At 46.0% G+C, this 72,089-nt stretch overlaps 2 protein-coding genes, 1 long non-coding RNA gene and 1 pseudogene across 3 annotated transcripts; 3 read left to right on the top strand and 1 right to left on the bottom strand.

The window, feature by feature from the left end:
• The first annotated feature begins 2,424 nt into the window (after positions 1 to 2,424).
• Positions 2,425 to 2,886, top strand: LOC136520476 (uncharacterized). The gene is made up of 3 exons (XR_010775248.1): positions 2,425 to 2,535; positions 2,619 to 2,688; positions 2,785 to 2,886. It is a non-coding gene; the product is annotated as an uncharacterized lncRNA (long non-coding RNA).
• A 15,653-nt stretch (positions 2,887 to 18,539) lies between these two features.
• LOC136520751 (UDP-glycosyltransferase 89B2-like) lies at positions 18,540 to 22,110 on the bottom strand. The gene has a single exon (XM_066514405.1). It carries the CDS (start codon positions 20,220 to 20,222, stop codon positions 18,642 to 18,644), a length of 1,581 nt encoding a protein of 526 aa, XP_066370502.1. The 5' UTR covers positions 20,223 to 22,110; the 3' UTR covers positions 18,540 to 18,641.
• Positions 20,062 to 24,164, top strand: LOC136520752 (UDP-glycosyltransferase 89B2-like). Its single transcript, XM_066514406.1, has 2 exons — positions 20,062 to 20,187; positions 22,019 to 24,164. The coding sequence occupies exon 2, from the start codon at positions 22,109 to 22,111 to the stop codon at positions 23,564 to 23,566; it is 1,458 nt and encodes a 485-aa protein (XP_066370503.1). The 5' UTR covers positions 20,062 to 20,187; positions 22,019 to 22,108; the 3' UTR covers positions 23,567 to 24,164.
• A 1,321-nt stretch (positions 24,165 to 25,485) lies between these two features.
• Positions 25,486 to 52,303, top strand: LOC136523830 (uncharacterized; annotated as a pseudogene).
• Positions 52,304 to 72,089: the final 19,786 nt, after the last annotated feature.

The raw sequence follows: 72,089 nt of genomic DNA, 5'->3' as shown, positions 1-72,089 counted from the left end.
GTGCTATTCCCAAGTGGTAGAACCTAGAAGCAGAGATTACTGCCAAGGGAATCATACCTGAAACAATAGAGAAGAACTGGCCTCAACGCGCGAAGAATTGGTTCTATGCTCATGGGGGAAGCCTAGACCCAGACACTGGCAAGCTAATTTTCGGCCAAAAAATTGAGAGAGCAACACAGAGACTAGCTTGTGCTAGGGAAGAAGCTGATAGTGGTGTTTTCAAGCCCAACAGAGAAAAGGATGAATTGACATATGCCCTAGAGAATTCCGAACATGGTGGTCGAACAAGAGGCTATGGGGTGGTTCCGTGGCTACAAGCATTCCCAGCAGACAGGGATACCTATAGAAGCCGCCAGAGAAAGAAGGATGAGGAGACAGACCGAATCCGTGTATTGGAGCAATTTGTTAATGAGTCACGACAAGCATTGCTTGAATCACGTGAACGAGAAAAATCTCTTGAGGCAAGAATGCAGGAGGAGATCAAGAGGCAAGTGCAGCTAGCAATGAGTCAGATGCAATCGACGCCGGGAGTCACCATTAGCCCCGTTGGTCAGATGAAAAGCAGTTGTGCTTCCATGGAGCTGCCAATTATTCAAGGTGATGCTGGGTTGTGCTTCCCTATTGATGACATTACCGAGCCTCTAACAACATGTGAGCTGCACATTCCAGATGGTAATAATGCATCAATCATGGTGGCTGTCGGGGTTGTATCTCCAATAGACCGAACGAAGACACCAAGAATCCATGGGTCAGTTATTCAACCTGGATATGCTAGCGTCTCGGTCGATAGAGTGCTCAAAGGTTACAGCAATGTTCCTCTTGACATTGAAGGCGGTGATGGGGAGAAGACACTAGGAGAAGTAGAGAAGACATTTATTCAATGGCGCAAACGCTTCATCATCATTCCTGGGGCGCCATCGCTTCCTCTACCTCACCCTAGGTACGAATGATAGTGAATGAAATATTATTTTTCCATTAATTTTATATTGGCTTCAAAAATAATTAACTACAACTTGTTTTTGTAGCAGGGTCTTCCCCCAGCCTAGCCCAATCATTCATTCCCCATCTCATCACAGCGTCGCGGGGGGCAAGACGACTTCATCCCCACGGCGATCTCCAACTCCTACACTGGCCCCATCGCCTCCACAATGATCTCCAACTCCTACACCGGCCCCACCGCCTCCACAACGATCTCCAACGCCTCCACGCCGGACTCCAACACCGGCCTCATCGCCTCCACGCCGGTCTCCAACACCGCCCCCACCACCTCCACAGCGACGCACTACAAAGACGTCTAAGGTCCCGGCAGCAAAGAAGACCCAAAAAAAGAGTTATTTATCAAGAAATACTTCCTGAAAAGACTGAAGAGCAAATAGCAGCTGAAGAAGGCAAAAAAGTGAAAGATTTTTTTATAGATATCCAAAAGCAGAGACAAGCGAAGCTTAAGGAGAAGTCATACTTTTACATACCATGAGATCAGCTGAGGCAGAAGGTCGAAGCTCACAAGAAAAAGATGCTTGAAGTTCGTAAGCCACCGCCACTATCAGACTATGACGGGTCCCTCGTGAAGTCACATGATGCACATAAGAAAAGGAAAAGAGCATCAAGGAAGGATGTCCCACAGCTCAGACAACAGAAGCAACCAATGCAAAATCTTGTTGTTGCTAATCAATATGGTTCCAACATAGAAGTCTATCGACCAGACAACTCTGGAGAAGTGTCGGTTCAAGACCTTAATGATTTTTTTGAACAAACTGGTTTAACCTTGGATCAAGTGACGAGCAAAGCTCCAATCCAGAACCTGGAAGTTGATACCTGGAAGACTTATAAATTTGGCAAAAGTCTGTACAACCCTGCGGCTCTGAATGAATTGGGTACGCAAATGTACTTGCTCAACAAGTGGTACATGCAGGCGTGTGGCAGGGGTGAGCAGTGGATCTTTGTCAGATTTAGAGACCATCATTACTTCCGTGGAGATGACATCTTACATATTAGTTTCGAAGAATTGCATCAACTATTCCACTTGGACGCTCTGGACAAATCAATCATTAGCTCCTTTTGTTTGTAAGTGATTCTTACTTTTATTTAATAAACTCACTTCCATGCGTACGTGTATATAATTATCCTCACATGTAACTTATATTTATATACAGATTCCAGATGTCAGAGCTCCATAGAATACAAGATACCAGTGTTGGCTTCATTGATCCTTATATCGTATTCAAAACCGATATTATTGTCAAGGGCCACTGGGTATCTGAAGCACAGACGAATATCATGAAGTTCTTCGTGAAGCAGCACGACAAGACAATAATACTTTTCCCGTATAACTTTGAGTAAGTGTTAATAATAATATAGTCTACACATTTTATGTAATATCAATACAACTTATATGCATGTACGTGTGTGTATAAACCAATGCAGGTTTCACTGGATACTCATTGTCATTGAGTTAAACTCAAGTCAGTTAGTAATCTTGGACTCATTGAGAAAAGAGCGAGCACAATACCAAGATATGATAGACATTATCCAGGGGTAATTTCGATCTCTCGCGCACAACTATTATTAAATAGACTTTGCCATAATTTATTAACGATCGTACATTATTGGTCGCACAGGGTTTGGAAAGAGTTTATTCGGCAACACCGCAAGGATTGCAAGGCACCACTTAATGTAGTTGAAATACCAGTAAGTAGTACTATATATACTTCCCCACGTGTTTAATTACTATATCGTACTTCAATTTACGTGTGAGATGATGAGAATAATCTTCTTCTCGTACAGTGGTGTTTGCGGCAGGAACCAGGTAATAACTTGTGTGGATACTATGTTTGTGAATTTATCACTGCATACATAAGAAGAACTCCTGAAGATGTCCTCAGAGTATGTATATATCAATTTTTTATTTATTTTTAAATGAATATATATATATATATATGTATTAATACTTTTCCTTTTATTTCAAATGCAAGACTGAATGGTTGAAACGAAGGGTCATGCAAAAAGACCATCTGAAAGCAGTTCAAGAGTCAATAGCAGGATATCTTCTAGAAAAAGTGCTAAATCCCAACGGCGAGTTCTACTTTGATCTAAGGAACTAATGATGTAAATTAAATGTTTATTGATATTGTTATTTTCGAGAACAAGATTATGAAAGTGTTGTATATATATATATATATCTATAATATATATAGTTTCATACTTTATTCGAATATAATAATGCTCAAGACGAGAATTAGATGTAATTATATGCCTGCGTGTATTTATATTAACAGCGTAGAATACGTACATAAAAACATATTATATATTAAACAAATATGTGTAACTGAACTGAAAACAAATTAAACAAAAAAAAAGAAAAAGAAAAGAAACCTTTAGTCCCGGTTGGGGTTACCAACCGGGACTAAAGGGTGCGTCAGGTTTGCTCGGCTGAAGGGTCTTTAGTCCCGGTTGGTAACACCAACCAGGACTAAAGATCCCTCTTTAGTCCCGGCTCGATGACCCGGGACTGAAGGTTTCACCTTTAGCCCTGGGATCGTTGTCCCGGCGCGGTAACCAGGACTAAAGGCCGTTACCACCCGAGACAACAAGTCCATTCTGTAGCAGTGGCTCGACCTTGGCCCAGGCACTATTCGACCATGAAAACCACTCGTCGTCTGCTCGGCCCCGTCTACGGCCTGCATGCCGTCCTCAGCATCTATGATCTTGATCAACTTGCACGATGAGATCCATGTTTATTTCTATCCCTGCAGTACCAGTAATACCCTGGGACGAGTTTTGCTGGCAAGCTCACAGCATGCAAACCGCCGCCTGCAGTGGTCCGTATGCCACCCGCTGGCCACCGTCCACGGCGAGGATGTCGTCAGACTTTGCAGCAAGCAAAAGTCGCCTGTTCAGAATTTTCAGTTTTTACAGCAGTTTTCTGAATAATAAACCCTAGACCCTTTGTTTATGCATATTTATTGTATTTCTTATAGCTATATGTATAAGAGCGTGCATATATACACATTAAATCTGAAGTTTAATGGGTGTTGTTTCTACTTTTATTTTTCTGAATCAAATAGTAGATTAATGCTGAAATTTTCTACGCTTTGAATTCAATTCTAAAAAATGCTAGTGCAACCATGTTATGAATTGTATGCCATGTAATTGTAAGAATAAAATCTTGAATGATTACACTAGAAACATGGTATAAGATATACGGGCTCTCTAAATCCTACAGACCTTAGACTTATCACCCTTGAGAATTATATTTGTTTTTTTTCTAGCATAACCACAACTTAGTGACTATCCTCAACGTGCGTACCCAATTCGTTTGCGAATTGACTAAGGTCTACATCATTCTTGATGACTACCTTAAGACGTGTTTATACAACTTGCATAATTACTTGGCATCTACTGTTAATACAGACTATGCCCAATTTGAGGTCTACACTTTTATGGTGACTACCTCCATTATTTTATTATGCATATGAGATCTTTATACCATTAATAATACAAGATTTATCTTGTATCTATCTTGCATCCCATAATTACAACACACCACAACATTTTTATAACTTAAAATGTTTTGATGGTTTACCTCGTATAGGATCAATGACCATCAAAGAGTTTGATTTGCTTGCTCTAGACACCCACAATTATCCCACATGGGTTGTGGACGTAAAGGTTAGCCTTGCGCCACGTGGACTTTATCGAGCTGTGTAACCACCCGAAGAGGGTGTTGCACCTCTTGATGATCAACATGTATACACGGCCCTATATCTCATTAGGAGCCATATTCATCCTGATCTTAGGGCTGAATACTTGTTGGAAGAGAACCCATGAAATATATGGAATTCTCTTAAGCAACTCTATGAACAACAAAAGGCACTTGTCCTGCCTGCGGCCAACTATGAGTGGACGCAACTTGGCTTATAGGATTTCAAAACTGTGAGTGATTACGGCCATGCTGTTCATAGGATTTGCTCAAAGTTGCAATTCTGCGAGAAAGAACCTACATATGCGGATAAAATAGAAAAGACTCTATCTACTATGCTTCCCTCTGAAAGGATTCTTCAACAACAATACCGTGAAAGGTGTTTCCAGGTTTATTCTGAGCTTATACAAACTTTACTTGAGGCCGAAAAACATTCTGAACTTATGGTTTGAAATAATCAGCAGCGCCCCGTAGGGTCTGCTCCATTGCCTGAAGTACATGCTTACACTCAGAATAAACCCAAATTTGATGGTGCTTTCTAAGACCCGTCCTTAGGGAAATTCCAAGAAAGGTAAAAAACCGCAGACGTAATAAGAAATCCCAAACTCGTGTTTCCAACAATGGTAAGAACATTTTCAAACACAGGAATGACAAACCTGTGTGTCAGAAGTGTAGTTGTTACAGCCATATTACAAAGAAATGTCATACCCCAAGTCATCTTGTTGATCTCTACTTAAAGTCTGTGGGTCGCGGACGTGCTGCACCAGGACAGAAGTATGAAGCCCACTTCAACATTCGACCTGACACCACCTGGAATGAGGCTGGTTGTTCGCAACAAGTTTCAATGGAACCAAGCAGCAACAACATACTAGGAGGCGAGGATCTTGCTGATACGGGGAATATGATCGTGGAATATGCATCCAACGACATATTTAGAGACTTTGAATAGGCTCTCAATCCCTTAGATTCTAATGTCTTTATGTCCTAGTGATTATAATAGTTAAAATAATTTATGTCCTATGTGTTGTAAATATTTAATAATATCATCACTATTTGGTTTGAATATCCAATAAATGTAATGTATACATTTGATATTCAATAAATAAAGTATGTATTCTATATATCATCAAAGAGTTTTATATCAAATTCTTTATTTATATATAGTTTCTACGGGGGTCAATCTGATGGAGGAGGAATTATGCCTAGTGGACAATGGTACCACTAATTCTATACTTAGAGAAACAAAATATTTCCAAACTCTTACAAAAAGACAAGGAAATGTTTTGACATTGGCCGGGCGCGATGCTACAATAGTTGGCTCTGGTCGTGCCACTATTGTACTCCCCATGGGTACCCAAATTACTATTGAGGATGCATTATTGTATCCCGATTCAAAGCGTACCTTATTAAGTTATAGAGATATCAGTCAAAATGGTTTCCATATAGAAACCCGTGATGACAATAATGAGGAAATTCTCCTTGTTACTAAAAATAGCGGATATGGCAAACGAATTGTTGAGAAAATTCCATCTTTTCTGTCTGGATTGTACTACACATACATCAAACCCGTACCGCATGTTGCGTACAAGGTAATTTTTCAGAATGTTGACGCATTCAAAATTTGGCATGAACGCCTTGGCCATCCTGGTATAGGGATGATGCAAAAAATTATCAGCAATTCTAAAGGTCATGAGTTAAATACTGCTAAATTCCCAAAATCTTCAGATTTTATGTGCACTTCATGCGCTACAGGGAAATTGATCGTACGGCCATCGCCCGTTAAGATCCAAAATGAGCCACTAAAATTTTTTGAACGCATTCAAGGAGATATTTGTGGCCCCATACAACCAATGTCTAGACCGTTCAGGTACTTCATGGTTCTAATAGATGCATCTACTCGATGGTCTCATGTGTGTCTTTTGTCCACACGTAACTATGCATTTGTAAAAATTATTGCTCAAGTTATTAGACTTAGAGCACATCATCCTAAACATCAAATTCAATCAATTCGAATGGACAATGCTGCTGAATTTTCCTCAAGGCTTTCAACGATTATTGTATGGCTTTGGGAATTCAAGTTTAGCACTCTGTCCCATATGTCCATACACAAAATGGTTTAGCAGAATCTCTTATTAAGAGAATTAAACTCATTGCAAGACCATTATTACAAAATTACAACCTACCAACTTCATGTTGGGGTCATGCAGTCTTACACGCTGCTGACTTAATTTAATTGCTACCAACTGCATATCACATAGTCTCCCCATTGCAATTAGTACGTGGGAATATGCCAAATATTTCCCATCTATGAAAATTCGATTATGCTGTATACGTACCGATCTCACTGCCTAAGCGTACTTCTATAGGTCCACATAGGAAACTTGGTATCTATGTGGGATATCAATCTTCATCAATTATCAACTACCTCGAGCCTCTTATAGGGGACTTATTCACAGCCCGATACGCTGACTGCATATTTAATGAGGACCATTTCCCGGCATTAGGGGGAGATTTCAAGTACCAAAATGAATGCCAGGAAATCATCTAGAATGCCCAAGGCATTCCCCCCTCAGATCCACGTACTCTAGAGACTGAACAACAAGTTTAGAAAATCATAAACTTACAACATATTGCAAATAACCTGCCAGAAGCTTTTACTGATTATAAGGGTGTCACTAAATCCTCTTATCTTGCTCGTAATGCGCCCGAAAGTGTGTAGGTACCAATAAAAATGATTCAACTCCCACTTCCAAAGAAGAGGGGGAGAAGTACGGCCGCTCCTAAGGATAATGCTACAAGTAAGTGTCCGAGGATATCGAGGGCTAGATCCTCCAAATCAGTAAATCCAAGCCAACCTCAAGTTGGTAGACACTTAATAGTGGATAAAAATCCAACATCAGGACCAAATCCATAACCCGGATCAACGGTGCATCCAAATTCTGATCCTGGGATATCGGAACACCCTGACTCCATAGTTTTGGGAAATGTTGAGTCAAATAATGGGGTGAAAGAAATTTCCATCAATTACATAGATTCTGGAGAATCATACGACCGTAAGACTACTATTGTCGACATGTACTTCTCCACAGCAATTGCAAAAATCTTTCTCAATGATCTAGATCCCAAGACCATGGCAGAGTGCAAAAAGCGCTCGGACTGGGCTCAATGAAAAGAAGCAATTCAAGCTGAGATAGCCTCGCTTACTAGAAGAGGGGTGAAGGGACCATGACGCCTAAGAGGGGAGGGTGAATTAGGCAACTTAAAATTCTAACTCCAAACTATGGCCTCTTTCTCCTACCCTAGCAAAACCTATGCAATAGATAAGCTATCTAGATGTGCAACTATGGTTTTACTAGTGTGTTGCTATCTCTACCGCAAACGTAGTAAAGTAATTAATATAAATGCGGAAGCTAAAGAGCAAGGTAGAGATATGCAAACTCTTGTCGACGACTCTAGTATTTTTACCGAGGTATCGAGAAGCGCGCAAGCTCCCCCCTAGTCCTCGTTGGAGCCCCTCACAAGGAATCCCTCGCAAGGGCCAAGCTCCCGGTCGAGTAACTCCGTGGATAGCCCCGGGCCTTCCCCACGCGCAAGTGGGTCTCCGACGTGCCTGTCGGCAAGCCTCTCCCGGATGCTCCCCACCGTCTTCACTATCAAGCTTCCGGCCAAAACGCCGCGGGCCTTGTTCCCTCCGGTACACGGTGGCGGCCACACCACAAACACGGTTGGTGTGATCTTGCAAGACTTCAAGCCCCTCCGATGTACAACACTTGTGCTTGCAAGCACGGGGTGGCAAGAGGTATGCAAACCTCACTAAACACTAGGCATGAACCTAGAGCAAGCGCATAAGCGGTGGTCTAATCAACCTAAGCACTTCACAAAGCACTTATGCTAATCACCTAATAAAACACTAAGCACTATGCATGTGGAGATCACTAAAATGGTGTATCAACACCCTTGGTATGTTTCCTCAGCTCCACCTCACTCAAATGGCCGGTTGGGGGTTGTATTTTATAAGCCCCACTGAGAAAGTAGCCGTTGGGGTCGAACTCCTGCGAAACCGCTACTGACCGGATGCTGAATCGTCCTGACCGGACGCGTCCGGTCGTCCCGACCGTTGAGCCAGCAATGTACTGATCGGACGCTGGCCAGCGTCCGGTCGCCTACCACTGGACGTGTCCGGTCGCAGATATGCCGCTCTGGAACCTTTCTATATTTGATCAGACGCTGCATTCCTACATCCGGTTGGTTGCCGCCGGCGTCCGGTCCTTGCGTCCGGTCGCATCTGCGAGCTCGTTTCTTCGTGATCTTGCATACGGCTTAGTTCCTATCTTCATGCTTGGACTTTGCTTGATCTCTTGGGTCTTTTCTTGTGCTCCTAAGATCTTGCTTGAGGTGTTGATCATTGGATCATCACGTCGCCTTTGTCCAAATCACATCTTGCACCCTTTTGAACTACAAAATAAACACTTACAAATTCATTAGTCTAATTTGGTTGTGTTGGTCATCAAACACCAAAATCCAAAGTAAATGGGCCAAGAGTCCATTTTCCTTACAATCTCCCCCTTTTTGGTGATTGATGCCAACACGACCAAAGCAAGCAAATAATAAGAATTTGGAAGTTAAAAACTACCTACTTGCTAGGATGCAATGCAAAGGGCAAGATTATATGATACTAATTGACAGATACCAATTAAAACTTTACTTAAAAGCTTGTCTTGCCCTTGCAAATGTCCCCATGTGATATTATGGATTAAAGCTTATCTTTCTAAAAATTCTCCCATTACTTAGACTCCCATAATTCACTTTCCTCCCTTTCTCGGACCATTACTACTTGTAACTAAATGCTTGTCTTTGGTCCTTCAAATTCTCCCCCTTTGGCATCAAACACCGAAAAGGAAGACATTAGTAGCACAAGGGAGGGTCAAATTTCATGATCCTTTGTATAAGAGTGAAATGGATCACAAAATTTGACTCTCACATTATATAGACTAAGCTCCCCCTAAATATATGCATACATATAGTAGAGAGCAAAGCATATGCATAGTTAGCAAGAGAGTTTAATCTATATAATGCATGGAGAAAGCATATATATGTGAAATGAAATCAACATGATTATGCCAATTGAAGAATGATGCTTAACTCCGGGGACTCCAATTTCCTTACAATGAGACTATTACACATGTGATAGGTTTGAAAAATTGATACCATTTGAACAAGTGATAGTCTCAAAGCATCCAAGTTGTAGAATTACTCCCCCTAAATATGTGCACACAAGTGTTGAAAACTTGTACCATTTGTGCACATTGATTTAAGAATCAAAATACCACTTGAAAGATGATATTTGGGAGAGATTATCCACAATTTGGATTTTGGCACATATTTGATAAATAATTGAAAGCAAGCTATGTGCCGTGCTTCTAAACAATTTTAAACCATGTAGGTTTGCTCCAAGGGTTGATAATGAAACCGAGCAAGCCTACCATATGATATACCTATTGAATGCATGACAAAAGATTAAGCATGTAAATGCAAACATAGGCATGAAAGATAACTAGATGCTTTAAGAGTCTATCAATTGAAAAATAATACCAATTGAAATGAATACTAATTGAAAGTAATGACATCTAGTTACCTAACATGGGAAGGGGAATTTGGGTCCATAGTATTCACTGACCTACTTGGCAATGACTTTGTCCATCATGATGCACCCTATGAAATGCACTCAAATTTTGCCAAGTCTCCAAATTCCCCGTCGTCCGATGGACTTCTCACTTTTCTTTTGGGATCCAAACCTTCTTGGTACTCATGTTTGAAATGATTTCCTTTGGCACCCAAAAGCGTTTGACCCCATTGTTGGATTGCTTGTTCACCTTGATGGCCACCACCTTGTCATTTTTCTTCTTCTTCAAGAGATCGGGTGTGGAGGCCTTCTTGTCCACCTTGTTGGTGTAGGTGTTGGAGAGCTTGCTTGTTTGCTTTTTCTCCTTCTTCTTTGCTCCTCCCCCATTCTTCACCTTGCACTCATAGGACTTGTGACCTTCAATGTGGCATACGTAACAAACCACGGTTTGTCCTTCATCAAGCTTCTTCACTCCCTTGATAGTGTTATCTTGATGAAGTTGGGTTTACTTCGCCTTGCCTTTCACTTGAGTCAAGTCCTTGGTGAGGCGAGCTACTTCTTGCTTGAGTTGCTCATTTTCCTTTGCAACCTCTTGTGTGCATGTATCTACAACAACTTTCTAAACACAAACTTGGTTGCACAAAGGTGAGTCTAAACATAAATCATTGCAAGAAGTAGAGGCATCCTTTTTAATGATAGAACTTTTCTTTTTAGATGCCTTGGTGGGGGTATTTTTGACGGCTTCAAAATTAGCAACTTTATTAGTTAGCTCATCACAATGTTTGCACATGATTTCCAATTTAGCAAGCAAACTTTGATAATCATTTTGTGAGCTAGCTAAGTTTTCTTTTAATTTTTTATTTTTCTTTAAAAGTTGCTCATCATTGATTATGCATGCATTTGTTGTTACACTAGCCTCAAGTTGCTCAATTTTAGTAGATAGTTCAACATTGAGATTTGCAAAGTTTTCATATTGTTCAAGCAAATTTTTGTATGCTTCTTGTGAACTACCTAGCTCTTCTTTTAAATTTTTGAGCTTCTTTTGTTGACTAGTGCAAACTTTAGCATATTTAAGATTTTGTTGCACAATTGTATTATAAGAAGGCAAATCATCATCACTATCGCTCTCACTAGAGGATGAGCTTTTATTACCTCGTGCCATAAGGCACACATGAGAAGAGCTTGATGATGAGTGCTTGCGCCCTCGCCTCTTGTGATGACCTTCTTCACTTGAAGAATCATCCCATGACCTTATTGATGTGAGGGTTTTGTTCTTGCACGCCTTCTTCTTTGCCTTGGGTGTGGGCTTGTTTGGACAAACTTCCACAAAGTGCCCCAACTCGCCGCATCCATAGCATCCTCTCTTTCTTTGCTCGTTTCTTTGATTAGTGAAAACGAGGTCTTGAATTTGGATGGGCACACCCTTGACATTGAGCCTTACGATCATCTTCTCCACCTTTTTGATAAGTTTGATTAATTCTTCATCGAGGTCGGAGGTGGAGGAGGAGGATTGATCATCATCACTTGATTCTTGTTCATCATCATCCTCATCTTCTTCTTCTTCACTTGAGGAGCTTGAGCTTGAGCTTGACTCAACTTTCTTGCCCTTCATTTTTTTCTTCTCGCTACAAGCGAGAGCTTTGCCTTTGCTTGATGAAGATGCTTCTCCTTGACCCATCTTACGTGACATTTCAAATGCCACTAGCTTGCCAATGACAATGCCCGGGGTCATGGTGCTCAAGTTCTCCATGTTGTGAAGGATGGTGATGATGCTTGCATATCTCTTTTGTGGTAGAACAGAGATGATCTTCCTCACGATGTCCGCATCATCTAGCTTTAATAATCCTATTAAATGGAGCTCATTGATAATTAGATTCAATCGAGAATACATATCACGAACAAGCTCATCATCATTCATAGCAAAGGAATCATAATTTTGCTTGGCTAGACAATGTTTTTGCTCATGAACATTACTTGTGCCGTCATGGAGCTCTTAGAGTTTTAACCAAATTTCATGTGCCGTATTTAAGGTGAACACTTGGTTAAACACATCCATGCTAAAAGATTCAAACAAGCAATTCTTTGCTCTAGCATTGAAATGGATTTCTTTTTCATCACTCTTTGTGGGCTTTTCGGGATTCTTAATGGGTTTCATCCCATCACAAGTGACTCTCCATACACCTAAATCAACCGCCTCAAGGTGGCAAGCCATTCTAGCTTTATAGTATGGGAAGTTAGTGCCGTCAAATTATGGAGGCCTGGCGGTATCCATCCCAACCACTCTACAATCGCGTTGGCTCAACGGCGGTTAAGCCAAGGGTCCAAATATGAGCCAACCGGCTCTGATACCAATTGAAGGGACCGTGACGCCTAAGAGGGGGGTGAATTAGGCAACTTAAAATTCTAACTCCAAACTATGGCCTCTTTCTCCTAGTCCTAGCAAAACCTATGCAATAGATAAGCTATCTAGATGTGCAACTATGGTTTTGCTAGTATGTTGCTATCTCTACCGCAAATATAGTAAAGTAATTAATGTAAATACAGAAGCTAAAGAGCAAGGTAGAGATATGCAAACTCCCGTCGACGACTCCGGTATTTTTACCGAGGTATCGAGAAGCGCGCAAGCTTCCCCCTAGTCCTCGTTGGAGCCCCTCGCAAGGAATCCCTCGCAAGGGCCAAGCTCCCGGTTGGGTAACTCCGTGGATAGCCCCGGGCCTTCCCCACACGCAAGTGGGTCTCCGACGTGCCTCTCGGCAAGCCTCTCCTGGATGCTCCCCACCGTCTTCACTATCAAGCTTCTAGCCAAAACGCCGCGGGCCTTGTTCCCCCTGGTACACGGTGGCGGCCACACCACAAACGCGGTTGGTGTGATCTCGCAAGACTTCAAGCCCCTCCGATGTACAACACTTGTGCTCGCAAGCACGGGGTGGCAAGAGGTATGCAAACCTCACTAAACACTAGGCATGAACCTAGAGCAAGCGCATAAGCGGTGGTCTAATCAACCTAAGCACTTTCGCAAAGCACTTATGCTAATCACCTAATAAAACACTAAGCACTATGCATGTGGAGATCACTAAAATAGTGTATCAACACTCTTGGTATGTTTCCTCAGCTCCACCTCACTCAAATGGCCGATTGGGGGTTGTATTTATAAGCCCCACTGAGAAAGTAGCCGTTGGGGTCGAACTCCCGCAAAACTGCTACTGACCGGATGCTGAATCGTTCTGACCGGACGTGTCCGGTCGTCCCGACCGTTGAGCCGGCAATGTACTGATTGGACACTGGCCAGCGTCCGGTCGCCTGCCACCGGACGCGTCCGGTCGCAGATATGCCGCTCTGGAACCTTTCTATATTCGATCGGACGCTGCGTTCCTGCGTCTGATCGGTTGCCGCCAGCGTCCGGTCCTCGCGTCCGGTCGCATCTGCGAGCTCGTTTCTTCGTGATCTTGCGTACGGCTTGGTTCCTATCTTCATGCTTGGACTTTGCTTGATCTCTTGGGTCTTTTCTTGTGCTCCTAAGATCTTGCTTGAGGTGTTGATCATTGGATCATCACGTCGCCTTCGTCCAAGTCACATCTTGCACCCTTTTGAACTACAAAATAAACACTTGCAAATTCATTAGTCCAATTTAGTTGTGTTGGTCATCAAACACCAAAATCCAAAGTGAATGGGCCAAGAGTCCATTTTCCTTACAAGGGGTATTCACATCTGCAATACCTACACCTTCCAAAGTTTTTCCTGTAGGCTTTAAATGGGTTTTCGTCCGAAAACGGAATGACAACAATGAGGTGGTGAGATATAAAGCGAGACTAGTAGCACAAGGGTTCACGCGGAGACCCGGCATTGATTACAATGAAACCTATTCTCCAGTAATGAGTGGAATTACTTTGTGATACTTAGTATCATTGGCAGTTCAAAATCATCTATCTATGTAGTTGATGGATGTGGTGACAGCATACCTATATGGGTCACTTGATTCGGACATATACATGAAGGTTCCTAATGAAATCCAAATTCTGAATCCAAACGCAAATCGCAACATGTATTGTGTAAAACTACAAAAGTCATTATATGGCTTGAAGCAGTCGGGACGAATGTGGTACAACCGACTGAGGGAATTCCTTCTAAAGAAAGGATACTCTAACAATGATGATTGCTCATGTGTTTTCATTAAGAAATCTCGAATGGGATTTTGTATTATATCCATGCATGTTGATGATTTAAATATCATTAGCAGCCCAAAGGATATAGATGAAACACGTAAACATTTAAAGAGGAAATTCGAGACGAAGGATTTGAGTAAGACCAAATATTGCATAGGCTTATAACTTGAGCACTGTCCTTCAGGGATTTTAGTGCATCAATCAGCCTATATCCAGAAAATATTGGAGAAATTCAATATGGATAAATCATACCCTAATAAAACTCCGATGGTTGTTTGTTCCTTAGAAATAGGGAAAATCCATTTAGACCACGGGATATTGGGGAAAAGATGTTGGGACCAGAGATCCCATATCTCAATGTCATTAGCGCACTTATGTATCTTGTAAATTACACCAGGCCTGATATCGCATTTACAGTGAACTTACTAGCTAGGCATAGTGCGGACCCATCTCGCCGTCATTGGACAGGGCTTAATGGCACAAAGGATCTTGATTTATTCTTCAAGAAAAATCATGATCCCAGTATGATTAGTTATACTGATGCAGATTACTTATCTGATTCTTATAACGGAAAATCCCAAACAGGATTTGTATTCCTACATGGAAGTACAGCTATTTCATGGAAGTCTTCTAAGCAGACTCTGACAGCGACCTCTACTAATCATTCTAAAATTATTGCTCTATATGAGGCATCACGAGAATGTGTATGGCTTCGCAGAATGATTAACCACATACAACAGTCATGTGGTATTGGTTCAATTGAATCACCTACAATTATCTATGAAGATAATTCCGCTTGTGTTACACAGATGCAATTTGGTTACATAAAGAGCAATATCACTAAGCATATTGTTCCTAAACTGTTTTATTCCCATGAATTACAACAAAACGGGGAAATAAACATCTTGCAAAATCAAGTCATGTGATAAGCTGACCTATTTACTAAGTCCTTACCAACTTCTGTGTTTCAAAAATTGGTACATGGAATTGGTATGCGGCGACTTCGAGATTTGCCAGAATCAGGGGGAGACATCTCCTAAATATTGACCTGTACCAGCATCATATTATACTATTTTCTTTTACAAGTTTTACTTATAAGATTTCTTGTTAAAGTTTTTAATGAGGTAATATTAACATAAGCATGTGTCATATTTTCTATTTTCCCCACCGGGGTTTTTGTGGGAAATATCAAAGACACATATTGCCCTCACAACTCATACATGGTTTTTCTCTGAAATGGTTTTTCATGTGAGTTATCCAAGAGGCAATACCAATAATATGTCGTCATATTTTCTCATAATTTTCTCACTGGATTTTTACAGGAGTTTTAGCGACATATCACTTTATATTGCTTCTCATATTTTTCCTGAAATGGTTTTTGGGAAAGTAATCTATATGTCGTATCTCCTATATTTTTTCCCCACTTGGGTTTTTAATGGGATACTAATGACATAATGATTTATTTAAATCACACTCATATATGCTACTTTCTCCTTATTTTCCTATAAGGTTTAAAGAACTTTTATAGTATATCTATACATACATATTCCTCAGATTTTTCCCACAGGATTTTTCGAGGAATTCAAACATACAGCTACATTGATCTCAAAGAAGATTCGATCAAGGGGAAGTGTTACGAAACGGTGCCTACCAATAGACACCTATTCTACATATGATCTCATCCGTCCAAGCAAGCAGTTAGGATTAGATATTAGATTAGCAGTTAACTTTCCCAAACAGTCACGTCCGTACGATGTCCATACAGCGTGACCCTTCACTTGTATATATATATATCTAAGAGATCAATAAAAGCAATGACTGTTCCAAAATCTTATTCATTTTTTCATTCACTTTCAACAGTAATAAGGTGCCTGAGGTCGATCTTATACACTACATGAGGTGACCTTAAGGAGACTTTAAGCGCAGAAAACCTGATGACCGGCCTTAAGCTAAAAGCCTGTTTGACAACTTGTTTTCGCAGTCGTTGGTGCTGCTGCTGCAACTGCTGCCTCTCATGGATCACCGTGTTGACAGCAGCAGCTTTAAACAAGCTGCCGAACAGATGTACTCACGGGAACGGGAGAGATTTTTTTGTTTTTAGCGTGAGGCCCATCTCATGGCCGCTTCGGCCTTTGCACATGCAGTAGATCTTAGCTAACATAGAGTATGCTCCACCTTAAAAGCCAGTGGAGGCCTCAGACACTTCGGATGCTCGGAGTGTGAGAATTTCATAGGCCTTAAGGATGAGCGTTCACACTAGTAGGGTAAATTAAAAGCTTGATATAGATCCGTTAATTGAAAACAAACGTTACAGGACACATTAGGAGATATCTATGACCCACGCTGAATGATGTATGCATGCAAATTAGAACTAATGAATAAATATATCTTCCCTAATATTTTGCCTCTTTTTTCTATTTCTCAAAATAAATATATTTGTGATAATATCTTTCTAAATCAACAGTCCACGGTTACTTGGGAGTTCCGTAGCAAAGCCTAAAGCATCGATATTCACATACTTGCTTCTGGATTATTGGTCAAATACTCTTCCTTTTGATGAAGAAAAGGGGAATCATTTGAACTTGTTTGCTGAAAAATTAATAAAGTAAAAGAGAACATCATATAGGAAATTGCACAATTCGTGATATGCTAAAGAACTAATACAATAAATATATAGTAACTAGATAATAGCTATACCTACTAATAATTATCTCTATTGGATCCAAACATGTGCAGCTAATAAAATAGCTAATTGTTAGCTAGACCTCTAGATAATAACTATCTCACTAGTTGGACCAAATTAGATAATAGCAGCTAAAAGTTATCTTAGAGCATCTCCAAGAGTCTTTCTAAAACTTACTTTCTAAGTCATCATTTGGAGAGCCGTTTGCATAAAAACGTTTTCTATATTTTTTTCATTCTCCAACAGTTTTTCTATATCTTGTGAGCACTCTAGAGAGTCATTGCCGCTATCTATATTTGGCTAGCGAGAAATCTGGAATAGAGGACGGTCATATTTAGATAACCAATTAATTAAAGAAGCTTTTGAAGAATGTTTCTCTATCAAAATCTCTATTCGTAACAATTAGGAAGGATTTAGAGTCTTTTGGAGTTGCTCATTTTTCATTAGTTATGCATCCAAACACCCTCCAACTAATAGGTAGCTAATAGTTATAGCTAGCTAATATTAGATATGAGCTATTAGCCAGTTAGCCAGCTAACTATTGATATATAATCCAAACAGGGTCTTAGTACATCCGGTCTTATTCTTTTTTTTTTTGGAGATTCATCCAATGTTATTCTTGGTCAGCCGGGGCAATGGATCATAAGATTTAGACGAGGATTTGGACGACTAATATAATCAACTCTAGGAGACAAATGTGAATTATTATAATATAATAATGTGCCAAATGAAATCACCTTTGGAAATAAATAAAAAAAACTGGAGATACAGCTTGTTTCCTGTTATCCAAATAACTCAGAATTTTCCGTGAGGTAATCATGGTTAGCTACCATCAGACTATATAGGACTTAACTCAGAATTTCCATTCATGTGTTTCAAAATTCCGTAGGTTTTCAGTTTTCACTTGTCCTCGTTTCTGTGTTTTTTATTCCTCTATTTTACTGTCCTTTATTCCAAACATGCTCTGAAGTACGTATGGAATAATGGAACGCTAAAATCAAACTGAGAACCCTTGGTTGTTGGATACACTGTCATGTCATTCTCTGTCTGTTCTTCAGTTCGAGGGCAAACTGTTTGAGCTTCACAGTTAACACAGAAACAGAGGTTACCAATAGTGGCTTTCCTCCTGGCCATGAGCGGATGAGCCCATGACGGACAGCCTGGATTGGGGGCGTGTTTGCTTGCATCGATAGGAGTAGGACACGAGGGGATGTTTCTCACAACAGGCAACATCATTCAGCGTTGCCCAGAATTGGGAGGTCATCCAAACTGCCCCTGGATTGATGTTCATTCCTTCTGTCAGTTCTCTGAGCACAAAATGTTCATGAATTGATGTTAAGAATTTAGGATCAATGGATCATTGTGTACTTGCGTTGCCCAGAAGTCTATTTCATTACCAAGTTCTTATCATTATCATTAGTAAATAGACATGGATCGATTTATCGATCAACGATTCAAATCACAGAGAGGCTCTTAATAGTCTAAGCCGGTCTTGGTTATTGATTCGCTCGCGAGCTCCCGCACCAGCTCCTCCAGCTCCCGCCACGAGTCGCCGCCTTCCCGCACCGCCGCGGCTGCCTCTGCAGCGATCTCCCTCGCCCTCGCCACCACGTCATGCTTCCCGCCGATGGCCGTGTGCAGCACCCGCGCGACCTCGTCCGCGGCCGGCGCAGCCTTGAGCCCGCCCCAGCTCACGGGAACGGCGGCGCCCAGCTCGTCCACGAGCAGCCGGGCGTTCACGAACTGATCGGCCGTCATCGGCCACGTGAGCATCGCCACCCCTGCCGCTGCGGCCTCCAGCACCGAGTTCCACCCACAGTGCGTCACGAACCAGCCCACCGCCCGGTGCCGCAGCGCAGCCACCTGCGGCGCCCAGCCGCGGATCACCTTGCCCCTCCCGCCCGCGGCCACGACGCGCTCCTCGAACCCCTCTGGGATCGGCGCCGTTTTCCCGGCCGCCCAAACGAACGCCAGCCCGGTGCGCTCCAGCGCGGAGGCCAGCGCCGCCGCATGGGGCGGCTGCAGCACCGCCATGCTCCCGAAGCTGATGTACAGCACGGAGCCGTCGTCCGGGAACCTGTCGAGCCAGGCGCACAGATCGACACCGGACACGGCCGTCTCCCCGCCGCGGTCGCCCGTGGCGTCGGGCGGCGCCACCGGCCCGACAGCGTGCACGCGCCTGAGGCCCAGATCCGCGAGCGGCGCGCGGAGGTAACGCTCCTCGAGCCGCCGGAACGTGTTGGACACGAACGCCGACCCCTCCAGGTTCCAGAGGAAGTTGCGCCGCACCGCCTCCGAGATCTCGTCGCCCTCCTTGTACGTCCGGTACAGCAACGACAGCTGCCGCCACGGGTACGCCGGGCTGCCAGGGAGATCCGGGAAGCTGATCTGGCTCTCTTCGTCGCTCTCGTCCTCGCGCCTCGGCGCCCGGCGAAATAACGAGTGGAGCACGGCGGAACCGTACACACCGGACGGAGAGAACACGATTCCTGGGACGCCCAGCTCCGCCGCGAGTGGCTGCGCCCACCCGCAGGAGTGGTCGGCGAGTATGGCGACCACGCGGTCCGGGGTGTCGGACCGCTCGCGGGCCCATGAGCCGAGCGGGCCGATGAGCTCGGCGAAGGCGACGATGAGCGATGCGAAGAGCGTGGGCGGCGAGTCCTTGGCGCTCTCGACTCCCGCGGGTAGGGCGGGGTGGGATGGGAATGGGAGGACGAGCGCCTGGACGGCACCATCGTGGTGCGCGTCCACGAGCGGCGCGAGGAGGAGGGCAGTGGCTGGCGTGGCGACGACGGTGACGCGGAGGCCGCGGGATGCGAGGAGGCCGGCCAGATCCAGGAGCGGGATCATGTGGCCCGGCGCCGGGTACGGGATCACCAGGATGAGCGGCCTCGCCGGCGCTGTGAAGCTATCGGTGGCCCTTGTCGCCGCCATGGCGAATGCGAGAGCGACGCCTGCCTGACGCGGACAGTGACAGTGAACAGTGACTGGCGGCGCAGCGGGTGAGCGACTGGCAAAGGTAAACTCCACATTTTTCTTTTTGATAAAGGGCATCTACTCTTATCAAAGGTTACTTTGCCCGATGCTCGCGCCATGCACGGTAGCAAAATTATTTTGATTCGTTTGATCGCAGCTTAACGTCCAGATCTGTTAGTAGCCCCTATTTACTGACCTGTACAAAAAAATATTTGTCTTCTCCCATCGTCTCCTCATCTACTCCGTCTCCTCTCCCCTTTCTCACTTGCTCCCTCCCTCCATCTCTGTCGTGCGATGACACGCCGGCGTGGGCAGAGCTCGACCGCCCCCTCTCTTCCCCCCATATTTATTACTACTGATTAACAGCAGGATGCTGCTAACAGGGTGAATGAATCACCCAATACACAACGTAGGATAGCAGATTACGGCCTGTTTGGTTCCATGTGACTAGAGATTAGAAAGTTTTTTTTAGTTCATTTTAGTCATTTTTAACTAAATAGGAGGAACTACTGGAGGGATTTTTAGTCTCTAGTCCACTAGTCCTTTAGAAAGGCTTTTTGACTAATAAACCAACTTTACAGCCCTTATCCCTCCCTCTTTCTCCTACCTCACCTTTGTCTAAAGGAATAAGAGTATATTTTAGTCTTTGTTCAGCCCTTTAGTCCTTTTTAGTCTTTAAAACTAAACATATTATTTAGTCTCTCTTTTAGTCTTATTTTAGCCTCTAGTCTCTAGTCCCTGCTACCAAACAGGACCTATATGATGAGGGTTGGTACATGTGGCCTAAAAGGCATCAGCTGCTACCAAAGGTGAACGAACTCCACTTGGGTGCGTTATTTGGATAACTATGGCTGTGGCCCCGTTCACTTCGCTGAAAAAAAAAATCGAAATATTGTTTTGGCTGATTTGTTATGAGAGAAAAATACTGTTCCGACTGAAAAAACAAGTTGAAAAGTACGAATTATAAGACAAGCGAATATGGCCTATGTATGTTCCCCTAAACTTTAGTCCATGTCACAATGGATGTTTGACACATGTATGGAGTACTAAATATAAATTAATTACCAAACTAAATGCACAGATTAAGACTAATTTACGAGACAAATTTTTTAAACCTAATTAGTCCATGATTTACCAATGTTGTGCTACAGTAAACATGTGCTAATGACGGATTAATTAGGCTTAATAAATTCGTCTCGTGGATTACTAAGGACTTCTGTAATTTGTTTTATTTTACTATCCGAACACTCGATGTGATCATGTGATACCCTCATGTGACATCCCTAAACTTTAGTCCCTGAATTTAAATATCCATATGATGCTCGACAAATAAAAATGTTCTCTTTATTTTGCGGGTAAAAGAAAAATGTTCTGTTTGTCAATGATTTGAATATTTGATGTATTTTTTTAGATCCGGGAAAGAAATCAATCAATGAATTGACGTGTAGTAGGACTGTAGGAGTAATTAAGTGTTTTCTAATAAAGGTGGTGTTTAAATCAGAGGCTAAAGTTTAGAGATATCATATTGGACGTTACATGAAGGTGTTACGTAGGAGTGTTTGGATAGTAATTATAAAACAAATTATACAAGTCCTCAGTAATCCACGAGACAAATTTGTTAAACCTAATTAATCCGTCACTATCATATGTTTACTGTAGCACCACGTTGTCAAATCATGGACTAATTTGGTTTAAAAATTTCGTGTCGTAAAATAGTCGTAATCTATATATTTAATTAATTTTTAATCTATATTTAACAGTGTGTGTATGGTTCTAAATATACAATGCGATAGGAACTGAACTTGAGGGGAAGAAGGCCGAAGCACAAGTGACATGTACTACTGAAATTTTCTGTATTCTGCTCGGGTCGACAGGACTCTTCCACCTACCGCTCGCCCCCAATATCACCCCCGCGGGCGCCGCCGCGGTCACCTCTCTCACCATCACTACACTACCAGTCCACCATGGCAGCGACGATCTCCGACAGCCCCACGGCCCCGGCGCCGCACGTCCTGGTCGTGCCGTACCCGGCGCAGGGACACACGATCCCGCTGCTCGACCTCGCTGGCCTCCTAGCGTCGCTCGGCGGCCTCCGCCTCACCGTCGTCACCACGGCCGCTAGTGCCCATCTCCTCCACCCGCTCCTGGCTGCGCACCGCGACACCGTTCGCGAGCTCGTCCTCCCGTTCCCCTCTCACCCGGCCTTCCCCGCGGGCGTCGAGAGCGCCAAGGGCTTGCCGCCCGCGCTCTTCGGCGCGCTCATCGTCGCCTTCTCTGGGCTCCGCGGGCTTCTCGGTGATTGGATCCGCGAGCGGTCGGACGGACCAGACCGTGTGGTCGCCGTACTCTCCGACTTCTTCTGCGGGTGGACGCAGCCGCTCGCGGCAGAGTTCGGCATCCCGCGGATCGCGTTCTCCTCGTCCGCGGTGTACGGCACCGCCGTGCTGCACTCGTTGTTTCGACGGATGCCACGCCGCAACGACGAGGACGACTCCGACGAGAGCCTGATCTCGTTCCCGGATATCCCCGGAACCCCGGCGTACCCGTGGCGGCAGTTGTCGCAGCTATACCGTTCGCTGAAGGAGGGCGACGAGGTCTCAAAGGGTGTCAAGCGCAACTTCCTCTGGAACCTGGAGAGCTCGGCGTTCGTATCCAACACGTTCCGGCGGCTCGAGGAGCGCTACCTCGGCGCACCGCTCGCGGACCTGGGTTTCAGGCGCGTGCGCACCGTGGGGCCGTTGGCGCCGGACGCCGGCGCCGCGGGCAACCGCGGCGGGAAGACGGATGTGGCCGCGGCTGATCTGTGCGCCTGGCTCGACAGATTCGCGGAGGACGGCTCCGTCATGTACATCAGCTTCGGGAGCATGGCAATTCTGCATCCGCCGCACGCGGCGGCGCTTGCCGCCGCGCTGGAGCGCACCGGGGTGGCGTTCGTGTGGGCGGCCGGGCCGACGGTGACGCTCCCGGACGGGTTCGAAGAGCGCGTCGCCGCGGCGGGCGGGAGGGGCAGGGTGATCCGCGGCTGGGCGCCGCAGGTGGCGGTGCTGCGGCACCGGGCGGTGGGATGGTTCGTGACGCACTGCGGCTGGAACTCGGTGCTGGAGTCCTGCGCGGCCGGGCTGGCGATGCTCGCGTGGCCGATGGCGGCCGACCAGTTCGTGAACGCGCGGCTGCTAGTGGACGAGGTGGGCGTGGCCGTGCTCGTGAGCTGGGGCGGCCTCAGTGCCGCGCCGACCGCGGACGAGGTCGCGCGGGTGCTAGACATGGCTGTCGTCAGAGGGCAGCGGCGTGACGTGGTGGCGCGCGCCAAGGAGCTCGCGGAGGAGGCCACGGCTGCGGTAAGCGAAGGCGGCGCGTCGCGGCGACAGCTGGAGGAGCTGCTGCTTGAGCTCCGCCAGCTCGGGAGCGAGCCAAAGGAGTAGGTGCCGTGGGGCTTTCTCCAAAATTCTTCCATATCCAAATAGTACCATCGGGCATCGGCCACTTAAATTGATGATTGATAAGTGCTGACGATGTCTCATTGTCTCCGCTACAAAATCTACTATTCTCACCTGTAATAATACTGTATATTTGATTTTGTATGAACTCAAGTTTTTCAAAACAAAAACAAAAGAGATTTTGTATGAACTTTGCGTGATAATTAGACACGACTATGAGTCTACATGTCTTCTCTTCCATACTTTTTTTTCCAAACTTGAGTTGCATTAGTATGATATATCGATTTTATGGGACTAATAAAGCCCTTGCCAGACGAATCTGTTCATAGGTTTGAGAAATCACTTGCTATTCTCAAAGGAGAAAGGGTGAATTTCTTATAAATGTGACATTTTCTCTTGGTGCAAAATGCAGAAAATTGTACAAACTCTCATAAAAGCTATTCATTTCATTTTATTATCGTTCACAACTTCACATTGGCCCTGTTCGGCTTACCCCATATTAAGCTTGTTCGGCTTCTTTTTTCTGCCGGAACAGTGTTTTTCAGTCAGTTTCAGCCAAGTTTCAGATCAGCGAACGGGGCCATTACCTTGTCACTCCAACTTTTGAATCGAAATCTAGCCAACTTCATACATAAGGTATAATGCAGGCTTGAAAGTGACTTTGGTGTCATTTATCCATGACATGAAAATCATATATTTTAGATGTTGATAAATGTCATGAAAATTCAAACAAGTAGGGCAAACTCCCCTACATATGTGAATATATAGATTTGCTGTTCATTTTGTGCACATATGCATGAATAGAAAATTTTGATGAAGTTTCCCCTACAAGATGGGAACCGAGGTGTATAAGATATGTAATAATTTTATCTTTTGAAGCATAAATCATATAATCCATCCTTGGAACTGCACAACCACTTAGAACAAGTCTTAAATAACTATATAAAATATTTAGCAAGCAACATAGTTCACCGCAAATTACATAACCAAGTTGTTCTAGTAGAAACCATACAATTGTATAAGTAAAAGTATTACATGCCAAAGTTTGTGTTTCCACCAAAATATGCAACTAGAAATGCATTGTTTCAACACAAATGCAAAGTTCTGACACAATCATATAAAATGGCAAATGCAAACCACCAAATCCTTGTTCACGAGCAGCTCCCCCTCAAGCAAGCCAATCCGATTCATGGGTAAAGTCTAGGGATGTAGCCAATGCATAATGTTATTGTGACGCTGACAATTAGAGCAATATTTGAGGGAGGTGAAATGAACTCTCGCACTTAACACCACCTTCAAAACCAACAAAGGTGCGATTTGTAGGGTACTCCCTCCATTCTAAATTATGAGACGATTTGTTTTTTTCTAAATACGTAGCTTTTGCTATGCACATAGATATACACTTCTAGATACATAGTAAAAGCAATGTATTAAAAAAGCGAAACGTCTTGTAATTTGAAATAGGAGGAGTATTAAATACTTTGCAGGGGATGTATATATGTGAGTTTTTACGTTTATACTTTGATTTGACAAAAAAAATAGTTGAGGGATAATGGTGTCTGGTTTTACTGTCGAGCACATTCTAGATCATAGTTATTAAAGGTAAAACTATTACTAGTTAGGCTAGTCTCAGTGGAGAGTTTTATTACACTGCTTCCAAGACTGTCATGTCATACAAAATGAAATAAAACTTAGTTGAAGCACCCACTCTCAATGCAAAGTTTCATTCTAGAGTTTCATAAGCATTTAATTCTAAGACTCATAGAGAGTTGGTAATCGTGCCAAGAGAGTCTCATCTCCATGAAACTCATTTCGTCTCTCTCTTCATTAAAACATTGTCATGTCATCAAAAATAAATATATGACATGTTATTAAATGCAAATAAAACTCTTATGAAACTGCCACTGAGATTGGCCTTAACGGTAAAGGAGGATAACTTTTTTTCCCTAACAAACAAGGAACCCTTATTATGGTTAAAAAAAGGAACCCTTAGGCCCACTAAAAATTTGTTACCAGCCCAATCTAGCCCATTCATGGGCATAGCACTAGTACCCCAACGCCCCAACGGTCCAACACAAGCGAGGCGGTTAGATATTTCCTCGAGCCCCAGCCGGCCGCCGCCTCTCCCTCCCATAGCTCGGCCGCCGCCTCCTGCTCCTTCCTCGGCACCCCTCACCTCGCAATCCACTCCCACCTGAACCTAAAACCCTAGCTAAACCTAACCCGAAAGAAATAATGGCCCTCCTCGCTTGAGCGCGCTCGCGCCCGCCCCTTTAATGCCATCAGGGGTGGATCTAAAGGGGGCTGGGGGCGCTCCAGCCCCCCTATAGCTGGTGCATCAATGGAAATATGGGGAGGGTGAGGGAGAAGAAGAGGTGGAGGAAAGAAGAAAAATGGAGAGAGAGAGGAAGAAGAAGAGACCAGTCTCCTTCAATCATGTTCTGTATCCGTCACTGCTGGCGATGGCACTCTAGCTCGACCTCCTCCTCCCGTACGGCTACGGCCAGCGACACCGCGCCGTCACCCACGCGCTATTGCCGCCGCCGCCGCTCGCAATGGTGAGTGGCTCTCTGCCCTCCTCATTCTGATGAGAATTTATCACGTCCGGAAGTGTCTGGGGTGCATGGTGGTGCGGCGTGAACGCTACCTGTTCGCCGTTTTGAGCCACAGACAAAGCCTCGTTCCTTTTTCTTTCAAAAAAAAAATGTGGCTTTGCGAAACAGCAAGGTTCTGTCGGGAGCTATGACATGGCGCATATCAATATATTATCCCCTGGTTACTGAGAAAGACATTCTTTGCCATTGCACAACAATCTGCAAGTCTGATTTGCAAGCAATAAAACATACCAGATACCATCAACCACCATTGTGTCAATCACCTTATCTTTCTTTTGTTTCATCTACTTTCTTAAAGAATTATTCAACTAAGAACATTTACTGAATATGGGATTTAAGTTAAAATGAAGCTCCTATTTTCCCTTTGATGGCGAATGTATATGAAGATAGTAATGGCTTTTGCCCTTTGCCGTTCTGTCATTCTTTCTTTTTCACGTGATCATGAGGATGGGAGGGAATGATTTTTTCATGATTCTACCTGTTATAATTTGGTATAATATTTCATTTGAGTTGACTTTGCTACCAGGGAGGGTCACAGTGAGCCCACCAGCAACTCTGTTGCTCGGCCAGTGGACCACGGTGCTTCGCGTGGCGCTTGTGAGACCGGGCCGGACAGCGTTGTCCCTGCAAGCGGTGGCCAGCGACACCAACGACGAAGGCGTCTCGGGAGGTTGGCACGGGCTGCTCCGACGGCGCCGAGCGAAGCCTCTGCCGCCGCTGCTTCCTGCTTTCCTGAGCGGGACCCGCTGCTCTTGGAGCCCTGCGCGGGTGCGGGGCCTCCCACGTGGGTTGATCCGATGCTGGAGGAGCTCATCGCCTCGCTCGTCGCGAGCCAGCCAGCGGGACCAACAACACCTTGGTGCCCTACTACTCCGGCGGGCGCCTCCCTAGCGACGGATTCGCCCCCGTTGTCGCCTGAGCTGGAGATGCCGCAAGTCACGCCTCCACGGGTGGGATAGCACGACGTTGTGGATCAGGCGTCCGCTTCTACACCAACGCGGGTTGGCCATCCGGGCGTCGACAACGCGGCGCCGCCCGTATCGATGGCCGAGTCCCTGTTGGCACAATTGGAGGTGTGGCTATGCATCCCGCTTGAGCCCCCGTTGCTCAGCAAGCCGAGGCTGAGAAGGTCCAGGACACCTTCAATGGTGATGTCGGTGCGTCAGAGTGGGAGGCTGGCTGCTAAGACCAAGGCCTCCAACCCGACTGTCCAAGCACAAAATGTGCTCAAACAAAAGCTGGGGATCACAGATATGCCGCAGGGTCTGAACCCTATGGCTTTGGACAGTATCAAGGCCTTCTTCGCTGCGCTGTTGTCGTCATCCAAACAAGAGGCCCTTTAGACGCTCTTCGCTCCAGACTTCGATCCGGTTGCCATGGAGCTGAACCTCACTGGCTTCGAGCATGACGCTCTTTAGCCGCTGAGCGCAGGGCCTGCTGGGTTTGGCCTTGATGCTTGATCCTTCTCTTGGTCGCTAAGTATTTTCTTTTGTAAATCACAACTGTGTGATCTCTGTCAGTGTTTGGCTCGGTAATCATAAATTACCGTCCTAGGTTTAATTTGTAAAACTCTCATTCTGCTTAATGAATACCGTGCCAATAGCATGTTCGAGAAAAAAGGGTTGTGCTTGTTTTTATGTGTTGTCTATTTATTTCCTTTACAGCTTCAATTCGAGGTGTTTCAGAGATATTCTTCCACACCCTGGCCCTTTTTACCATTCCGCCCTTGTAAATGTGCGGGGTTGCATTCCGGGGCAATTCAACAAGGAAAATAGCTTCAAGAACTAATTTTGGGGTTGCCTTACAGCCCAAAAGTAGTGCCTTTTTTAGTCCTGGGCTCTTTGGCAACCGTAGTTCTGTATGTTTCAGAGACACAGACAGCTATGAAATTGCTTTAAAGGCTAATAATATTGGTAATTCACGACCATTCTCAACTACATGCAGTAAAAAGCTAAGGTTTCTTATTAAAAATAAGACTTCATTCAGTAATCTAAATATGAGAAGGGAAGACCGAAGTGTTGCACATAGTTTATTTCATAGATCTGAGAAACGCCAAAGCACATTAGCTACGTGTAGCACCATTGCTGACGAGGCTTCAACATCTACTAGTAACAGCGCCAAGAGTGTTACTGATGCTAAGACTGACACTGCCAAGAGGAAGAGTTCAAGAGGAAGTAAAAAGGAAGCTGATGGAGATATGAAAGAAAAGGAAGTACATACCAAGAAAAAGATGTATCTGCTAGAACTCGTGAAGCTGCAACAAAGACGACTGAGAGTACTAGTGCGAACCAAGAAAACAAGAAGACTGATAATTGTAAATCAAAAAAGGGTGCTGATAGTTCTAAAGAGAAAAAAGTGGATAATAGGTCAAAGTCAAAAGCAAAGGTTTCTGCTGCTTCTTCTGTACCTTCTGAAGCTGAGATTTGTATGAAATCCTCTATTGATGGTTCTGGTATTGAGAAAAAGCCACTGGTGCCATTGTATCCTCCCAGAGCCAAATCAGTTGTGGTTGTGGAATCAGCCACGAAAGCAAAAGTCATTCAGAATTACCTTGGGGACATGTATGAAGTGTTACCAAGCTATGGTCATGTGAGAGATTTATCAGGTAGATCAAAATCTGTCCGCCCTGATGATGACTTCAGCATGGTCTGGGAGGTGCCTGCTGCTGCCTGGACACACCTTAAGAGCATTAAAGTTGCACTGAAAGGGTATGTTTTTCGTAGCGTGTAGTATGGATACATTTTTTCTGTTCACATAAAACATACATATGCTTTGATTACGCATGTTCTCCTGTATAAAACAGTTTCACATTTTTTTGTCAAAGCTTTATAAGCATTAGCTTCCCTTCTAATTACAGAGACAAAGAAACACAAAATCAAATAGACCTATCATTATAGAAGTAATTGCTGTAATGTTCGATAGGTTTGCATGGATGTTTGTCTCCATGATGTTTTATTGTATTCAACAATGGATTCCAATCCGCATAATTCTGCAAGTTAGTCAATGGTGGTAGGCTAGAAAATATGGAAAACATCAGTAGTTGGTTCATTTGGTGATATAGTTTCTAAGCTTTCCCTGCAGATAGTTTGAGTATTCAAGTTTCTTATTTTGTTGCAGATAATTTGAGTGTTTATGTTTCTTATTTTTATGTTCTTCTACGTAGAAGTATCACTATTGTCATTTGTGTATGCTGACACATTATTGTTTTGATCGTAGTATTACTGTCATCAGTTACTGCTGTAATATACTTGAGTATTATTTGTTGGTGAGATTGTTTTGTAACTTTGATACATGTTATACTTTAATAATGGTGTCGGTGCAAAAAGTGACCAACACGTAAATATTTGTAGTTTTGCCGTACGTTGTGATCAGATGTGGCCTAGCACTCAATGACACAGGGTTTATACTGGTTCAGACAACGTGCACTACGTCCAGTTTGAGTCGGTCGGTGACTTTATTCCTGAGCCTATGTGCTCGAAGTTTGCTGTGGGGTTACAAACGAGAGGGAGAAAGATGGGAGTGCAAGAGGTCCAGTCGGACTCCGGACTGAAGGGCCGAAAGTGACGGGAGCTCCTACGTGCGCTAAGTATTCGAGCGTGCGCTCTGTGTAGCTTTAAAGTGTCTAACGCTAGCAGAGGGTGAATCGATCGTTGGTTGTTCGAATTGCTCGAGAGTCGTTGGGGTATTGTTCATCGATCCTCCTTGTTGGGAGAGAGCGCATCCCCTTTTATAGATGAAGGGGACTGCCTTACAAGCGAGAGAGAGAGAGAGTACGTATGTTACTAAGTCTTGTTGCCCACACCGTCGGGTACAAGATGATGGTAGGCGCCCACAATACTGTCTGTGTCAGACGCATGTGGGAGGTTTTACCGCATTCACCATGTATGGCAAATGACGGCGCCCACAACACTGTCGATGCCCGGAGGCATGTGGGGGGGGGGGGGGGTTACTGTATTTGCCTGGTATGAGAATTGATGGCGCCCACAACACTATAGGGCAAATGTCGGCGCCCACAACACTACTTGGGTTCTGACACGTCTGGAAGATTGCAGGGCACCCTCCTGACATGTCCTGTCGGTACTGTCCTGCAGGTGTATAGGGTACTGTCCTGCAGGTGCACAGGGTATGGTCCTTGGTACTGCTTTTGACTTGAGTGTCCTGCCTTACTTGCCCTGTTCGTTTCCTAGGTTCTCACCGAGCGGGCGTCCCCGGTCGGTTGGTCCTAGTCGGCTCTGACTGCGCCAGTCGGAGGAGAGCTATAAGCAGAGGTTCGGTGCATCTTCGGTCGGAGACGTGGGTCGGAGTCAGAAGTGAGCGTCGTTCCTCCTTAGCCAGGCCTTTCGGTCGGAGAGGCGGGCTGGAGTCGGAAGCGAGGCCGTCCGGTTGGAGAGGCGGGCCAAAGTCGGAAGCGAGGCCTTCTGGTCGGAGGGGCGGGCCGGAGTCGGAGGTGAGCGAGCGTCGCTCCTCCTCGGACAGGCCTTCCGGTCAGAGATTGGATCGCCCTTCTGGCCTGTCGTTAGGTTTTTGGGCCGGCCCAGGAGTTGTGCGTCGTTTGCAACGTCGTCTGCTGGGCCAAGCCTTTGCTAGGAAGCAGGACCATGAGGGACCCCAGGTTTATGAATCCAACAGGAGCCCCCGAGCCCTTGGGTGATTCGGGTAGAATCGTCTAGGGCGTTTTTAGTGTTGCCAGTGGGGGAATTTTTTGTTTCGATAGCGGGTGCGCGCGAGTGCACCCGCGGGTGTAGCCCTCGAGCCCCCGGGTGATCTGGGCAGAATCGCCTGGGGTTTTTGTCAGTGGGCATGAGTGTGTGCACCTTGGTGGGCGTAACTTCCTCTTTCCAGTTTCTGACCCATCGTTTCTAGGAGCGTGGTCCCAGGCATTTGGTCACGGCCGAGGGACTAGGCGAGATGGAGTTGCCAACCAAGGTGTCGGGCATGCCAAGGGATCGGACGAGACAGACTCATGGACCTAGGTGTTGGGCGCAGCTGAGGGATCGGGCAAGATGGACTCACAAACCCAGGCGTCGGACATGCCGAGGGATCGGGCGAGTTGGAGTTGTGGATCCAGGCGCTGGGCGCAACAAGGGATCGGGTGAGTCGGAGTCATGGATCCAGGCGTCGGACGTGCCGAGGGATCGGGCGAGTCAGAGTCACGGATCCAGGCGTTGGGAGCAACAAGGGATCGGACGAGTCAGAGTCGTAGACCCAGGCATCGGGCACAGCCATGGGACAGTCGAGGGATCGAGCGAGACGGACTCATGGGCGAGTTGGAGTCACGGATCCAGGCGCTGGGCGCAAACGGGGGATCGAGCGAGTCAGAGTCGTGGATCCAGGTGTCGGACGAGCCGAGGGATCAGACGAGATAGACTCGTAGACCCAGGCATTGGGCGCAGCTGAGGGATCGGGCGAGATGGACTCGCGGACCCAAGCGTCGAACATATCGAGGGATCGGGCGAGTAGGAGTTGCAGATCCAGGAGCTGGGCGCAATGAGAGATCGGGCGAGTCAGACTCATGGATTCCGACATCGGACGGGCCGAGGGATCGGGCGAGACGGACTCGCAGACCCAGGCGTCGGGCACAGCTGAGGGATCAGGCGAGATGAACTCATGGACCCAGGCGCTAGGCGCAACGAGGGATCGAGCGAGTCAGAGTCGTGGATCCAGGCGCTGGGCGTAAGGGCGCAATGAGGGATCAGGCGAGTCGGAGTTGCGGATCCAGGCGCTGGGCACAACAAGGGATCAGGTGAGTTGAAGTTGCGGATCCAGGTGCTGGGCGCAACGAGGGATCGGTCGAGACAAACTCGTGGACCCAGGCATCGGGCGCAGCTAAGGGATCGGGCGATACGGACTTGCGGATCTAGGCGCTACGCACAACGAGGGATCGGGTGAGTTGGAGTCGCGGATCCAGGCACTGGGCGCAATGAGGGATCGAGCGAGTCAGAGTCATGGATCCAGGCGTCGGATGTGCCATGGGATCGGGCGAGACAGAGTCACGGATCTAGGCACTGGGCGCAATGAGGGATCAGGCGAGAGAGACTCGCGGACCCAGGCGTCGGACGTACCGAGGGATCAGGCGAGTCGGAGTCGCAAATCCAGGCGCTAGGCGCAATGAGGGATCGAGCGACTTGGAGTCACGAATCTAGGCGTCAGTGAGGTCATGCCGAGGTGTTTTGGGCATCCTAAGCCCTCGAGCCCTATTGGGCTTGGTTGGGGTCGTTTGAGTTTCATGCATTACCCCGTCCGCGGTTTTCTAAACCAGAGGGGCTAAGCTAATGTTGCTTGCCTCGATGGCTCGAGTGACGGCTCGGTGAGCTCGCTAACGGGCACGTTCGAGTAAAATCCGGGTCCGTCGTTCGTGATGGGGTCGGCATAGCCCTCATGTGGCTTTCCGCTACTCCTTAACCCACGTCCCGATAGATGCCTGGGTCATTTCGGAGACCGACCCAGGTGGCCCACTGGCCTCCCCTCGATGGAGATTCTGTGGGCATGGCTTGAGGTTAGGATCGAACGAGAAGGTCGAGATGACCCTGTCTGCCTTGGAGCAGACTGGGCGAGGGCCGCTGGGGCTCATCTACATTTTCTCCCCTAGCTCTGTTTGATGCGGGGCAGCCTCGAGCCCTTTGTGGACCGGCCTTCGAACCCTGGTCAGTCGTTGCTCATGTCGAATGAGGCAACTGTCGATTCATGATGCAACATGGAGCGTTGTGATGCATTTAACTGCATATGCAATGCTTCGGATGTATGAAATGAATGAATGCGTGCATGGATGAATATGTGAATGCGTGTATGAGAATGGATGAATGAATGTTTATGTATTTAGAAAATCAAACAAAGTAAGGGGGACTGGTAATGTTATCTTAATGACTCGAGTGACGGGGTTTGAGGAGCTCCTATCGGATATGTCCGACCAGGATCCGAGCTCGTCGTTCGTGATGAAGTCGGCATGACCAACATGGGGCGTCCCTCTGCTCCTTACCTGTCTCTCGGTATTCGCCTGAGCCGTCCAATCAACTCAGGAAGCCCATTGGTCTCTTCTGGGCGGAGATCCCATAGTTGGGCCTTTCTAAGTCCCGCCTGGGAAGGCGGAGGGCCGCCTGGGGGTGGTTGCGTCTTGTTTCCTACGCCCAGCGTGCGGTAGTGGTGGGCCATGCCCAGGCCACGTCTTGTCTAACTTGGCGCCGTCTCGTCGGGCAGGGTGCGTCCCGTCGTATCCCATCCGCATTGAATGGGGGAAGGGAGAGGGTTTCTCGCCCCAATCCTTTGCCTTTCCTCAACTGCTATGCCTCTTTAAATAGGGGAAGGGAAAGGGCTTTCGTCCCATTCCTTTGCCTATTCCCCATCTCCCGCCTCTCCTCCTTCTCGCCAAGAGCATTCATGTGCCGCGGTGGTTCCTAGGAGAAAAAAGGGTAGAGCGAGGGAGAGGAGAAACTTACAGATCCGTTCATGAATCCAGAGCGCAATGTCTAGTTGGAGGTCATCCATTGTGAGCGAGTCGGTGCTGGTTGCCTTCACCGAGAAGGGGGTGCTGCCACCGAGGGAGGTGGCGTATTGGATCCTATGCGGGCTCCTTAATGAGTGGAGCCTAGAGCTATAGCACCTCAATCTGACTGGGGTGCTGCGCGTCGCCGACTTCGTCACCATCTATGAGGCCTTCTTCAGGATGGAGCCGTACGTGGATTCTTTCTGGCGGATCTTCACCGAGCGAGCCTTGTCGGAGGGGAAGCTGCCTAGGACCGCGCCGGTGGGGGGTTTCACCCCTACAGCTGCTCAGGTTGGCCAGTTCATAAAGTTTGATGAGATGTCAGAGACATCCTCTAGCCATGGCGGCCATATTACGGTAGGCAGCGTCCCTGTCCAGGAGTTGCCCTATCTATATGGGAAAGTCTGGAGCTCCATGTTCTTCTGCTGAGCATCTATGGGTGCAACGCCTTTGAGGTACCCGTTGCGCTCGCCGAAGTCGAGGGAGCGGAACCAGGCGGGGCCCTTGCAGTGGTGGTTATGTCTGGTGGCAGTAAACGCTCTTGGATGATGCTCATGAACTTATGAACTTGTTGCGGTACTTGGTGCCTGCCGCTGAAAGACACCTAGACCTGGACTTTGCCGCTATCTGCAGAGGGTACGCCGACGACTGGAGCGCGGACGCCATCTATGTGCTCGGGGAAAGCTTGCTGCCACACACACAGTTTGGTGGCCAAGCAAGTCTTCGCATAGTGGGTGATGGAGGCTCGCCGTGAGCGTGGCTGAAGGCATGCATCAAGAAGACATCACCCAGCCTGCGGATGGAGTGGAGGTCGGGTCAAAAGCTCCGTCCGAGCTGAGCATTGCCCCATCAGAGGGCGAGCAGCCTTTATCTTCGCGCGGTCGTGTCGTCGGCCGATGCCACCGAGCGGCCACAATAGAAGTAGCCAACAGATGTAAAAGTTTAAGTTCGTGGGGGAGCCCCCGTGTGAGCAGTTGTATTGACAAATACATCAATTTTCGTTTTGTGATGAATTACTTCATTCGGGGAAGCTTGTCCCGTCCGTTCCTTATTTTTACCTTAGCATAGCTTTGTTTTTATTCTTTCTTTTTTGCACCTACCCGTTCGTCCCGTAGGCTGGAACCTTAAGAGCCCAGGCGTGGCCCGCGAGGCTCAGCTGCTCGTAACCGTAGGTAGAGGCGGGGTGCGATCGGTCGGAATGTTGAAGAAAAGTTATGTAAGGTAATTAAAGGAACAGACTACCCTTTCATGCGGGTAGAAAGGTATTTACCATATGATAGTAAATAAAAAGAGAGGTGGTACCGCACCACCGTGGAGCCCCCGAGCGACCCGAGCCAAAAGTGTTCGGGCCGGGGTGCTCTGTAGGAGCGAACGTTGAATGAAAAAATGGTACGACCGAATTTTTAGGGAAGAAACGATGTAACTGTTCGATGTTCCAAGTGTTGGTGAGAACGTCGCCGTTGTCGTCCTTCAGTTGGTAGGCGCTCGGTCAGATCACTTCGATCACCATACAGGGTCGATCCCCACCACCTTAGTTTCCTCGAGTGGGCGGAAGGTAGTCAAAGAGGTTGGCTTGTTGCAGTCCAGGACTGCTAGGGTCAACAACTCCTCGAGCCGTGGGAGCTCGGAAGAGTTGATGACGGCAGTGGCGAGCTCGTAATGCTCACGATCGCACGTGAAGGCGTGCGAGAAGGTGCTACCCACAGTGATGAACCATTCGGTCCTGGCATCTTCAGCTTTAGGTAGGTGTAGTTGGGGACCACCACGAACTTGGCGTAGCATAGCCGCCCTAAGATGGCGTGGTAAGACCCCGAGAAGTCCACCACCTCAAAGGTGAGCACCTCTGAGTCAAAGTTGGCTCGGTCGCCAAACGTGACGGGCAGGTCGATCTGCTCGAGTGGGTATGCCTATGCTCCTAGGATCACGCCATGGAAGGGAGAGCTCTGACTAAGGATGCGCATGACATCGAGGGTGTCGACTTAGAGGATGTTGAGGCCACTGCCTCCATCCATTAGCACCTTGGTGAGGTGCTTCTTGTGGACGATGGGGTCGATGATGAGTGGGTAGTGACCTAGTCTAGCGACGTGGGAGGGATGGTCCCTCTGATCAAAGGTGATCGGAGATTCCGACCAGCGAAGGAAGGAGGGGACGTCCGTTTCAGCGATGCACGCTTCTCGGTAGCGCACTTTGTGCTGGCGCATGGAGTAGACGGCATCAGATCCCCCAAAGATCATGATGCATTCCTTGGGGTTAGGGAAGCCATCGCCATCCTTGCCCATCGCGCCTCCTTTCTTGGCTACCGCCTCCTTGACTTTTCCTTCTTTTGGCTCGCCTGCCTGTCGTAGGAAACGCTTGAGGAGCTCGCAGGCCTTGTAGAGGTGCTTGACGGGGTAAGCGTGGTTGGTGCATGGGCTATCCATGAGCTTGTCGAAGTGGTCAGGCAGACTCTACAGGGGTTGCTTGCCTACCCACCAACATAGAGTTGGCCGGCCGGCGCCGATCCTTCTTGTTCTTTTTGCCCCTCTGCGTGGAGGGGCCCTCGTCTTAGTCCTCGCGCTTGGCCTTGCCTTTGTCCTGGCCTTCGTTGAAGACCGCTCCGACTGCCTCCTCGCCAGAGGCATGGTTTTTGGCGACGTCGAGGAGGTCGCGGATGGTATAGGGCTTCAGGCAGCCAAGCTTGTGGATTAGGGACTCGCAGGTTGTCCCAGAGAGGAATGCGCTGATGACGTCCGCGTCGATGACATCAGGTAGGGAGTTGCACCGCTTTGAGAACCTATGGATGTAATCTCGTAGGGACTTGCTGGGCTCCTGCTGGTAGCTCTTAAGGTCCCAGGAGTTTCTAGGGTGGACATATGTCCCCTAGAAATTTCTAACGAAGATCCTCTTGAGGTCTGCCCAGTCGCGGATGCTGTCGTGCGGGAGGAATTTGAGCCATGCTCGAACATGTTCTCCCACGTAGATGGGGAGGTACTGAATGATGAAGTGATCATCATCCACTCCCCCGGTTCGGTAGGCGAGCCAAAAGTCTTTGAGCCATATACCGGGATTCGTCTCCCCCATACATTTGGCGATGTTGGTCGGCGGTCGGAAGCGCTGTGGGAACGGCGCTCTCTAGATGCACCGGCCAAAGGCCCATGGTCCCGGGCCATCTGGGCTGGGACTTCGGTCATTGGGTTGGTGACCACGCCTTGGGAGTGTTTCACCGGTCCCCTCGATGGTCCGGCCGGAGCCTGTGTCATCTGCTCTCACCGCCGCCTGATGGATGTCATCATCATGCCGGACCCAATGCCGGTTGCTGATGACGCTGTGAGCATCTTGGTTTGGCTCGAGGCGTTCGCGCATAGGTGGTCGGTGTGGAGCGGGTGTCGGGTCAGTCTGTGGCGCAGCTGCGCCCTCCTATTTCGCGCCTGGTGGCTACAATGACGAGCGGATAAGCGATTCGTCCGTTGCATCCCCACTCCCCTAGTGGAGAGAGAGGCCGTGAGTCGGTGGCGCGATGTGGAGCTCTCTGCCTGTTGAATGGTGGTGGTTTCCACCAGTGCCTGGAGGTTCCCATGGATCGCCTGTTCATGGGGGTTGTCTGGCTCGGGAAGGCCACGTAGGAGCATCGCCGCCATGGTGTTGTTCTGGCTAGCCCGAGCGAACTATGGGGGGTTGTTCCCCCCGTCGATTATGTTGCGCTAGACCTGGCGGGCGTGATCCGAGCGCCGCTCGCTGGGTTACGCGCACGGGGCGCATCATGCTGCACCGAGTGTGCCGGCATAGGTGGTGGCTGGTTCTACCGCCTTTGTCATAGCTCCTCACCATGCGCCTGGGCACACGTGAGGGCATCTGCGCGAGGGTCCAGAGGGATGTGGGTCTGAAGAGACTCCGCTACCACCGGCGGCTGTCCCGGGGCGTCCGCCATAGCGCACTCCCGAGACAGAGGGTGGCTAGGTGCCACGACATCGCCGATGCTAGAGCCGTCACTCTCAACATCGTCATCCATGAGGTCATGAAAAGAGGTAGGAGCATAGCTCGCCATCCCCATGAATTCAGATGTGAGAGGGGGTAGCGCCAGCATCCTTCAGAGCCCCCGGGCATATGCGTTAGCGGGGGACACAAGGCCGTAGGGGAACCGGTCACATGGCGGTCGCTGTAGGGGCAACGGGGTCCCTCCAGAGAATCGGTGGAAAATAGTAAAAAGCAAGTAAAGAACAAAGCGTACGTTACTCACAGTTGGGTTTGAGCCCAGCATGGGCTCAAAGCAAAGCACAGGTGCCTCGTCGTTGAAGTCGTCGGGACTCCCGGAGCCGACGGAGGACACGCCTTCTCCGACGGGCGCCGGAACAAGTGCCTCCTCGCGGAGGCGCAGCACGCCGAGCCGTTCGGCGACGAAGTCCAGGCTTCCGAAGAGGAAGGCCTGGGACGGCTCGAAGACGAGTGGAACCCACATCCCAATAGGTGAGAGTGCAGGAAACTCCAGTGAGCCGAAGCGAGTCGTATCGCTTGAGCCCGCCATGGTGAAGATGGCGGAAAGGTGGGCCATCCGATGACCAAAAGCATGAACGTACGGCGTCTTCCCCACGGATGGCGCCAACTGTCAGTGCAGAAAGTGACCAACACATAAATATTTGTAGTTGTGCTGTATGTTGTGATCGGATGTGGCCTAACACTCAGTGACACAGGGTTTATACTGGTTTAGGCAACGTGCCCTACGTCCAGTTTGAGTCGGTCGGTGACTTTATTCCTGAGCCCAGGTGCTCGAAGTTTGCTGTGGGGTTACAAACGAGAGGGAGAAAGATGGGGGGTGCAAGAGGTCCGGTCAGACTCCGGACAGAAGGGCCGAGAGTGACGGGAGCTCCTACGTGCGCTAAGTATTCGAGCGTGCGCTCTGTGTAGCTTTAGAGTGTCTAATGCTAGTAGAGGGTGAGTCGATCGTTGGTTGTTCGAATTGCTCGAGAGTCGTTGGGGGTGTTGTTCATCGATCCTCCTTGTTGGGAGAGAGCGCATCCCCTTTTATAGATGAAGGGGACGGCCTTATAAGCGAGAGAGAGAGTACGTATGCTACTAAGTCTTGTTGCCCACACCGTCGGGTACAAGATGATGGAGGCGCCCACAATACTGTCTGTGTCAGACGCATGTGGGAGGTTTTACCGCATTCACCATGTATGGCAAATGACGGCGCCCACAACACTGCTTGGGTTCTGACACGTCTGGAAGGTTGTAGGGCACCCTCCTGACATGTCATGTTGGTACTGTACGGTAGGTGTACAGGGTATGGTCCTGCAGGTGTATAGGGTACGGTCCTTGGTACTGCTTTTGACTTGAGTGTCCTACCTTACTTGCTCCGTTCGTTTCCTAGGTTCTCACCGAGCGGGCGTCCCCGATCGGTTGGTCCCAGTTGGCTCCGACTGCGCTAGTCGGAGAAGAGCTATAAGTAGAGGTTCAGTGCATCTCCAGTTGGAGATGCGGGTCGGAGTCGGAAGCGAGCGTCGTTCCTCCTTGGCCAGGCCTTCCGGTCGTTGAGGCGGGCTGGAGTCGGAAGTGAGGCCTTCCGGTCGGAGAGGCGGGCCGGAGTCGGAAGCGAGGCCTTCCGGTCGGAGGGGCGGTTCAGAGTCGGAGGCGAGCGAGCGCCGTTCCTCCTCGGCCAGGCCTTCCGGTCGGAGACTGGATTGCCCTTCTGGCCTGTCGTTAGGTTTTTGGGCCGGCCTAGGAGTTGTGCGTCGTTCGCAACGTCGTCTGCTGGGCCGAGCCTTTGCTGGGAAGCAGGTCCATGAGGGACCCCGGGTTTATGAACCCGACAAATGGTCTGCGGTTGACCAATATAGAAAAAACTATTGTGATGCTGGTTTGTATAGGTTTGTTTATTTTTATACTTGTATGTTCATCAAAATGGTAAAATGGCCTCAACTTTAGTTTGAACTGTATCTGAACATATCTTTTGGCCACGTCAACTGTGTAATCTAACCCTTTTCCCTAAGACCGGACTTCTGCTTATACTAGTGGTAGTTTATTAATTTGAATTCAACTAAGCTAATAGTATGAAAGGTAATAGTTCTACACACATATTGCTGATTGCTTTTACACCTTTTGTTGAGTTAATAACACATTGCTATTTTTTTTTTGCCAATGTTCTCTTTTCTCCAGAGCAGAAAATTTAATTCTTGCATCTGATCCTGATCGTGAAGGTGAAGCGATTGCTTGGCACATCAAAGAAATGCTTGAACAACAAGGTGCATTGGGCTATGATGTGACTGTTGCAAGAGTTGCTTTCCATGAAATAACTGAGGATGCAATAAAAAAGGCTTTAATGTCCCCGAGGTATATTGACATGGACTTAGTCAATGCTTATCTTGCACGCCGTTCCCTTAATTATCTAATTGGGTTTGGCATATCACCACTTTTGTGGCGGAAGTTGCCTGGTTGCCAATCAGCTGGACGGGTCCAATCTGCTGCTTTGGCCCTTGTCTGCGATTGAGAAGCTGAAATAGAACAGTTTAAGCCACAGGAGTACTGGACAGTACAGACAAATAGAGCAGTTTAAGCCACAGGAGTACTGGACAGTACAGACATACTTCAAAATGCAATCTGCAGATCCTTCAAATGGCACATGTATTCTATTCCGTATAAAGCATTTGAATTAAAAAAAAAACTAGATCAACTTTCCATATCCTCTCAAGAAGAAGAGCAAGCTATAGAAAAGAGGATTCATTCTTCTAAGTTTGAAGTTTTAGGTGTTAAAAGAAATAAAATTCAAAAGAATCCTCCAATGCCATATATTACATCCAGCCTTCAGCAGGATGCAGCAAACAAACTTCATTTTACTGCAGGGCATACCATGAAGGTTGTTTCTGCTAGACTCATTATGTATTGTATTTTTATGTCGGAGTCTGTTGGCTCATGTGACTCATTATATGACTGCAGATTGCCCAAAAGCTTTATGAGGGTATCAACCTTTCCTCAGAAGAAACAACTGGGTTAATAACATACATAAGAACTGTTGGATTCCATGTAAGTAACATCAGACATTTTGATGACACAAATAGGTTTACTGTTTATTGGTGCATATGTTCCACAACACTTGTTCCCTATGCTTTACTCTCTATTTTAAATTTTAGAATCATCATCTTCTTTGGTCATATGGTCTAAAGTTAGTGCATTTACTTTAAAATGATCAAAATTTTCCTGCTGCCTTCTGACTAAACCAGTGGGTAGGAAGCTGGACAGGAGGAACTTTAAATGATGCATTAAGTTGAGCAAAACTGCACTCCTTTTGCACAAGCTTCAAGAAAACTACACTTTTTCAGCTTCTATTCTGATTACTACATAAACACACATACGTTGGTACTTTGTTGAATATATTCTACATTAAGATGTTATTATCACGCTTTGAATAGTTTAAGGCTGCAAAGTGGACGGTTTAGGATTTAATAGTCAAAACTAATCTACTTAAATAGTTCATGTTTATAATATATTATTGTAACACCCTAAAAATTTGACCTAGTTTTAAAAATCACTAAAAATTTGAACTTTTTAAATTTTGCATAGGAGATAACACATATAGCTAACCTAAATAATTTTTACAAGTAAAATAACATAGGAACATAAAAATATATGTGTCCAACCTTGTGTGTGAATGCTTGCTTGACTTGTTGAACTTATGGTGGCACCCTTTTACACACATGCATTCAAATTTAAATTTGAAATCATTGAAACATATGCATATAGAGATAGGAAATAGAAAAGGAATTTGGAAATAGGAAAAGCCTCATGGGCTCATTCTCCTCCTCATCCTCCTTTCGGCCCGCAGCAGCAGCCCAGCCCTCCTCCCTCCTCCTTCCCTCCCGCGCGAGCCAACCCAGCAAGCCGCGGCCCAGCTCGGCCCGTCCTCGTCCGCTTCCCCCTCTCTCCCTCTCCCTCGCGCTGACGAACGGGCCCTGCCCGTCAGCTCCATCGCCTACCTCGCGGCCGGCAGCCGTACGCGGCACAGCGCCCGCCTCAACGCTCGCCAGCGCCACCCCGGTGCCAGCAGGACATCAACGGCGGCACGGCGACAGCGAGACCCCACGGTGCCCCTCTTTCTCTCCTCCTCCCTCTTCCCCCTCACTGTGAACGCGTCAACGGTCGGCGCCATGGTCGCCGCCATGCCGATCCACCAGAGTAGCCGCCACACCACAGCGCCAGCCATGGTGATGTGACTAGACGAGGTCAACGGTGTGGCCATGTGATTGATAAGGATGTCCGTGAGAAATATCTCGTCGTCGGGACATCGGCCTAGCTGGCTTATAAATAGGCTCGGCCGATAGAGCTCTCACCTCGCCCTCTCCACCACCAGCTCCGCGAGGGCGGGAACACCCCATCTCCCCCTCCTCTTCCCCTTTCCCCTCCTCTTTCCCCTCTTTTTCCACTTTTTCCTTTTCTGGAGTTCATTGGCGTCATCAGCGCCGCCCTCTCCTTCCATCTTCTCCACTGCGTCTCGGGCCGATTGGAGCGACCGGTGAGTCCCCAAGCCTCTCCTCTTCCTTATGTAGTAGCTAGTAGGTAGTTTAGGTCTCCATGTTGCGCTGTTCGCGTGAGCCCTGCTCTGCCGAGCCGCCATGGCCGTCGGCCATCACCAGCGAGGCCACCCCAGGGCACACCGTCACCCCCACTGCACTTCTTGTTCGCCCTCACACATATACACGCAGTTAGCTGAGTAGTATAGGGCCTCTAGGGCTGAGTCTAGTGCACAGTGCCGCCACGGGCGACCCCGCCACCGGTTGCAGTGTGACCCCGCATACCCTGTTCTCCCCTCATCCACCACTCCCGAGGACTAACGCCGCCGGCATAAGCCGCTTCGGCGAGCCCTGCTTCCCCTCCCCTACGTCATCACTGGCGTGGGCACCTCCATCCACCGCCGTTCCCCCTCCTCCCCTTTCTCTGTCTCCGCTAGGTGGGATCGGGAGGAAACGGCGTTGCCGTTCCCCCCTCCATCCCCGTCAGTCTCTCTCTCCCCTTCTTTCACCGACACGTGGGCCCACGGCTTAAACGCCACCGCCACCGTCACTGCTGACGTAAGCAGATGGCCCACCTATCACACACACACCTCACACACAGCGCGGGGTACGCTATAGAAAAATGTTGGGTACACCCGGCTAGTGTACACAGAGAGTTAGAAATGCATTTTCCTAGCTTAGAAAAATTCCCAGAAAATTTGTAAATAAACTAGATGCATTAGGGAAATTAACCATGTAGTTTGCACATATTTTCATGAATCAGAAAATGCATATAAAATTCCACCTAGTTAATTAGCTCTAGAATAAACTTCTAAAATACATAACTTTTAAAACCTAACTCCTTTTTGCATGAAACCACTTCTAAAATTCATCTAAAATCAAACCCTACCATTTGCACCTAGTGCCACCATATAGTTCTATGTTTTCTTTTGCCTTTTTCTTTTGCGTATAGCGGTAGTCTTATTCGACCGATACGTCCGACAGACGATGATAATCGTCAGGAGGACGAAGACCCGAATTTCGTAGACGTGCCAGAAAGTGTCAATGATTAAGGCAAGTCCTAGCTCCCCTCCCTACCATCTTGCTTTAAACCACCGAAATGCTAAAACATGACTGAGATTATTACCCTAGAAAATGAGCTCGGTTAATGCGATACGATTAAGATAAATGGTTATCTTGTTATTTTATGAGCTTCACACCATGACTAGATTTATGGACAATAATAGAACTTAAAACTTGTTAAACCTGAACTAAACCCCGACATGGGGCGAGTGGTGGTAAGCTATGGAGGTAGTTTATCATGGCAAGAATGCCTAGAGAGGATTCCTATGGGAGATACTTGCCTCGGTCATATAAGGACCGGTTCGTAGTCCCTCTCGCCTAGTGAGTTATTTTCGTACAGCCACATGTCTATATGGGTACGCTTGATCTCACACCTCGTTAGATAGAAGTATAATATCTACTAGGAGGCCTATGTAGGCAGCGAAATATTAGGAGCCGATACGGGGGATAGGTTTTCTTCCGTATCCGGTTGGCGTGGTTGCTATGTGATCCTCCACATTAAGCTTTTGGTTTTTAGGCTGCGTTCGAGCCACTATTTTCTTTGCCGTGTTCGAGCCATGTTTTTCTTTTGTGATGATTTGGTATCATCACATTTGGGGGGATTTAGTATCTTTCCGGTTTTGTGTCTCCAACCCCTGAGAAGCCCTAGTAGAGTTATATGGACATCTAAGGTCGCGTACATTCGGGTACGAGGTCTCGTTAGGTCTATTTCATCCACTGATCATGGATGAGGTTGCACCTATCATGTGGGGAAATTTGTACACCTCTGTAGAGTTTATTAAATCTATTCGAATAGCCACGTCCTTAGAATGGGCAAATGCTAGGATGTGATACTATGATTAGCTTTACTTTTATGTGTAATGAAACTGGTAATGGAATTGATGCTAACCCAGGTACTAGTGGGAATGGTAATACTCCGCTAGGACCCAACCCATAATTATAATCACCACTATACTTCTATTTCCACCCTATGGTTGGGACTTGCTGAGTATGTATGTACTCACCTGTTGTTGACTCACAGACCTCGACACAGAAGAAGACTATGACTTCGAAGATGAAGCGTACCACAAGGATTAGGTTTCCCGTAAGGAGATACGATTGTAGGAATGTGACATCAAGGCTAGGGTTTCGTCCGCACTCACGTTGCCTATGGAATAGGATGTCATTTCGTTGTGTTATAATTTCGCTTTAGAGACCACCAATAATGCCGTTTCACGGCCGTAGCCTTCCGCTAGCTATGTAGTCTATGACTATGCCCCTTGGGCCACTGTTGTAGACCTTATTTTAGTATCAATAAAGCTCAGAACCTTTTGTTATATATCTGTGTACCATCCCTGTGATTAGTGTGTATTTGTGCATGATCCTGGCGCAAATACGGATGCACTGAGGACTCTCAAATTGAGGGGCTGACAGAGTGGTATCAGAGCCAAGCTTGACCGTAGGACAAAGCCCTAGGATTGGAACATGCTAGATAGTTTTATAGCAATAGGAATAACCGCAAACCTAATTGTAGTAAAGGCAACAAACCCGTCTCATTGTCGCTTCTTGTTTTTGCTGCAAAATGTTCTAACCCTTGTGGTGGATTTTGCAGCAATGGACGACAAATGGGTTAGGTTGGACTGTCTGACCGCTGAAGGATTCCCACCACTCCTATGGGAGACACCACAGCGACTAGGTTACACCGAGGCACCGATGTACTACGGTCGTGAGTATGTCGAGGATGGTGTACCTAAGTGTGAGATTCGTGTGTGAATTCTAGAACATCCATCATGCCCAACATTTCAAACTCGATACCACACTGCCTATGGAAAAGAGTTGCAGGATACATGTCAAAAAGCAGTATGCCAGGCCCTTACAGAGTACTGTCAGATCTTTGAAGAATACATTGAGCACACTCCCGCTAGATTTTTTCTAGTGCCTAATCAGACCACCCCCACGTGGTGTGAGAAGGTACGAGCATTAGAGGAGATTGACCTGAAGACACCAGAGTACACAGCACTAACCACTGTCAAGTACCTACATGCACTTGACACCATCTACAAAAATCAGCAACAAGAGTTGTCAAGATGGATAGCTAAGGCGAAAGAGATTGGAAGTGAGTTACAAGACACCAACTGGGAGCTGTACCTAGTAAGACAAGAGAGAGCAATTCTAAAGAGCAAGCTAGATTCCTGTCACCAAGAGTTAAAGGAAGCCCTACAGCAATCACATGCAAAGAAGCGTTCAAAAAAGACAAAGAAAGGAAAATGGATCGTGATAGTAGGTCCACAAGATGGAATACCAGCATACGACCCACAAGACCCACACTACGAGCTGAATAGATACTTTCCAAAGGATTCATATTCTGACCAAGAGACCGTTGAAACACAGGAGTCCGTGGCAGACAATTTCACAAAAGCTGAGCCATCATGAGTCGCTTTAGGGCAGGATGATGATGGATATGCACAAGAGTTTTACATGCTGTGAGATGAGCAGTTGGCCTAGGAAAAGGGCAATTATGCACATTGGGACCAGTTCGCTGCTAGCTAGGTCCTTCCTCTCTATTTAGAGCGTGTGTGAGTCGGACCGAGTATAGGTGGGGCGTCGGACTGCACAAGGTTACTGTTCATGTAACCACACACAGTTGAAGGAGCGTAGGACTAGTTGAAGTAGTCCAATGCCTTGGCGTAGGACCAGTCCGATGCTTGTCTTTCGCTCTCTAGAGTTCTCAGTGTTGGTTTTCATGGACGTAGGACTATGGGTCAGACTAGTCTGACTGGGTTCCAAAGTAGTCCAACTTAGGCGTGGCATGGATCATTGGAGGCACCAACGGTCAATTTTGAAAGAAGTGACACGTGGAGATCATTGGTGGGTCGGACCAGTGGGTCGGACTGGTCCGACGGTCTCGACAGACTAGTCCTACGGTTGGTTTGTTGGCTATTTTTGTTGGCAACGGCTCCTTGAGCCAAGGGGGCTCTATAAATAGACTTGGACTGGCTCTAGCTCCCTCTCTTGCACATTTTCATCAGTGATACATCTTTGTGAGCCTAAGCAAACACCTCCCACTCATCTCTATCATTGATTCACCATCATAGTGAGATTGGGAGTGATTCCTAGTGCATTTGGTTGAGTGATTGCATCTAGTGGCACTTGGGGATCGTTGTGGCTGTGGATTTCCTGTTACTCTTGGTCGTTGCCTCCACCTAGACGGTTTGGAGCAGTGGAGGAGCATTGGCACGAGTTGGTGATTGTTCGTGGTCATCTCCCAGTGATTGTGAGGGCTCTTGTCCTTCCCCAACAGAGAGCCAAAAGATAGCTCTAGTGGATTGCTCGTGTCATTGCGTTACCTCACTTGTGGGTAGGTTCTTGTAGCGCCAAGTGTTGGCTAGGTGTGTGGTACCTATTAGCCACTGAACCACCAAGTGTTGGTCGACACAACGGGGATTAGTGTGCCGGTGAGCACATGAACCTTGGGAGAAAAATTGATTGTCTCTTGTGCATTGGAATTCTCCCGGTGAATGATTGGATATTCATTGTGATTGGTTCATCTCTCTTGCCACGACGGTATAATCACCTCACACTCTTGTATTTACTTTGTTTACATTCTTGTCTAGTCAAGCTCTTTAATGTAGTTAGTCTTTGAGAGCTTGTTAGTTTGGTTAGTGAGGCTTTTTAGTTAGTCTTTGAGAGCTCACTAACTTAGAGAGTAGTGACATCACATTTGTGTGACCATAGAGATTATAGCAACTAGAATTGTTGGTATAGGTGGCTTGCAACCCTTGTAGAGATAGAGCAAAATTGTATTTCACCATTTAGGTTACTGACCTTGTGCTCTAGTGACTTTGTAGAGAATTTTATAGGCTATTCACCCCCTCTAGCCATTTAGGACCTTTCAAGTGGTATTGGAGCCGTGGTCACCGTTTGATTGAAGGTTTAATAACCTTGGTGTCAAGATGGCTCAAGTTGTGTTTAATCATGTGGGGCAAACCACCATTCTTTGATGTCACATGCTATGATTATTGGAAGAGAAAGATCACTACTAGAAATATCCACTTCTATGATGAAAATCTTAATGACGATTCTAAAACTGTCATAGAATATCGCTTTTTATGACGAATATTTACGTTTCATCATAGATCTATGGTGACGATCCTCCAACCCTCCCTATCTATGACAAAATCATGCATTGTCACGTGAAAGCATCATAGAACAGCACATGTTCCATGACAAAAAAGCTTCACGCACCTATTCTTGCTCATCTATGACGATCCTCTTTAGAACTGTGATGACCAGGGCTTTGTCATTGAACTAATTACACATTTGTGATGAAGTTTTCGATCTGTAACGAACAACACATTGTCATAAATCTCCACATGGTCCTTTCTCCATTCGATGTGTACCTGTGGGACCTGCAGTTACTCATCCATGACACTTACAAATCATCATAAAAGTCTTCGCTCAATCTGTCTCCATCCGATGTGTACCTGAGGGACCCTTCTGCATCCAACCTATGGGACCAGACGTTCGAGGTGTACCTATGAGACCTGTAGTTGCTCATCCATGATGCTTGCAATTCGTCATAAAAGTCTCTGCTCGGTCCTTTCTCCATCTGACGTGTACCTGTGGGACCCTTCTGCATCCAACCTATGGGACCAGACGTCCGACGTGTACATATGGGACCTACAGTTACTCATCCGTGATGCCTGCAATTCATCATAAAAGTCTCTGCTCAGTCTTTTCTCCATTCGACGTGTACCTACGGGACCCTTCTGCATCTGATCTATGGGACCTAATGGCTTACGTGTCACGTCTACCTATGGGACCTTTCTCCATCTCCATCCGACCTGTGGGACCCGACGGCTTGCGTGTTAGTTGTACCATATGTGCTGTCGGGGTTTAATTTCTCATAAAGGGTTTGATTGCTGGGAGTCAAACGCGGGATCTGGATCCAGGAATGGAACGTCTTTACCATTGCGCTATACGCTCGGCTGTGCTGATATCTCTTTGGAGACGCTATAGTATCCTATTGGCTGTGTGGATGCCCTATAGGTTTGACCTAAATTGGATATCCCCTGCAAGTGGAAACAAATCTATGCCCGCTGGACTTGCGGCTGTGGCGAAGGCAGAGGATTCCCGGTCTGCTATGGTGGCTTAGGCGTCCTTTTGGTGGCATGGCGGCGCTCTCCCGGTGGAGCGTGGCGGCATTAGAGTCTGCATGAGCAGGTGTGTGCCACGGCAGAGGCGCCTTGCTACCGAGCCATGCCAGTTCGTAGAACAAAGGTATGAGTACCTTCTTCTATGATTATAGGACTGCATTTTCTGTACACGATAAAGTAAAGTACATATAAAGAAAGGATATTCTGTATGAATTTTAATTGAAATCAATGCTTTTGTCACGCTAAAATAGAAAACCTGACTGTCCCATAGTATGCTATGAACAAATGCATGGATTAGTGCTCTTGAACACTATATGCTTTGTTCTAATGCTAGTTTTGCCATTGTACACCCAATGGTCTAAACTCTAACGGACTTTGCGTACTTTTGCTACAGCAGATGGATAAATCTAGGATTCCTAATGGGAGACCATTCTCACTGACATTCATCATAGGAGTTGAAGAGTTCATGGATATGGTTAAACAAAAATACCTAGAGCAAAAGATCCCTTGCCCATGTACACATTGTCTTAACCAAGTGGTTAAAACTTGGTAGGAGGTGAAGGATGACTTACTTATACACAGAATGTCACCCACATACACCACATGGATTCATCATGGGGAAGAGGGAGGAGGTACTAACATTATAGAGCCATCAGATGTGCATGGATCTCATCATGATGGTAGGATTTAAGAGGAGGAAGAGCAGGAGGACAGCGACAATAACATATTACCGGATTTTGATGATTTATTGAAGAACCTATTGACATCTGAAGAGCAGGCTAGAAGAGTCCCAAAGTTTAAAATAGTGTTGGAGGATTTGAAGCAATCAGTTTCTTCTAGATCTACATTTTGAAGATTATCCTTCCTTGTTAGGTTGCTCTATATCAAGTCCCACTATCGAGTTAGCAACAACTATTTTGATGCACTATTGGCATTGCTGTCAGATGCATTCCCTAAGAGCAACATACCAAAATCATGTGAGGAGGCACACAAATATATTCGAGAATTGGGACATGGTTATGAAAGTATCCATGTGTGCAAGAACAACTGTGTGTTGTTTCGGGGTGATCGTGAGAAATTGGAAGTGTGCCCAAAATGCAAAGTATCTAGATGGGAGGATGCAAATGGTAGCAGGCAGGATCCTCATAAGGTCTTGAGGCATTTTCACTAATATCGAGGTTATAGAAGATCTTTGCTGCTCGAGGAACAGCAGCGGATGCTGAATGGCACGAGACTAAGCGAGAGAAGAATATCGGTGAAATAATCCATCTAGCTGATGGGGAGGCATGGCAGGACTTTGATAGAAAGCACAAATTTTTTGTAGATGATCCAAGGAACTTGAGGCTTGCCATTGCCACAGATGGTTTCAATCCATTGGGCAACTTTAGCTCGACATATAGTATGTGGCCTATTCTTGTAACGCCTCTGAACCTGCCACCATGGGAATGTGTGAACCCATCGAATTGCTATATGTCTCTACTGATCCCGGGCCCAACCTCTCTAGGAAATGATTTTGATGTATTCTTGGAGCCTCTTATAGACGAACTGCAAGAACTATGGAATGGTGTCAACATTTTTCATGTACTACATCCTGATAATAAGGAAGGCTTCACTCTGCATGTTGTCGTGCTTTGATGCATACACGATTTTCTAGCATTAAGCACCTTGTTAGGCCGAACTACAAAAGATTATTATGCATATATTTATTGTGACAAAAATCCATTGTCAAGGAGGCTAAGACATAAGCTAGGCTACCTTGGACACCATTGTTACCTTCCTAGGACTTACCCTTGGAGGAAGAGCTTGGATTTTGATGGAGAAACTGAGGACCGAGATGCGCTGGAAAAGTTCACCTTATAAGAGGTCCTTGAGGAACTCAAGAAGGGTAAGCATGGTGGGAAAAAAGAAATGAAAGTGTGGAGAGCCAATGATTTATAATTAAAAATCTGCTTGGTGGGGACTGTCGTGTTAGAAGGACCTATTGCTGCCACACAATCTTGATGTCATGCACATTGAGAAGAACATATGAAAACATTCTTTGACATTGCTGAAAGTGGAGGGCAAGACAAAGGACATAACGAACACTGGGCTAGATTTGCATGATATGAACATAAGGCCACAATATCAGGGCGTGTAGCAAGGCACCTCGCTTAAATTCCTGTAAGCTTTCTTTGTCATGAAGGAAAAACACAGAGCAGAATTTTGCAAGTTCCTTAAAGGTGTCAAGTTTCCAGATGGTTATGTAGCCAACCTAGCAAAATCCATAAGTGCAGATGGTACCAAGGTAGTTGGCAAGCTGAAAATGCATACTTGCCATGTCCTTCTCCGGAGGATCATACCTGCAGGCTTAAGATGTTTTGTTCCCAAAGATATATATGAAGCTATTTCAGAACTTGGGAACTTCTTCAGGCAACTGTGCAGTAGAACTCTGAGGAAAGAAGTCATGAAAAAGCTAAAACGTGACATCCCACTCATCTTATGCAAGCTTGAGAAGATTTTTCCACCAGCCTTTTTCTATGTTATGGTGCACTTGGCTGTCCATCTATTTGACGAGGCACTTCTTAGAGGGCCCATATAGTACGGATGGATGTACCCAATAGAACAATGACTAGGCATGTTGAAGAATTTCTTACGAAATAGGGCCAGGCCCGAAGGATCAATTGCGGAGGCTTATTTAGAAAGTGAGACATTGGCATTTTGGGAGAGGTTCATGGATGATGATGTTAAAACAAGATATAATCAGGACGACAATATGTCACATGATGGGCCAGTAGATGGTGACACCTCTATTTTCATACATGGTATCAAGCCCATTAGCAAGATTAAGGCAGTGAACATCGATGATATAGCCAAAATCAATAAGCTAGCTTGGTATGTGCTTAATAACTATGATGAGGTTGGACCATATGTGGAGTAAGTATGATTTTTTATATCCTGATTTGCTATTTCATATATTACGTACGAAATGTTACCAATAATAATGCTTATATGTGCTACATAATATATAAACAAATTTTAGAGGAAGAAGGGGCAAATGATGATGTTGATAGTAGGCTAGCAGTAGAGTTTCTAGCGTGGTTTAAGTTTCATGTGTGTGATTAGCATATTTTAGTTCTGTTAGGCCGATCATTGGTAGAATTATATGTTAACTTAGTGGTGACGGTGGTTTCATGTTTGTGTGCAGATCGAGAGGCTGCGTAGAGAGAAACCAACAGAGGTCAGTGAAGGTTTGTATGCACTGTCATGTGGTCCTGATACCAGAGTCCGGGTCTATGTAGCTTGTAGTATTAATGGAGTCAGGTATAACACTGTTGACCGCGAGAAATCCCTACGTACACAGAACAGAGACCACCATCACACATGAAGGCCAATCAGTGGAATTTTATGGTGTCCTTAGAGAAGTTATTCAGTTGATGTATAACTACAGCGTACAAAGCCATAGGACAGTGGTTCTTCTGCGCTGTGACTGGTACAATCTAGCTAGCAATACAAAGTTTGCTGGCATTGACAATGACGGACATTTCAAATCTGTCAACATTAAATCATTCTGGTACAAGCACGACCCTTACATTCTCGCGACACAGGCAAGTAATATTTTTTATCTGTAGGACACCTCCCTGGACAAAGATTGGTGGGTCGTGCAGAAGTTTGAACATAGGGATATGTATGATATGAATGAAATAGAGCATCAAGTGCACTAGGATGATAACTATTCTAACAATGAGCATGAAGTCCTGCTGGGTGATGGTGATCAGGTTATGCTCGAAGCTAGTCATGATGGAGAAGGCACTGTCATTGAAGCCAATTTAGAAGACCTTCTAAGAGATAAGATGGAAGCAGTTGGCACACTTGAAGGCAGCGAGGATGAAGATGATACTAGAAACCAATATTGCAGTGATGACAGTAACTGTGGCGGCAGAGATCACATGTCTAGAGATGACGATGACTTGTAGGAGATTTCATGTATAATCTTTAGGAAAACATGTATTGTAAAACTGCACTTTGCTTTGGATTTCTGGCTTTGTATTCTGAACATGTTCGGTATGCTCTATTCTTATAAACTTGTGCTTCAACAGATGCATAGGCTTTGTCCACCGGGGTTAGTACTGCACTATGCGGACTGTCTATTGGGTACATGACTATTCCATTCAACTGCAACTAGTACATGTTATAGGTTCATATACACTGCATAAGCCATTGACATAAAGCATTCCTTTCACATAGCATGCTTCAACAACTACGACGAGATCATTAATCAGTTCGACCAGCATGCCAAGTAAGTATACTGATATGTGTCTCGTTTACTAAACTGAGGCACAAAGCAACCCTTGCGCGGTTACCAATAGTGAACTGAATGCAGGAGGAAAGCCTCTGTAGTTATTTCACTCCAAAAATGCAGTCACAATAGTCGAGGGGCAGACTGCAGAGTGAAGAGGAGTTGCTTTTGTAAGGAATTTCTCTTGGTTGGTTTTTGCAGAGGCATGCAACAGCTAGCTAGAGATGGCTACAATTTTTATTATCTGACGAGAGATCAAATGAACAGCCACAGATTTTCTGGCGTGTGCAGTAAAAATGCAACAGCTATGCCTCCTCCATTGTGCATTAGATCGAGGCACAGATCAAAGCCACTCATGACTACTACCACTACTGATACATTTTTGGTTCACCAAACCGAGGCACAAAGGTACCCTTGCGCGGTTGGCAAGAGTGAGAAGTGTTCAGCCCGGTCAGATGGACGATGCTCGGACTGTCAAGTGCACACGAAGATAATGGTAAACGTTACTTTGTGAACTAAAATGTTTGCACAAATGCGCACATTACATGCATAATTTGAGGATATCAGTACTACTTGATAGAAAGATAACATAACAACAAACTAGACTTCATATATATATATATATATATATATAGCATTTTATATCCTTCTGGGAGTAGTTACTCCCATAATGAATAAATCACGTTGCGTATATGTACATACTCATTTATCAGTTTGAGTATGTTGACATACTAATATTAAGATACTCCAGATCTTTACTATGTGATTTTTTTCAAAAGAGCACATATTTTTAATATAATATATAATACTATGATAGTAGCATATAAAATAAGTATAACCATATACTCTAAGTATACATACATACTTGTCATACATAGTACCCTAGATGGTCTAGTATGATGATATACTCTATCTACATACACTTCATCGGTCCATATACGCCCTAAATCTAGAGATATACACATGGGAGTAACTACTCCCTGGGAGTAGGAAATAATTTCCCTATATATATATATATATATATATATATATATATATATGGAGTACAGCTACGATCTACCATCTACCATAAGAGGAGAGTAGTGCCATCCATCCCACTACTCAAAGGCATCCAACTATTACCTTGACATACTAGTTCTAACTATAGATGATTAACATGACTTCATACTAATTCTAACGGCATGAGGCAGCATACTAGACCTCTCCGTCATGGCGAACCGGCACGGCCAGACGATCCCTTCGGTCCATCTAGTCCTAGTTCCTCGCCAGGGTGTGATGGCGGGCAATGTTCTTGTCGTTGGTGTAGTAGCCATCTCAGCGGCCACGTGCCTTAGCCAGGACATGCGCCCTGGCGTCAGCCTCGTTCCAACCACGAGGCATACGGTTGGGGCAGATAGGGCACACTAGGCCGCCAAACGAGCTAGTGCGGATGAACAGATTCGGGCCCACGGGGACAGGCGTTGGGTAGCCATGCAGACGATCATCATCAGAGTTCGTCGTGATGTTTCCTAGAGAGCCGTTGGACTCATCCATGGCCTCGGTGAACGGCAAGGGGACCGCAACGGTGGAGGAGACCCGCTCCAACTTGGAGTAGATTCGACGGCGATGATTCGACCCAGCGACAGCGAGTGGGACCACACTGAGGCTGGTGGTGGCGAGCGAACCAATGGTGCCGATGGCGTCAGCCTCATCGTTGAGGGCGATAGGGAGAGCAATGGCAGCCTAGGAGACAGCCTACGGTAGTGCGACGGGAATGCCGATCTCTCACGAGTGGACGTCGGTGCCGCCTCCGCTGACAACAACCCTGGGTGCACCATCGACCCTGACTCCACTGAACCGCTGGAGGAAGCGAGCACAAGAGTCGGTCCACTCTTCCTCGATGCAGACCTATAGCAATTCATGGGGACGACCTTCATGGCAACCGACGAGGAGGTGGTGGTGGGGACTTTGTGAGGCGAGGCGAGGGCTTTTGCTCAATGCAAGGTGAAATGAAACAATTGGAATTGGAGCGAGGCCAGGCTTTATGTACACACAGGGACAGTGGGGCTTTTAAGGCGAGATAAAGATTTAGTTTTTCCAAACCGCTACACGTCTCCTTGGGTGCCATCGCACTACCTTAGGAATCACAACTGTATTATACCGAGGAAGGCGTGTGCGACCAGAGATGCAGCAGTAATGGCGTACCCAACCATCCTCTGCAAAAACAGAGCATGTCTCATCCATTTACATCGATGAGATGGCATGACCATACCAAAGGTATGGCCGTCGGACTTTCTATCTTAGCGAGACATGTTCAGACGAACTCCTCGCGGCATGGTTGTTGCAAGTTCAACAAATTTTATCAAATACATGCACACAGATCACTACGACACTCAAAACTATGGAAGACATGTTTTCTATCCGACGTGTTCAAATATACGATGGACGGACTTTCTTACGTGCATTTAGGCCAGGCTACTATATGGCTACTCTGTTCTGCATTGAGGCTAGGCTTGCTCCTCTCAAAGAAACCATTGCACGGTTGTCGAGAGCGAAGTGAATGCATGAGGAAAGCTGTACAGGAGTGAATCAGAGAAAATTTAAGAGATTTTTTGGCCACCATGACACGATTGGCACTTGAAAGCCTGGTGCAGTTGTGATTGGTCTTTTCACTGCTATCCAAGCAGTCACAACAGTCGACAGGCAGTGAAGAGGAATTCCTTTTGTAAGCAATTTCTCTTGGTTGGTTTTGCTAAGACATGCTAACAAGATGAGTTAGGTTCACCATAGATCAAAGCCACTCATGACTACTGATACTACAAACAACACAGATCGCTACGACACTCAAAACTATGGACGGCACATTTTCTTTCCGATGTGTTCAAATATATGGTGGAAGGACTTTCTTACATGCATAGTAGAATTTCAACACCTATGGCTACTCTATTCTGCATTTAGGCCAGGCTTACTCCTCTCAAAGAAATCTTGAGCGGTTGCCGAGAGCGAAGTGACGAGTTGGATTCATTACAGATCAAAGCCACTCATGACTACTACTACCACTACTGGTACATGTTTGGTTTAGCAAACCGAGGCACAAAGCAACCCTTGCGCGGTTGGATTGAGATATGTCCTACCCATTTAGGTTTACAATGCTCGAACCATCACATGCGCACAAAGATAATGGTAAATGATACTTTGTGAACCAAAATGTTTGCACAAATACGCACATTACATGCATAATAAGAGGATATATGTGCTACTAGACAGAAAGATAACGACAAACTAGACTTCATTTATATGTGGATTACAACAACAATATGAGTTCAACCTACATAACCATGCCTTCATCTGCCATCCCACTACTCAAAGTCATCCAACTACTATCTAGACATACTATTTCTAACTACAGATGATTAACATGACTTCATAATAATTCTAATGGCACCTGGTAGCAAACTAGTCCTAACTACATATGTTGACATGACTTGATACTACTAATGGGGAGTGCCATCCCACACCTCTATTCAAGTCATGCAACAAGGGCACCAACAGGTGCAAACAAAATCCAACGCCTGCAAGGTAAACCGGCCTTGGTTGAAGCCAGCAAACCTCTCCGCCACGGTGAACCGACGCGGCCGAACGATCCCTTTAGGCCATGTAGCCCTGGTTCCTTGCTAGGGCACAATGGTGGGCAATGTTCTTGTCATTGGTGTAGGTGCCGTCTAGGGGGCGTGTGCCCTCGCCAGCACATGCGCCCTGGCGTCGGCCTTGATCCAACCACAGGACTTACGGTTGGGGCAGATGGGGCACACTAGGCCGCCATACGGGCTAACATGCAAGAATAGATTCGGGCCCGGGAGAACAGACATTGCATAGCCGTGCAGACGATCATCCTCTAAGTCCATCGTAATGTAGCTTGGAGAGCCGTCGGACTCAAACTAATCCTCGGCCAAGATGTCAGCCATGACCTTAGTCTTGGCCAAGATGTCAGCCTCATCGTCGGCCTCATCATTGGCCTCAGTGGATGGTGATGGGGACCACGACAGTGCAGGTGACCCACCCATGCGGGGAACGGATCCAGCGATGGTGAGTGGACCTAGTGACGGCGAGTGGGACTGCATCGGGGCCAGTGGTGGTGCGTGAACCACCGGTGCCGGTGGCGTTAGCGTCGTCGCCAAGGGCAATGGGGAGAGCAGCAGCCTAGGAGATGGCGTGAGTCTCGGCAATAGGAACGCTGATCTATGGGGATTGGACTTCGCCGCTACCTCTGCCGACACCAACCTGAGTTGCGCCATCGGCCCCGCCTCCACCGAACCACTAGAGGAAGCAGGGACTGTAGCCGGGCCACCGACGACCTTCATGGCAACTGATGGGGTGGCGGAGGTGGGTGGCGAGGAGAGGGCTTTTGCACAATGGAAGGTGGAATGATAAACAATATGAATTGGGGCAAGGCCAAGCTTTATGTATACACAGGGACACTAGAGCTTCTATGGCGAGATACTCCATAAAGATTTATTTATACACAGGGACGCTAAGGCTTCTATGGCAAGATACTCTGTGAAGATTTATCTTTTCCAGAGGTGGGTGCCATCGCGCTCCCTCAGGAATCGCAACTGTATTACATCGACGGCTGCAAAAACAGAGCATGACTCCTCCATTTTTGCCAATGAGACAACGTGAGTCTCGACACGATGACATTAATTATGTGTCCGGTGGACTTTCTTGTGTGCGTAGTAAAATTTCATAGTTTGTGATCGACTACACTCACCAATTATTTCATCCAATATTATTATTACTAGTAGTAGGGGCGTGGTCACGTGTACCATGTTTTGCTTGGCTTTTAATTTAATAATTTCCAAAAGAAAGTAATGTTTTTTCATAATGTATGACATGGGGCCGAGAGTACATTTGCACAAATGTGTACGACATGTATACTATCTAACGCGTTCAAATATACCGTGGCATGACTTTCTTGCGTATGCAGTAGAATTTTCAACACCTATAGCTCACCTATTCTACATTAAGCCAGGCTTGCTCCTCTCAAATAAACCTTGCATGGTTGCCACGAGCGAAGTGAATGCAGGATGAAAGCTAGACAGTTGTGAATTGACCACCATAACACAGTTGAGACATGAAAGCCTGGTGCGGTGGTGATAGGTCTTTTCACCCCTTGGGTGCTATCGCACTCCCTTGGGAACCTCAACCAGTCATACCACAGAAGGCATGTTCGACAGGAGATGCAGGAGTTTTGACATTCCCAAGCATACACTGATGAAAACAGAGCATGTCTCCTCCATTTACGCTGATGAGACGGCGTCAGTCTCGGCACTGGTTTTTACATGTTAGCTCCTCGACCGATGCCCCAATAGTGTGTTCATTCCTTGCATTTGTGACAACAATAGAAACACAGAAAAAGAAAGCCCCCCATGAGAGGAGAACGAGAATAGAGACATACCAGCAAGGATTCCTCAAGACTATCAAGTTCCCTAGTTGGCACGACGGAGCTACAAGAAGACATGGTAGGACCGAGCAAGAAGACATAGCATGAAGATCCTTCTTCCTAGAATGTATGCAGAAATATTGGTAAATGCCCATTTTCTGTGTGCTGAATCCGATCTGCTAGGGTTTGCCTTTGGGAATTCACTTATCTCTCTATCTGGCTATGTTGATCGTTATGCACGTAGAAACTGCTGGCTGCAATGGCCTGGGATGTCGAAGGTCACCAAAAACTCGAGCTTTGTCTAGATGATGAGCAGAGCCTGGCACAATGGAAGGTGGTGGTGTTCCCTAACGGTGGCCACTTGTACCTCCACCTAGGATGGAAGCACTTCGCCCGTGCCCTCGACCTCCAAGATGGGTTCTCTCTTGTATTGCGGTATGATGGCCGGTCACATATTAACGTCAAGGTCTTCGACCTTACCACCTGCCACAAGTAGTACCCACACAACTTCAAGGCCGGCGGTAGTCAGCTCTCCCTTCACATCACGGACACCTCAAAGCGAAGTATCTAGTGGTACTCGCGTGAGACGCAGAACATACCGATGTTGCAAGTTACTAGTGTCGTCTTTCTCATCAATCTTTTTTTTGCGCGAGGTGAAGAACGTGCCAATGGACTCTGAGGTAGCGCATGGCTACCAGCAACAGCAAGCTATCGAGCTACAGATGGCTGGGTAGTCCTGGTTTGTGGCCTTGGATAGGACCCTCACGCACAAGTTTAAAGTGCGCACGTCGTTCAAGTATGGGTGGGACAAGTTCTACGCATGCGACCACCTCAACTTCGACGACACCTGCTTCTTCAGCGTGATCTATGAGGCCACCTGCAGTGATGACAAGGATGAGGAATGGGAGGAGCAGGAGGACGATGAAGCTAAGCTCAAGGTGGAGGTACGAAAAACAAATGGCGAATGGTTGTGGTGAACTCGGCGCAAGAGTTGACACGATCTGTATTTTGTTGTTTTGTCAAAACTATTATCCAGCCTATCGAGATTTCCTAGTATTGGACTGTCTTAGGCCCTGTTTAGATGGACTATGACTAGTTAGCTATGGCTAAAAAAGCAAACTAAAAATGAGCCAATTAGTTGTGTTATTAGTCCATACCTGTTTGTATCCTGAACTAATTGTTGGGTTCTATAGACTAGAACTAGTTGTTAGCCCCTGATAGTTCGGTTCTATGAACTAGTTGGATAACCCCTGATAGTTGCCAGCACTGTATTTCGTTGTTCATCGACTCATAGTGATCCAGAACGTCTATATTTTGTAGGGTCGGACTGTCTTAGGGTCCCGAAAATCTCAATAGCTATACACCCACACGTCCTCCGATCAGAAAGGGTGAACTTTGATTGTTGCAATGCCCATGGCGATGCAACGCTCTCGAGGAGACGCGACTCAATCTCAATTCAACTATATTGATGCAACAGTTATTGATCATCCTCCATCCAGTGTTTGGAACTGCCGCAACACATTCCCATACTTAAGTGAAAAAGTTAGTAGTGAATAACTTCTTTCGCCTCCCACTTTGTTGTGACATCCATCCACATGACTGTCGCCGCTTCCCATGGCCTCCAATGAGCCCATCAGCGGCAACATCCAGCATACGGCATCAGTAGAGCACAACACTGGCATTGTCCACGGTTGTCGATGCTGATGGCACCACGGTTGCCAATGCTGGTTGTTGGTATTTATTAAGTGCAAATAGAATAAGAAGGATTCCGCAAGCGCACAGAATACCATTGTAGCATTTTACTGGGAGTATTCCAGGTATCATTATTTATATTTTACCACACAGAAACAAAGGAGTAAATATTATTGAATATCAAAGGAGTATGTATCAGTCAACATGTCATCATAGCTAGAGCAAGGGTAAAGGTAATGATAGGAATTAAGCATAATGACACTCAGGGGACAGATCACTAAGATATTGTAAACTAGTTAACTCAGGAGAACAACGGGTGAGGTAGATTCCTATGATATTCTTATTACATGGTCAAAGAATATATATATACACCCAACTATAGCTAAGACTAACTCTACTCTTGTGCACTTCGGGACGCCGCTTAGATAGTAGAGCACCGCAAAAGGATAACTCTACTGACGTGACTACGGTTCTAGAATTTAAGAACCTACTCAATTTGGTATGGACTACGATGGATAGAAGGGGCTATCACCTCCCACTGCTACCATACAACCAGTGAACATGGTGTACTCATAGGCAGAGCATCGTATAAGGACCATGCTTACACATGGCTCGGCTACTTAGCCCAACCATGGTAAACTAGCAGGCTAAGCGCTCTATTAACCTGCACACAAAAGTAATGATAACCTCAACTAAGCAAGATACATATTAAAAGTAAGCATAGCCATGAAGATAGGAATATGATGAATTGATAATAAGTCTTACAAGATGTAGAAGTGAAGATACAAGGCTTTGCTAAGCCTCTAAGACTAGATCCGAAACTTGAGCATGAGCCCAACTCGACCCTCACTCCCGAGCTACTAATCTACTACATTGGAAAGTTCTAGAGCTATTCCTCCTAGTGTGTCTTAATCTGAATCAAATATATGAATTAGGGTTTTAGGATGTCTCCAGGGAGGGGGTGGGGTACAGGGCAATATATATAGGGGGTAGCATCAATTCTAGACCCTCAGATCAAACTGACTTGAATAAACGACGTAGATGCGATCTTTAAGGTGGTGGAGAACCGATGTAGCGAGCCAGAGGCTGACAGCTGACCCCACAGGCTGACCGGCCTGCAGTTGGGGCCAATCGGCCCCACCAAGAAGCCTCTCGTAGTCTTCTTCAGTATGGTGTCCTCTGGAACCTTCTGGAGTTGTTTACGCCGTGGTTGAGCGTGATTAAGTTTGACGTTTGGGTCCACCTTGACGGTTTTCTAGATAAACCCTGCTGAAAACACAGATTCACCAAAACTTGTGGAATTTATTAGTTTAAACCCCTAAACCTATATTGGTGATCATTTTTATGCATTTATACAAGTTATGTTGACGGTTTATGATTGATTTTAACAACTATCAACAAGCTCCCCCACACTTAACATTTGTTCGTCCCTGAGCAAAGTTAAACTCAACAATGGATCAGGAGTTGTTACAATGCTTTCACTCCTCAAATGTACACATGAGTTCAATAAAAAATTCTCCTCTGGATTAGAATAGACCGATCTGACTTTCAAACTTACCCATATTACCTTCAACCATGGGGCTTCTTTGCCTTCACTTGGGTCTTGAGCAATTGAAAGATAGAACGATCAAGTCAAGCACTATGTCTCAAGTCCTTTGTTCTATAACACCTCGGGTGTTAGCCTTGCATAACTTGACTTGCATAACATGAGCATGGGCATCAAGCATTCATAAATCATCATTTACAATTGAAACAATTGATGGAAACATATGAAACATTGCTTGTTATCTCGTGTTTCTTGAAACATATGCAACGTTTGCTTGTTATTGCATGTTTCTTTGTACATATGCAAATGATCATGACTGTGAACATGTACTTGGTAGATTTGAGTCACCAAAATATTTTGGCAATGCTTAGGTTCACAAATGGAACATGGATCATGAATGTCATTTTCCATGGTCAAGTCTTTAAGGCATATTTCATGTGATTACTTTAAATAGCTCTATGAGTGACTACTACATGAAATGCTTAAATGACCTTGCAAATTGCTTAAACATGCTTAGAGTATCTTCATGAACAACTTTGGTATTTAGGGCTAGGGCTAGTTTGGTCATTAAGCCATGCTTTGATGTGTTTCATCATTTAAAAGTGACATGTTTGACTAAAGTGGAACTAGGTGCTAGACCTTGCATGGAGGAGTTCACTAAAGCAATGTTGTAGTGTTTGACATAAGGAACAACTTTGATTTTTGGGTCTTTGACTGATTCAGCTCCTAACATGTTTGAAATTGGATCACAAAAATCAGTAAAACACTCATTGCAACACTTAACAAATTTTTTCTAAGTCAAGTTCACTGACAGCCTGACAAACCAATCTTTGTGATGATATAACTCGAGTTTAGTTGAGAGTTGGCACATGATCCCTTGACAAAAGTTGTAGCTAGTACATAGGGCTATGATTTTTGTTCAGATCGTTTGCACTTTTGAGCTTCGGTTTAACCGTTAATTCACCATCAAAACGCGTCGTCAGGCTCGGCTTTGATTCTCTGAATCGACTGAACAAAGCCGTTCAGTGGCCGACACCGACAGGCTTCGCACGCCGCGTGGCGCGGGAAACAGCCGCGCATCGCCACTGGTCTGTCCGCGCAGGCCACGACGCGCCTGGGCGCGCCTTCAACTCCCCCGCACCCGCCTGCACTCAGCCACGCCTCCGTTTTCGCATTTCCGCCTCCTCCTTCGCCTGTGCGAGCACCGCCGCAGCAGCCGCCGAGCTCCCGTAGCTCCGCCGTCGCCATAGCCCGCGTAAACTCGCACCGAGCCGCCTTTTCGTCACCACCGCAGCACCACCAGCTCCCCAGCAACCTACCGCGTCCAACAGTGCTCACTGATCAAGCTCGGTAAGCCCCAGCGCCGTGCAACGCCTCACCGGAGCTCCGCCGCCAACCCCGTCGTTGTGGCCCCGCCGCCACAGTCCTCCTCCCGCTCTATTGGCTAGCGCGCTAGGTCCCCCAGCGTTCATAGATGCTTGTCCGCACTTTAGGTTGTGCCACCGAGGTCGTCACCGGCGTACCGCCGACGTCCCGCCTCGCTGAGCCGCCATGGCCGCCGCCGTCGTCACTAGTGTCGACGATAGGGCCGGCCAAGTAGACCAATCGACGCGTTAGGTCACGGGAATCACTCAGTGATGATGTCACTGCCGGCGGACTCGCCGTCGACGAGCTATGGCCACGCGAGCTTGCTCAGCGCCGCTGGCTCTGTTTTGGGTCTCGCTGACCGGTGGGTCCAACTGACGCGTGGGTCCCTGCTGTCAGCGACTCTAGGTTTTAAAGATAGTTCAAAAATTCCAGATTCAAGTGTGTTTTGTTATTTTTGTATCTTCAGTTTGATAGCTCCTAAAATTGTGAAATAAATTTGTGAGTGTTCCTTAGGAAGTGTAGTATTTAGGGAAAATATGTTCTTGACTTGTATAGTAGAAATTTTTGGAGATTTAAATAGGGATTTGAAATGTGCTTTTGAATGCATTCAAATTTGTTTATTTTATATCTAGAGTTCCTGTGCTCCAAAAATTATGAAATTTTTGTGGTAAGCTAGTATTAGCATATATGAACTCTGGTAAAAATTTGAGGACCAGTGCATGTGTAGATTTATAGTTATAGATTTTTCTTTTATGAATAGTTAATCCTTGCATGAATTTTTATAAATTAATTATGAGTCCAAAATTCATGAAATTTGTTGGAGGTAATCCTAGTACCATATGGATGCTAAGAAAAATAGGAAATCTGTTGCTTGACACTTTTCAATAGGGTTTTCCATTTATGCTAATTCAAGCCTTGCTGCCTTATCATTTTTGTATAGAATATTCTACTTAGTAAAATGACATGAAATTTTTATGAGTTGCATGTTGAAACTGATGTAACTGTAAAAATGGTTAATAACAAAGTTGTAGAGAATTTGATAAGCTTTCCAGAAAGTCCAGGATCACTGGATTTGGATTTGTAGAACTCCAGTTATGAGTGAAACAAGTAGCTGCTATTTTATGGTATAATCGATGCAGTATGGAAGTAGATAATTAAATAACCGAGAAGAGATATGCACCTACTCAATAAACATGATGCACTTGTTAACATATATGCATTCGTAATACTTATGCCATACTCATGCATCTAGGATCGGAGGAAGAGATCACGTTGCTGGAATTCGAAGAAGCAGAGGAAGGGAATCAGCAGGAGGATCCGCAAGCCGCAGCTCTCGAAGGCGTGGAGCAGAACCCTGAAGAGCTTCCGGAGTGTCCTGACCACCGCCCTACTTCCTTTCTGCGAGGCAAGCCCCGGAGCATTATAAGTCTCCCAGTAATTTACAAATGTTTACTTACGTACTTATGATTGATGCATTAGGTTATAAGAGTTGAATGAAACCACTTGATGCATGTACATTCCTTGTCCAGATATTACACCTTTAACCGGTATAGGTCCAGGATCGAATATATGCTTAGCCATGCTTAGAACGGTAGAAGTCAGGTGATGTCCTGTCACCTGCGAGATGTAGGTGGATACCGGAGCATGGTTGGCTATATCTGCCATCGTGGAACAGAACCATAAGGTAAAAGTAAATCGAGACCGGACGGGAGGTCGATAGAGAAGCAACAAGACATGGAGGTCTTGGGTGTGGATCTATCCCCGTCTGTGTCGATCAAGGACCGTACCATTGTTGGAACTTCTGACAAGATTGAACGCATGCCTCTCACTTAGCTGGCCGGATAACTCGTTCCGACCGCAAAGCCGAGTAATTCAACTCAGGCCGGGAATCGTTCTATTGTGCGCTCCTTCCGGGGAACGATCAGACTGAGCCCAAGGGTAGGCTTGGCCTGAGCATCCTGGCATCTAGTGTTCCAGATTGTGCGGCGCAGTACGGACCCGCGAAATGTGTACCGGAGTTGTACCAAAGGTGACCTAAGGCTATCATGGCTGGTAGACCTGGGTTTGTGTTAGGAATAAATTCCCAGCTGGTTGAAATCGATTCGAATCGCCATCTCTCTCGGATAGTGAGAAACTTGACTAGCTCCAACATCGTAGTAACTGTGTTATGGAACATGATGGTTCGAATGAAATTGGAATTACAATACCTGCTATGGTTACTATTGTATGCTTCTAAATGATATACCACATGTTTGGCACAGGATAGTTGCTAATCTAGAAATGGATAGTTATAATTAACTTGATAAAGGAAATCATAATTGTACAACAGATCAGTTGCCTTTTACGCAAAATGTTGTCAAGTTACGTCCACTTATATAGCCTTGCATAATCCTTGGAGTCATTTTATTTCTGGTTCATGACGGGTAAGTCTAGCTGAGTACCTTCTCGTACTCAGGGTTTATTTCCCATTGTTGTAGATGGCACTGTATATCATGGTTATTGCAAGAGTTGCTTCTATCCCACTGTGGATGAGGAGTAAGCCTTGGGCAGGCTTCTTTATTAATTCCTATCCTTGCTTTTGTGGACCGTGATCTGGCTTGGCACTGTATCAAACTATGTTGGAAACTTTATCTTCGAAGTTAATTGCTTCCGCTTTATTTATCAAACTCGGTTTGTAATAACTTTTATTCGTACTCTGATGACGAAATGTATCTATGAACTTTATGTAATATGTGGCATGTATGTTGAATCCTGTACGATCTTGGTTGTTGTAAATCATTTATCGAGACCCGTCGTGGTACTCGACGGACTACCGGGTTTATATGGGTTCAAGTATGACAGTGCGACCCCTTGCGGATTGCCATTGTACTTGTATTCTTATAAATTGGTCGGTTCTGCGACAGCTGGCATCAGAGCAAGATTCAACGTTAATTGTCACAAGTGTATTTAAAACGAAAGTTTTTGTTTTCCAAAAACCCTTCTCTAGCAACTAATAGTTATAAAATAGGTATTTGAAATCTAAAGTGTGCCAATGATCACTTTCCTTATGCCCAAATTAAGGACTATTAGATGGCTATTTAAGTACTAACATGGGGGTTTTTACTTCGTCGTCCATACGGCGTGCTATAGTATGGATGCCATTCACTTGAGTGGTAATGTATGGATCAAATGCCTCTACGCCAAGGTAAGATGAGTGTATGACCGCAAGATGTGAGCGTGCGGTCGGGAAGAGTTAGCTTTGGTACGGCTGTGTAGGCATGCTTGCATGTGTATATGGTACGTATTTAATTGTGGGTTTAAATTTTTGTCGGGTAGATTGATACGGAAGTATATGTATGGGTATACATATATGAAAGTATTTACAATTACATTCTGCATATTTCATTATGGGTTTAGGGCTGAAATGAAATTTTATGCAGGTACACTAACAACGAAACGTGTAGCTCGATTAGTACGCTATTTATGAGAGAACGTATGTATGCCACCGTGTCTACCGTTAGAAACAAATTTTTCCTAAGTTTGTGAGGACGTACGGCATGAGCATGCATCATGTTAAATTACCATTCACATAATTACATTGTTCCTCCCCTTATAAAATTCTTACTCGGTTATGTAACTCTTATCCATTATGGTATTGTCTCACCAAGAGGTACATGTTAATGGTGCAGATGGCACGCACCAAGCAGACTACTCGCAAGTCCACCGGAGGCAGAGCTCCTAGCCGTCAGCTTGCTCCACGTACCCGTCAACGTCACACGTTCCTTGGAGAGTTTGGGATGCCTACACTCTTGTGGAGAGTGCTCAGCCATGTAGGCTATCCTGATGGAATGGAACCTCGCTACTTCTGGGCGAATGAGCGATTGGGAGAAGGTCTCTTAGTTACTGTGGAGGCCGTTGTTCGTCCCCGAGGTGATGATTCTGAGTGGATAGGCTGGTGTTATGAGTCAACTGGCAGGACTGCTGAAGAAGCAGCTGGCAGGGCAGCCTTTGGGATCCTGAGGGATATCATGGATCGTTTTCCTCAGGAGCTGGCAGCCACTTTGGTTGGAGTCTTTCCGAGGGGTAACCCCTCCACTGACTCATGAGAGCAAGGCAAGAGGAAGATCTTTGGAGATTGGTGCAGTAGAAGGGCAGAACAGTGATAACCCTACCATGAGCGCCATGTTCGTAATGATGAGAGTGTTAGATGGAGTTGAAGGTAGCCTCAGACGTGTGTCTAGTGCTCTTGGTCATGCCCACGAGGATCGATGTCAGCTTCAGAGGGAGCACGACGCCGAGATTGAGAGGCTCACTGAAGAGATGACTCGGTTAACTCACCAGCGGAATGCAGCCTGGACCAGGGAAGATGTCCTAAGAGCTCGACAGTTTGAGCTAGTGCAGCAGCTGGCCAATGCGGAAGAATACAACGATAATCTACATGAAGAGGTTCATCTACTGAACAATCAGCTCCACCCTTATGTCCCACCTGGAGCCGCAGAAATGGATCTAGAAGGGTACGAGGAAGGAGAAGAAGAAGTGGGGCCTGAAGAAGAAGTAGAACCTGAGGAAGGAGATGATCCTACGTCTGACCTCGATAGTGATCATGATGAGGATTAGATCGCTTAGCACTTAGTGGAAGGACTAATGTATCACCTTTATTCATGTAATGGACCTGTAGTTCGAAGTTGGCATTAGTAACCAGACTATCATGTAATGTTGATTAAGTGCCCGTTTGGTTGAACATCAATGCAATTCCAGTTCTTTGTCGATAATCACGATTTGAATTTGCATGCGTTATGAGCACGATAAGTGGTCAAATTGGGGATGTCATGTTGCGAGAATGAATTATTATGCCTCTGTTTTTATTGTGATTTTGAGAATTTTCCCCAGTAATTTCAGTTTGGCATGAGTACATGATTCCTCTGCAATCTCTTGACATCCACCAATAATCGCTTGTTGTTGCAACTTCGCAGATGACGCGCACCCGTGCAGGAGCTAGTAGCAGCCAGGATGGCAACCATGATGACTTACCACCCCCCACCGCCGCCGTCTGCTTAGGAATTCTTTACACAGTTCCTGGGGAGCCAGAGGACAATGGAAGAAGCTTTGCGCCTTATCGCGCAAAACACTGCTCGTGGCCACCCACATCAACCAGGGGCCGAGCCAAATCAGCACAGTACATTCAAGGAGTTTCTGGACACGAAGCCTCCGATCTTTAAGGTGTCTGAGGAACCACTACAGGCCGATGAGTGGCTGAATACCATTGAGCAGAAATTCCATCTATTGAGGGTCACGGAGCATCTGAAAGCAGAGTATGCTTCTCATCAATTGCAAGGACCAGCAGGGATCTGGTGGACACACTTCCTATCGTCTCTGCCTGCTAATGCGCGAGTGACCTGGGAACAGTTTAAGCTGGCTTTTAGGGGACACCATATTCCCCCGGGCCTGATGCGCATGAAAGCAGCCGAATTTATGAGGCTCACTCAAGGAACAAAGTCACTCACAGAATATATGCACGCATTCAACAACTTGTCAAGATATGCTCCAAGTTTCATGGATACGGAAGAGAAAAAGATAGAGAGTTTCAAGCGAGGTTTGGGTACCAAACTGATGAAGACTATGGCAAATTCTCGATGTGCCACATACAATGAGTTTATTAGTGATGCCTTGACCCAAGAAAACCACAACAACATGCATGCAGTTGCTAAAGGTCGCAAGAGGGCATATGAGGCCGGTGCATCTGGATCTTTCCAGTCAAAAGCACCTATCACAGCTAGGCCACAATTCCATCCACCTGCACCCAAGTTTAGGCCTCCACCACCGAAAGCTCAGAATAATAGGCCACAAAAACCATTCTGTAAGGCGTTCACTATTGCCTTACCAAAAGGAAATGGCAATCAGGACAGCTCCACCGGATTCAGAAGTAATCAACCATGTTTCAACTGCAACCAACTGGGTCATTGGTCCAAGGAATGCCCCCACCCCAAGAGGAATAGCAACCAGAATCAGAACAATCAGAGACAGGTGAATGCCAGGGCACGTCAGGGACAAGTGCATTATACCGCTGTGGAGGAAGTGCCCGCCGGAGAAGTTATCACGGCTGGTATGTTTCTTGTCAACAAGCATCCCGCTGTTGTTTTATTTGATTCAGGAGCTTCTCATTCATTTATGAGTCAAGCATTTGCATCTAGACATGATCAAGAAATAATAGAAGTAAGCAAAGGGGGTTTTAACATAAGTTCAGCAGGGGGAACTGTTGCTACCAAAAAGATAGTCAAAAACGTACTCATCTCGATACAAGGGAGGGAGTACACAACAGATTTGATAATATTGCCGGGGTTGTCAATAAGTGTAATCTTAGGCATGAATTGGATGAAGTATCATGGTGCTCTTATTGACACTAGCACCCGTACTATCATGTTGAGAGAACCCACAGGGAGGGAATGCTTTTCTAGTCCCACTCTCCCGCGATTTCGAACCCCAACATTTAGCCTGTGCTATCCAAACCACCACAATATGTGATATCCCCGTGGTTTGTGAGTTTCCGGATGTATTTCTAGAGGAATTACCAGGTCTACCACCGGATAGGGACGTGGAATTTAAGATCGAATTAGTGCCAGGTACCGCACCCATATCCAGAAGGCCCTATAGAATGCCACCCAATGAGTTAGCGGAACTTAAGGTTCAATTGCAAGATCTATTGGACAAGGGTCTTATCCAACCTAGCTCATCTCCGTGGGGATGTCCAGCCTTGTTTGTGAAAAAGAAGGATAAGTCACTGAGAATGTGTGTAGGATTACATACCACTCAATGCTGTGACCATCAAGAACAAATACCCATTGCCCCGCATCGACATCTTGTTCGATCAATCTAGCGAAAGCAAAAGTATTCTCCAAAATTGATTTGAGATCAGGTTACCATCAGATAAAGATCAGACCGGAGGATATACCTAAGACTGCTTTCTCTACTAGGTACGGCTTATACGAGTATTTGGTTATGTCTTTCGGACTAACAAATGCTCCAGCCTATTTCATGTACCTGATGAACTCGGTATTCATGCCCGAACTTGATAAGTTCGTGGTCGTGTTTATCGACGACATATTGATTTTTTGAGAAAATGAGTTAGATCATGAGGAGCATCTGAGGATTATCCTATCCAGACTGAGGGAGCATAAGCTATATGCCAAGTTTAGCAAATGTGAATTTTGGATTGAGCAAAGTACCTTTCTTAGGTCACATTTTATCAAGAGATGGAATCTCAGTAGACCCATCCAAAGTACAAGAGGTCATGGATTGGAAAGCCCCAACTTCGGTTCATGAAGTTAGGAGTTTTCTAGGGTTAGCAAGGATACTATCGTCGGTTTATTCCAGATTTCTCAAAGATAGCTAAGCCTATGACCAGACTACTTCAGAAAGATGAGAAGTACAAATGGACACCAGAATGTGAAATAGCTTTTCACACCCTCAGAACTTTGTTGACTACAGCACCTGTGTTAACACAACCAGACATTGAAAAGCCTTTTGATGTATTTTGTGATGCATCAGGAATAGGTTTGGGATATGTGCTTATGCAAGAAGGGAGAGTAATTGCATATGCCTCTCGGCAATTGAGAAAACATGAAGTCAACTACCCTACACATGATTTGGAACTTGCAGCCATTGTTCATGCATTAAAGATATGGAGACATTACTTGTTGGGCAATGTATGTCATACCTATACTGACCACAAAAGTCTCAAGTATATCTTTACCCAGCTAGAGCTGAACATGAGACAACGAAGATGGTTAGAATTGATTAAGGACTACAATTTGGAAGTGCATTACCATCCGGGTAAAGCAAATGTAGTAGCCGATGCACTTAGTCGAAAGTCCCATTGCAACACTGTGGAAGCATTATTGGAAGATGGATTCAACTTGTTACATCCTGCTGTACTACACAATATCACAATCAGTTGTTCACTTGAGGGCAAAATCATAGAGCTACAGCAGACAGATGTAGGAATAAGTCACATCAAGAGAAAAATGCAAGAGCAAGAAGCCAAACATTTTAGATTGGACGAAAGAGGTGTATTATGGTTTGAGGACCGGTTAGTGGTACCAAAAGACCGTGAGCTAAGGAATCAAATTTTAGAAGAAGCTCACTCATCCAAAATTGTCTATCCATCCGGGTAGTAGTAAAATGTATCAAGATTTAAGAACCCGTTTTTGGTGGACTAAGATGAAGAAAGAGATCGCAGCCTATGTTGCTAGGTGTGATAACTGTAGTAGAGTAAAAGCTATCCATATGAAAACTGCTGGATTACTTCAGCCATTGCCTATTCCAGGATGGAAATGGGAGGAAATCAGCATGGATTTTATCACAGGCCTTCCAACGACGCCACAAGGTCATGATTCAATATGGGTTATTGTTGATCGTCTCACCAAGTCAGCACATTTTGTACCAGTTCACACAACATATCACGTGGGAAATACTCTGAGTTATATGTTTCCCAGATCGTGAGACTGCATGGAGTACCCAGGACCATAATCTCAGATCGAGGACCACAGTTCATAGCTCGTTTCTGGGAGCACTTACACCAGGCTTTGGGAACCAAGCTAATCAGAAGTTCAGCTTATCATCCGCAAACTTCAGGACAGACAGAGCGAGTGAACCAAATCCTAGAAGATTTACTTAGAGCTTGTGTTATATCTTCAAAAGGTTCATGGGAGAAATGGTTACCCTTAGCTGAATTCTCCTATAACAACAGTTATCAAGCGAGTATCAAAATGGCCCCATTTGAAGCCTTGTATGGCAGAAAGTGCAGAACTCCTTGAACTTGGATTGAGCCTAGTGAAAGGAGATAATTTGTATTGATTTTGTCAATGAAGCCGAAGAGCAAGTACGTATCATCCAACAACATATGAAGGCAGCTCAATCAAGACAAAAGAGTTATGCCGACAAAAGGAAGAATGACCACTGACTTTTGAAGTGGATGACTATGTATACTTGAGAGTATCACCCATGAAAGGTGTGAAAAGATTTGGGATGAAGAAGAAGCTTTCACCAAGATATGTAGGGCCATACAAAATTTTGGAACGAAAAGGGAAGGTTGCGTATAAATTACAACTTCCACCAGAGATGAGTGCAATCTTTGATGTGTTCCATGTTTCTCAGTTAAAGAAATGTCTTCGAGTACCGGAAGAAGCTATTGCACCCACCAACATGCAGCTTCAATCGGATTTGACCTATGAAGAAAAGCCAATTCGAGTATTAGAAGAGATGGAGAGAGTGACAAGGAGTAAGATTATTAAGTTCTATAAGGTGGTGTGGAACAATCATAGTGAACAAGATGCTACGTGAGAAAGAGAAGATTATCTACGAGAAGTTTATCCCGCCTTTTTCCAAGAATGGTAGGTCTTGCAAATCTCGGGACGAGATTTTTATAAGGGGAGGGGCTGTAACACCTCGAGTGTTAGCCTT

The sequence above is a fragment of the Miscanthus floridulus genome, chromosome 18 (assembly GCF_019320115.1).
Source record: "Miscanthus floridulus cultivar M001 chromosome 18, ASM1932011v1, whole genome shotgun sequence".
NCBI classification, from domain to species: domain Eukaryota; kingdom Viridiplantae; phylum Streptophyta; class Magnoliopsida; order Poales; family Poaceae; genus Miscanthus; species Miscanthus floridulus.
The sequence above is the reverse complement of the archived record's forward strand: the minus strand, read 5'-3'. Positions and strand labels throughout refer to the sequence as shown.

What these genes read in the sequence shown, in the direction of transcription:
- LOC136520751 (XM_066514405.1), bottom strand. Translation starts at nt 20,222, where the DNA reads ATGCCCTTTATCAAAAAGAAAAATGTGGAGTTTACCTTTGCCAGTCGC.
- LOC136520752 (XM_066514406.1), top strand. Translation starts at nt 22,109, where the DNA reads ATGGCAGCGACGATCTCCGACAGCCCCACGGCCCCGGCGCCGCACGTC.